Raw genomic sequence first — 64,608 nt, 5'->3', positions numbered from 1 at the left:
GATCAAACGGAATGTGGAAATTATTGAACAATGTCACTAATATCACATGCATATAAAAGTATGCTGCAGATCATTTGAAAAAGTTGTAGGAGTACACCGACAGGGAACTGCCAGAAATTCAAGCCCAATTCAGAAAAGAATGTGGAATGAGGGATATCATTGCAGATGGATCTTGGCTGAAAGCAGAGAATACAGATATATGTTTACCTGTGTTATACTGACTATGCAAAGGTGTTGGCCCATGTGGATCATAACAAATTATGGCTAACACTGTGAAGAATGTGAATTCCAGAACACTTAATTGTGCTCATGAGGAACCTGTACATAGGCCAAAAGGCAGTTGTTCCAACAGAACAAGGGGATACCGCATGGTTTAAAATCAGGAAAGGTGTGCATCAGGGTATGCTTGCTTATTCAGTCCATATGCTGAGCAAGTAATCTGAGAATCTGGACTATATGAAGAAGAATGAAGCACCAGGATTGGAGGAAGACTCATTAACAGCCTTCAATATGCAAATGACACAAGCTTTCTTGCTGAAAATGAAGAGGACTTGAAGCGCTTACTGATGAAGATCAAAGACTACAGCCTTCAGAATGGATTATATCTTAACATAAAATCCAAAAACCAAACCCATTGCCGTCGAGTCGCTTCCGAGTCACAGCGACCCTATAGGATAGAGTAGAACTGCCCCACAGAGTTTCTAAGGAGCGCCTGGTGGATCTGAACCACAGACCTTTTTGTTAGCAGCCGTATCACTTAATCACTACGCAACCAGGATTTCCTCTTAACATAAAGAAAACAAAAATCCTGGACCAATACACAACATCATGATAAATGGAGACAATATTGAAGTTATCAAGGATTTCATTTTACTTGGATCCACAATCAACGCCCATGGAAGCAGAAGTCAAGAAATCAAATGATGCATTGCATTGGATGAATCTGCTGTAAAAGACCTCTTTAAAGTGTTAAAAAAAACAAAAGTTGTCACCTTGAAGACTAAGGTGCACCTGACCCAAGCCATGGTGTTTTCAATCGTATCATATGCGTATGAAAGCTGGACAATGAATAAGGAAGACTGAAGAAGAATTGATGCCTTTGAATTATGGTGTTGGAGAGGAATATTGACCGTATCATGGACTGCCAAAAGAATGAACAAATCTGTCTTGGAAGAAGTACAGCCAGAATGCTCCTTGGAAGTGAGAATGGTGACACTTCATCTCAGGTACTTTGGACATGTTATCAAGAGGGACCAGTCCCTGGAGAAGGATATAACAATTCAGTGAAAAAGAGGAAGCTCCTCAAGGCTGTAACAATGGGCTCAAACAATGGGCTCAAACATATCAAAGACTGTGAGGTGGCTCGGGACTGGGCAGTGTTTCATTCTGTTATACATACGGCCACTATGATTTGAAACTGACTCAGCGGCACCTAACAAGAAAAATGACAGTGTCCCCTCCATGAAAATATCTCCCTGGTCTCTAGCCTCATGTGAAGCTCTTTCTTGCTAGAATCCCTGCAGTTCCTGCAGTGTGTCTGCATAAGCAAGCCCAGCCTTAGGTTGGACCTCATTGTGGCTTCTACAACCAAGGGTATGTTAGATGGATTTCTTTTGGTTGCAAGTGATGGAAACCCAACTCACTCTTAGAACATCCAAGCCAGGAGAAGGGCAGGAGGGAGGCATACTTCAGGAAAAAAAAAAAAAATTAGGGAGCAGAGCGCTATTGGACTTGTGTCTATTGCCCATCTCTGCATGTCTCTTCATGCTGGCTTAGTCTTTGTCTCTCCACAGAACAGCTTTATCTACATGGGAGAGAATATGAGTCTTGACTTTTACATCTTACACCTTTGCCACCAAAGAGGGACTAACCCTGCTCTCTTGGTCCCAAGACCATACCTCCAAGGATGGAGACTCATTGGCCTAGATTGGATCAAGTGCCCATTCCAGGGTCCATCAGGCTATGGGGGTAGGGTATTGTAAGAACTGGATATCTTTCACATGAACCATGTGAATGGAGTGATGCATGGAGAAAAGTACTCAGAAGAGCAGGAGATGCTAAGCAGGTAAACCTATAGTTGTCTGCTATTGTGATCAGGCACCCTGGCAATTAGCATGGGACCTGGCCATGGGAGGTGTCTTAGGCTGAGTTCTCTAGAGAAGCAAAACCAGTAAAGTGTATATATATATATATATATATATAAACTTGTTGCCATCGAGTCTATCTCAAGTCATAGCGACCCTGAAGGACAGAGTAGAACTGTCCCGTAGGGTTTCCAAGGAACACCTGGTAGATTCAAACTGCCAGACTTTGGATTAACAGCTGTAGCTCTTAACCACTACTCCACCAGGGTTTCCTAAAAAAAAATATACATATATATATAGAGAGAGGTTTATATCAAGGAAAAGGCTCACAAAATTGTAGAGGCTAAAATGTCCCAAGTCCTTGGATCAGGATAGAGACTTCTCCTGATTCACATAGCCACAGGGGCTGAAGAATCCAAGATTGGCATGTCAGAGAGCAGTGCTCTTGTTCACAGGTTGTGAAGATCTACGATTCCCGAGATCAGCAGATAAGCTGCTAGCTCAAGTCCCAAGAACCAGAGGTCAGACGAACAGGAGGCAGCTACAGGATCCAGAGCAGGCAAAAGCCAGAATGTCCACTTATATTCGGATGCAGGCTGCATGCCCAAGGAAACTCCTATCACTTACAAACACTGGGAATCATGGCCTGGCCAAGTTGAAACACAATCTTAACTATCACAGGAGGCACAAGAGACTGTTTGCTGAATACAAAGGGAATGGGAGGGAGGATGGGAGGCTTTCAATACAGACTGATGCGTAGAAGTCTTAACCCCACCTCCATCACTTGGGATGGTTCTTCTGGGCCTTTGAAGGCCTAGGCTTATCTTAGGCCATTTTGTTATAGGCCACTAGCTTTCAGCTCCCAAGCTCCCGTTAGGATCACCTATAGGCAAATGCTCAAGGTCAGGCTGGGTTAGACTGGGCTAGGGGCTGCCCTCTGGGGCACAAGTTTATGTGTTATCACATTGCTTTAAGAGTTGCTAAGACAACTTGCTGGGGAAACCCAGGCAAGGCATGAAGTAGAAGGAGCTACCTTTGCTCTTACCTGCTGGACCAGGGACTCACCGGGGTCCTGTAGGATGAAGTTTGGGCAAAGCTGCCCCTGACCTTTTGTGTCTAGACCACAGTTTCAAGTTCTGAGAGTCTGACCTACAATTAGAAGAAAGGGAGAATGAGGGGTGGGACCTGCTAGAGGCTCTTATGGTTGCAGAAATTGGACTAAATGGCCAAGGGTATGGTAGGATTAATGCCTGGCTGGGCTCAGACTGAGGAGCCCTGGTGGTGTAGTTGTTAAAGCTCTCGGCTGCTAATCAAAAGATTAGCAGTTTGAACCCACCAGCCACTCTGTGGGAGAAAGATGTGGCAGCCTGCTACTGTAAAGATTTACAGCTTTGGAAACACTGTGGGGCAGCTCTATTCTGTCCTATAGGGTTGCTGTGGATCAGAATTGACTTGACAGCAGTGAGTTTGGTTTGGCAGAGGCTCACACCAGGGAGTCCTCCTAAACTGTGAAGCAGCCTTAGAAAGGAGGCAGCAGCCAGCCCCAATCCTCCTGCTCTTGGCTCCCTACTCCAGCTGTGCTCTCAGCCAAAAGGAAAGGACCTTGGATGCTTCTGCATGACTTTCCCCCATCTCTCCCAGGGCCAGGCCCTTATGTGAGCACCACGGAAATTCTCAGAGTAAGGAGAGCAGAAGGAGTACATCAAGGCTCAGCCTTGGCTCCAGGCCAACGGACAGAGGTTCCCATCTGGGCAGCTTTTCAGAAACCAGGGACCTGACAAAACAGAGCAGAAAATTGAAAAATTAGAACTTAAAGAAGCCATAAAGACCATTTTACTGACAGGGGAAACAGAAGCTCAGTGTAATAGTTAGGAAAAGATTAAGCTCCTGTAACAAAGAGACCCAAAACTACAGTGGCTTGAATATTTCTCTCTCTCATAATAGGAGATCAAACGTTCAGGTTGGCAGGACTACTCTACTAGGTCACTTGGGGACCCAGCTTTCTTCCATCTTGTTTCTCTGCAGCCGTTGAGGGTGTTTTCCTCATATGCATCATCAAACCTGGGTGTTAGAATGTTTATTTCCAATTTATGGGGAGGCGGAAAGACAGGAAGCACCCGGCAAGCAACTTCCTTTTAAGCAAGAGAAGGGAATGTGGTGTATATCTCTTTTGCCTACAGACAAGAACCAGTAATATACCTATTTGCAAGGGAAGCTGGAAAATAGTCTCTAGTTGGCTAGCCATGTGCTGAGGAGGAAGGGAGAACAGCTACCAAGAACACCACCAGCAGCCTGCCACACTTGGGAAGGGAAAGTTGCCTGAGGTCTACAGAAGGTAGAGTCAGAACCAGAATCAGAATCTAGGCCTTGGAAGTTGCCACCAAGTCTGAGAAGGCCCAGGGTTGCACCTGCAGGCTCTGGGGGTTTGAATTTGCAGCCTGTCCCCAGGGTGGCTCAGCGTGCCTGGCGTGGGCCCACCTAGTACAGGCCCTGAGTGGTGGCTGTGACTTCTAGGCCTGAAGGAATCAAATTTTCTTTGACTTACCTCAAGGGGTGCTAAGCACAGGAGCTCAAAGCCTGACTTAGAGAGGCCCAGGCAAGTCCTGGGCAGCAGCAGCCATGGAAGAATATGTGCTTCCCAGGGGGACTTTTTTTTTTTAAGTTTCTATCACTTGGGAGCTGGTAGAGCCTCTCAGATAGGCTAGACACTGGGTGAGGAGGAACCTCTTTGGCCTTTTTGACTGTGGGGCGGAAAGACCCTACTAGAGATTGGTGGAGGAAGCAGGATTATTCCCACCACCACCTCCACATACCTAGGCCACTGCCGGCAGCATCAGGAGGGCTGATTCTGAGGTGCCTGTGCTGTTGGGACATGTGGTTGTAGCTCCAAGGGGACCACCTGCATGTGGGTGTGTTCACTCTGGTGAGCTTGTCAGGAAACAGTTTGTCCTCTGGGAGTGAGTCATGGTGCTCAGCCCCACAGGCCAGTTGGTGGGAGTCCATGAAGCTTGCATACCAGCACCAGCCTCAGGAGCACACGGGGACACCTGGCCTCAGAGAGCCAGCCCAGCATCACTCCAGGCCTCCGGTGCTCAGTGGACAGGTGATTAGGAGGGTGGGAGAGGAAACAGATTACCTCCAAACATGCAGATTGGGGACTCAGACTGAGATTCTGAGTAGAAGGTCAGGCTGAGGTTTGGTTTCTGGGGTGTTTGTAGCCTCAGAGGGCACGAGGGGGTTCACGGAGCCCCCTTGGTGAGGGTCTTGGAAGGGTGGGAGGTGCAGAAGTTATTTGGAGAATTGGAGGGTCCCTACAACAGCTGTGCCTCTCTCTAGCTGTCTGGGGAAGGCTGCAAGCTCACTAGCACCTCAGAGGCCTTTCCTACCATCAGTTCTCAGAACAAGGTAGTTGGCTAGATAAAGAGGAAGGTGAAGGGAAACATTTGAGGCTAGCAGTCTCCCAACTAGGGATGAGGTGGTAGGTTTGAGGAGGGCAAGGGCCAGGTCAGAATCTGAGTCGGGCTGGAGTTCTTGTCCCACTTATTTCTCTCCCAGGGCAGGGGACTGGAAGAGGAGATGTAAACAGTTAAAAGTTTAATAATTTTCCTTTTATCCCTGCCACACAAATAATTACACGATAACTATGTAATTAACTGGATTGTTGCGATAAGAGCTATGGAGGGAAAGCACAGAGGGCCGTGCCAGGCCATAACAGGGAGGTCTAACGTAGTGTTGAGGGGAGAGGCCACCCTGACAAAGGTAACGACATTTAGTCCCAGACTCAAGGGATGAGCAAGCCATGGCCCAAATGAAGAAGGGAGGAAGAGTATTCCAAGCAGAAGAAACAGTGAGCCTGCAGGCCTTGAAACAGGCAGTGGTTCAAACAAGGACAAGAGCAATAACCTGCAGGTGAGCTCTGGTGGTGCAGTGGTTAAGTGCTGGCCTGCTAACCAGAAGGTTGGCAGTTCAAGCTCGCCAGCTGCTCTGTGGGAGAAAGATGTGGCAGTCTGCTTCCATAATGATCACAGCCTTGGAAACCCTATGGGGCAGCTCTCTGTCCTATAGAGTCCCTACGAATCAGAATGGACTTGACAGCAACGGTTGGTTGAGGAGGTGGCAGTGATGGAGATGTGTCTGGAAGACTGCTCATGTAGAGCCAAGTGGGGGGGTTTGCAGGAGATGGGGCTTCCTGTGGAAAGCCATTACATATTTTAGGGTTGGTTGACAAAATCTGATCTGCATTTTTTAAATGTCACCATGACTACGTATGGAGGCTGGACTGGTGAGGCTCAGGGTGGATGCAAGCAGGCCAGTTAGAGGCTCTTGTAGCGGTGTGCAAGGGGTGATGGTCACTTGGACTAGGGCCGTAGTGGCAATGATGGAAATAAGTGGGTACGTTTCAGAGATATCTTGGAAACAGAATTAGCAGACATCTGTGATGGGAAGGAGTGTCAAAAATGACTCCCCAATTTATTTCTAAATTTTTGAAACTTACAAATACTTACTCGTCATAATGAAAAGAATCTAAAAGTGTGTATAAAAAGATTATATAATACTCTTCCCTTAACGGCCGCCTTTCATTCTTACCCCCTAAGGTCACCAGCGTTGACAGACTGAACAGGGACGGTCTTTCACATCTTTTCTCCATGTTCATCTAAGCACAGCTTTTCTTTTAAATGGGATAATTAAACGGAATGATAGTACTTGCTACTCTGCCATCTACTTTTCTCACTTAACAATATATCACAGACATTGTTTGCAAGCCAGTAGCTATCCCTCTAACTCATTTTTTTTAAAACGGTTGCATAATATTCTACAGCCTGGTTGTACAACAATTTATTCAATCATTCTCTATTGATATTCAGATGGTTTCGGTTTTTGCCACCACAAACGGTGCTGAAAATATAGGACCACCCTTATACACAGGTGATATTTCCCCACAGGATGGATTCCCAAAAGGAGGGTTTCTGGGTCAAAAGGGGTGTGCATTTTTAATTTTGATTGATAATGTCCAGTGATCTGCCCCAAATTGTAATAGATGGTGACAGATTACTTGCTCAGCAGTAAATGCGAGCACCCATTTGCTCAAAGTTTTAGCAGACCAGAACATTTTACTCTTAAAAAACAATTTGCCAATCTGATGAATTAAAAAACTAAAAACTTTTTTGCTTTAATTTGCATTTCTCCCAACCGCTAGGGAGGGTAAGCATTTTCTTAGCCCTTTAGATTTTGTCCTCTCTGAATGGCCTGTTCATATTCTTTTCCCATCTTTCTTTTGGCCTTTTGTCTTTTTCTTTATAATTTATAGAAACTCTTTGCATATATAGCATATTTTCCTTTTTCCTTTTATATGTTTTGCAGATATTTCCCCAGTAAATCATTTGTCTTTTTCCCTTTTTATGGTGCCCTTGCATCAAAGTTTTAGAAATCGAATCTAGTATATCTTTTCCTTTGTTATTCTGGCTGGCATCTCTCACCAAATTTGTTCATGTAATTACTATCCAAATCTGAATTTTTCTCTTAAAATTTCTTTTAATATTTTAATAGTTTTATTAATAATATTTTTCTTTGATTAGTTGAAATACAGTTTTTATCATATATTACATTCCCTTCTGTACTTGAATCTATTGATTGGGTCTCTGTTCCCATGATCTATTTATCTCTTACTGGTTTACACCATGCTGTTTAGATTCTGGTAGTTTTTTAGTATGCTTTAGTATCTGATAAGACAAGTCATCTTCGACTAATCTTTCTTTTCATATGTTTTCTTAATTAACCTCAGATACTTATTTTTTAAATATACCTCAAATTAAACTTTTTATAGTTTAAAAAAACTTAAAAAAATTGGAATTTCAATGGAAATTGCATTCCATCTATGCATTAATTTTGGAAAGATTGGCATTTTATATAATAAGTCTTTTTTTCTGTAACGTGGCTGTCTTTCTGTATGTTTAGATCTTTTTATATGTTCATCAGTGTGATTTCGTGGCTTTCGTCAAAGAAGACTATTATCTTTGTGGTGGTTGTTGCTGTTTTTAAATTATCCCTGCATATTTTATAGTTTTTTCACTATTGCAAATGATGTGATTTTCTCATTTCCATTTCTAATACATCATTGTATTCAGAAAAAAAAACTACAGCTCTCTGTTTACTTGTTATTTAGTTCTTCCTAATTACCTAATTAATTCTAGTAGTTTTAAAACTAAAGTTCATTAGATTTTCTTGGTATATAATCATATCATTGGTAAATAAACATTTTTGTTTTTTTTAAACCATTTATTTATCTGATTAGCTCATTTTTTATTATTGTGTTTGTTAAAAAAATCTCCAAAAAATGTTGAATAATAGTGTCTTAGTTATCTGGTGCTGCTATAACAGAAATATCACAAGTGGATTGCTTCAACAAACAGAAGTTTATTCTCTCACAGTCTAGTAGACTAGAAGTCCGAATTCAGGGGTGCCAGCTCCAGGGGAAGGCTTTCTTTCTCTGTTGGTTCTGGGGGAAGGTCCTTGTCATCAATCTTCCCTTGGTCTAGGAGCTTCTCCATGCAGGAACCCTGGATCCCAAAGAACATCCTGTGCTCCCGGCACTGCTTTCTTGATGGTATAAGGTCCGCTTGTCTCTTTACTCAATTCCCTCTTTTATATCTCAAAAGAGATTGTCTTAAAACACATCCTAATCTTGTAGATTGAGTCCTGCATCATCAACATAGCTGCCACTAATCCCACCCCATTAACATCATAGAGGTAGGATTTACAACACATAAGGAAATCACATCAGATGACAAAATGGTGGACAATCATACAATACTGGGAATCATGGACTAGCCAAGTTGATAGATATTTTGGGGGGACACAATTCAATCCATAACAAATAGTGATGATAGTGAATATCCTATTGTGTTCCCAATTTGTGGAACAGGCCTCAGAATGTCATTGTCTACATATTTGCTGTTGGATTTGGGTGAATAGTCTATACCAGATTGAAGTAGTTTTCTTCTATTTTTGTTTTGCTTAAGATTTTATGAGCAATATATACTAAATTTTATTGAGTGACTTTTTGGCATCTATAATCATATTTTATCCTCTTTATTTGTTGATATAATGACTTATGTTGATAGATTTCCTGGTGGATGTTGAATCACGTTTGTGGTGTTTAAAATCAATGCTCCTTTGTCATGGTGTATTACTCTTTGATACTCTTCCCATATCCAGTTAGTGAATATTTTATTTCAGATTTTGTATTCATATTCAAACTATGATTCCTTTTCTTCTTTCTTTCTTTTTAAATTCAATCTTTATAATGTTTGAGAGTTAAAGAAAATGCTAGCTCACAAAATGAACCAAAAAGCTTCCCAACTTTTTCTCATTCTGGAATAGTTTAAATAACATTAGAATCATCTGTTTTTAAAAATTATATAAAACTTATTTTTAATATAGTTTGTGCCTTTGCTATTTTAATGAAGAGTTTTAATTTCTTATCAAATCTCTTCTGCATATTGACCTATTCCAGGTTTCACCTTCTTCTGTGTCCAATTTTGGTAGTTTTCTTCTTTGCTTGGAGACCGTCCATTTCCTCTAGGTTTTCAAGTTTATTTTCGTAGGATTACAAATATTATTGTCGCAGTTCTTTAATCTTTTTCTGTACCTGTAATTTAGCTCTTTTCTTCTCCCTATTAATGGATATTTTGCTTTCCATCTTCTTTTTTTTTTTAACCAGATTTGCCTGGAAGGGTGACTATTTTGTTTGTGTTTTCAAAGAGCCAGCTTTTGGTTTTAATTTGTTTATTATTATTTTCTATTTCATTAGTTTCTGATTTTAACCTAATTAATTTCTTCCTACTTTCTTTTGGTTTATTTTGTTCTTTACCCATTGCTTTATTTTCAATCTCTTTTGTCGCCTTGTTTTGGGAGTGTTTCTTATAAACAGCATTTGGTTGCATTCTTGTTTTTTTAAGCTCTGACAATGTGTCTTTTGACAGGGAAATTCAGTCTTTGCACATTTATCGTAGTATACTAATATACTTAGTTTTACTTATTCCGGCTTATTTATATTATTTATTTATTTATTGTTTCTCCCCCCCTCCCCCTTTTTTCTTTTAGCTTTTTCTGACTTGATTGAAATTGTGCTTTACTCCCAGATTTCTGGCATTCAGAACTGGGTGGCTGGCTTACTGAGACAAAATGAAGAAAGATTTGGGAGGAAATATCAGGAGTTCAGTTTTGGATTTTAAAAGTTAAGATACCATGGAGACATCCAAGTGGAGATGTCAGATGGGCAGTTGGAAGTATTGGTGTAGAACTCAGAGGAGAGATCCTGAGTGATGGTCAGACACGGCCTGACAGCTGTGGATGGCATCCCAGGGAACAGTGTTCCAAGAAGGCCTAGCACCCATTCCCAAGGACTGCCAACTGCTAAAGGTTAGATGAAAGAGGAGAAGCTGGCAATAAAGACCAATAGGAATGTCCAGAAAGGTGGGAGGAAAACCCAGAGAATGTGTTAATCTGTCATTGTTAATTGCCATCAAGTCGATTCCAACTCATGGCAACCCCATGTGTGCAGAGTAGAACTGTCCTCCATAGGGTTTTCATGGCTGTGACTTTTCAGAAGCAGACCACCAGGCCTGTCTTCTAAGGTGCCTCTGGGTGGGTTTCAACCACTAACCTTTCAGTTAGTAGTCCAGCGCTTAACCATTTGTGCTTCCCAGGACTCCTTATGTGTTAGTCTGAGGAAGAAAAATGTTCAAGAAGGAAGGAAGGCCCAACTGCATTAAATGCTGAGAGCCTAGGCAAGGTGAGACCTGAAAATAGTCCTTTAACTGCATCAAGATCATTGGTATCCTTGATTAACCTTGTGAAGGTTGAAGACAGATAGGAATCGGTAAGGAGAGAATGGGAAGCAAGAAAGCATGGCAATAAAGGAGAGTAGAAAGCAAGGCATCTCCGGGAAGATGTAGGGTCCTGGGAGCTTGTTTCCTTGCTTTGGATCAGATATCAGAGTTTGTTTGTTGGCTATTGTGAAAGGTCTAGCAGAATGAGGCTATTGAAGATGGGGGGAGAGTCAATGGGATGCCTTGAAAGGTGGAAGCCAAGGGACCAGAGCACACACTGAGGGATCAGGCCAGGGTAGAAGGAAGGACATTTTCTCCAACGTTCAGGAGAGAAGGGGAATGTGACTGTATGCTTGTTGTAGATGCTGCAGGTGAAGGTAGGAGCCTAGACCTGGAGGCAGAAGGAAGGGGGCCTTCTTGCCTTATGCCTTCTCATATCTCATCTGCTGAGACTGGAACGGGTAAGGGGATCAAAGGGCTAGGGAGAAGAGAAATGAAACAGTAGTTCAGGAGCAATGGAGAGCAAGCGTGGCTTCAGAAGACTCTCCAGGTAGGGAAAGGCAGTGGGAGCAAAGCGTTTAGTGTCTGACATTCACACTGTGCCCTTTGCATCTCCTACTGAGCTCCATTACCACCAGGCAAGGCCGGTGATGGGGCTGCTTCCCCACTATTGTTCTGGTTCATTTTTGCTCATATGACCTTTCTCTTCATGCCTAGCATTCAGCTAAGACAGGTTGGAACAGAAAGGTCATAGAAAAGTACCCAATCTCACACATTTACAACAATTAAACCCAAATTGTGATGCTCTGATTCCTGACTCAGGATCCTCCTCTCCAAAAAGTTATGAAACCTTCCAGGAATGCTTATACGTATAACCCAAGTACCCTCTGGAGGCCACTAGATTTTGAGTTCTGAATGAAGTCATTTTGTCTATGATAATCACAAAATTGAGAGGTGGGGGTTGATGGGTTGAGGGTATAAATGCCACCCATATCATTACAGCTGCTGCCTGCTGCTCTCTCCATCTTGCTTGACTGTCGTCCATTCTATCCACAAGCTGCTGCCAACCCCACCCAGCTGCTGACCCTTGCTGCTCTTTTCCTTCTCATCCCAGCAGAGAGATACCATTTGCTTCTAGTGACCAGCTCTTTCAGGGCTTCTGTAACCAAGCTGTAGGGCCCCTAGTGACCCATTTCCTTGTTTATACCACTGCCCTCTTAGAGCACTGATAGGGAGTGGGCCAGACCCATTCTTGTGCTATACATTAAACTGTTGGTCCCTCCAAATGCCAGGCCACGCTGCTCAGTCTAGCTCACCCAAGGGGCTCTCCTCTCAGAAATCTCATTTTCCTCCTCCAGCATGGCCTTCACTGGGAACCTCAGTCCTTATGATAGATCTGTCCATGTCTGAGTCCTAGCTGTGGACTGAGTTCAGTGGGCTTAGCGCCCCATTTATATTCCGGAATGGGGCTGGGCATCTATTTCAGTGTCCCTGACCACACCATGATGGTTGAGCTCTCTGAAATTTATCTTTCTGTATGAAAACCAGGAGGCTGGTCTTTCAAGAGACCCCACAGGCCCTTGATAGGAGTGAGGGTGGGGCAAGGGAGGCTGGGTGCTTGCCTGTCAGGCTGACCTCTCCCAGTGTGAACTCTGGACAATCCAACATACCCAATTGCAGGGCTGTGCTAGCTCATATGGAACCTCTGTGCAAATTAGCAAGTGGTGCCCTCTCTGGGTGGTGCAGCTCATGCCAGGACACATGGCTTGGAGAGCAGAGAGATGACAGAATTTCAGTCCCCACTTGCCCCTTTGGCCAGATGCTTTAGGGCAGGGAACAGCTGGCACATATCCAGGCAGTAGCCCTGCCCAGCTACACAGAGAACTAAACAGAGAGAATGTGGAGATGCTCTAGAGGGAGGCTAGCTCCTGGACTCTAGTTCCATGCCATCTATCTGGGATCTGGAAAGAAAGATGTTGCTCTAGGAGTCTGTCTTTCTGAGCCTCCATTCTTCTGGGGAAGCCATGAGGCTGCAGCCCAGAAAAGTAGGGTTCCCTCCTCTGCCTCCTCAGCTCCCATTTCCTCTGTGTAGCTGGGCAGTGTAGGCTCCTGACACTGCCACATCTGTCATCCTCTCCAGAGGAAAACTGAAACCCTGTTCCCAGGAGCTGACCTTATCTCCAGATCTCAATGAAATAATCCATGCACCATTCAGCAACCCCAGATTTTACACAGAGACACCCACTTAGGGGAATCGGGAAGAGAGTTGTGTCCCTACAAGATTTTGAGAGGTGGGGAGGTCTTTTTAAGAAGAGATGCCATGAGAAGAATTGCTGGAGCAAGAACCTGCAGGATGTGTTCAATTACGTTTGTTGTTTTTGAGAGTTGCTGTAAAGTCAATCCCAACTCATGGTGACCCTGTGAGCAGAGCAGAACTGCTCTGTAGAGTTTTCAAGGCTGTGACCTTTCAGAAGCAGATCACCAGGCCTGTCTTCTGAGGCACCTCTGGGTAGGTTTGAACTGCCAACCTTTTGGCTTGTAGTCAAGCGCTCAACCATTTGTGCCACCCAGGGACTCCCTCAATTACATTAAAGGGCCTAAAATAATAAAGTAAGCAGTTAGGACAATAGGGAGCCATGAGAGAGTTTTGATCAGAAGAATATCAGGGTCAAATCTTGGCACCAAGAAGATGATTCTAGTGACCTCTGCAGGATGGAGGACTTGCCATACCTGGGCAGGGCATGTCATGTCTGTACTCCATGCTGGTGGGAAATTGAAAGCAGACAATTTGGGAGATCATTCAAAAGGGCACCTCTGAACACCACCCCGCCTTTCCTCAGTAAATTGAATTCATTCAATCATTTCATAAACTTTTCCAGATACCAACTGTGTGGGTCCAAGTGCAAGGATGGAGGAGGACAGGGGAGATCAGGGTAAGAGCTCCCCCCCCGCCCCGCCCAACCAAGAGCCTTCTCTTCACACCTATCAGAAAATATTTTGATAAGTGTGGGGGGGGGGGGGTGGGGACAGCATAAGGGTGACTAACTGCGCCTCCCCCACCAATTAAATTTTAAAAAGCTGCTATGGAAGGAGCGAATATTAGTTTCCTGATTTATAAAGCCAAATGGATTAAGCTCATTCATTGCCCGAGGAAACAAAAAGGAAATCTTCAATACCTCTGTGCACATTGAGAACAGGAACAATACCGGTCTTTAGAAACCAGAAACCTAATTTGAGGGAATCAATTACCCTCTGTGTCCCTGCCTCTGTGGGCTCTCTCAACAGAGATTTCCTGGGAGGTAAAATGTGGAGAAATTGGTCAACCATAGGCACACCCTCCTTACAGCCTTGCAAACTGGAGGTGAAGAACTAGATGTAGGGTGGGTGGAGTTGGGGGGCACTCTTGGGTGTCAGACACATGTGGAAATATGTGGGGGGGATAATTTGGGGTAAAAGGGGAGAGTGGGAGCAATATAGTGAGAAGGCAAAGGAAGAGGGAGATGGGAACCTAGGGTTTATAACTGGGGAACCGGGCAGGCAAACTCCAGCCAGTGCACAAACAGGTGTTAGAGAGGGTCGGATTGGGAGTTGTTGGAGTCCTTTATCTTCAGAGGGTTGAGCCCCTCTGTGCCCCAGTCTGGTTCCAGCACCACCCACAGTCTCCTGATTCTTCCTGGTTTCTCTGTTGTGGTCTGCACTTTTCATGGTGGGTTTGGACATGCAGCAGGCAGTGGTGAGGGCAATAAAGTAAAAAGAAAAAGATGGGGGCGCCTGCCATAGTAGCCACAGGGTCGTACAAAGTCACACCCAAGCGCTCTCACAACCTCATACACATTTCAATGCTGGGTCTCAAACCCTGGCCCACAGCCCCTAGACCCTCAGCCACACCCAGCCTGATGAGCTTATAGGGCCCCTCACAATCACATGCCCTGTCTCACACTCACAAGGGCACTGTCACATACTCAAAACTACACACTCCCACACTTTCAACTGAAATCACAACCATTCGGCCAACCCGCTCTCCCCGCCCCCCCAGTATTACCCTCAGCTCACACAGTCGCTCACCACCCCACACAGCCCCTCACACTGGCATGTGGTCACACACACATACGGTCCCTCACACGCACACACTCTGGCTGTGCTTTTGTGTTTTGTCAGAATTAATGAGAAAAGTTCCCGTGCCCTGCGGGTAATTAGTGTCCTTGGAGTTAAATAAGCTAATGGCGGGCACCTCTGGCCCAAGCAATTATGTTTGTGTATTGAATAATTGATTCAAAGGGGGGGGGGAAGGGCCGCTAATCAGATCTGAGCATAATGAATTGATTTAATTAACAGGGGAATCTGAGGGGCCCTGGGAAATGCAGGCTTCACTCTTCTGAAGAGAACGCGGCCAGCGCGGCGAAAACGGGTGCGTGGCTGCAGCTCCGGCTCCTGCCCGGCCCGGCCAGCGGCGGCTCCGCGAAGGCTCCCGCAGCATCTCCCGCCCGGTGCCGGCAGCAGCTGCTCCCGCAGCTCCGGCGATCCCGGCCCGGCAGCCCCGCCGCGTCTCCTCGTGCGGCTGCGCCTCCCCTCCGCGCCGCGACAGCGCGTCTTCCCTCTCTCACTCCCTGCCCAGCGAGCTGCGCTCCGGGCGCCCGGGCGCCCGCACTGGTCCGCGGCCGCCGCTCGCGGAGCGCGGAGCCCGCGCGGGGCCGGAGAAGCAGCGCAGCCCTTCCGCGTCCTCGGCCCGGGCCTTGCTGGAGCTGCTGGGGGACCATGGTGTTGGACCAGGAAGACGGTAGGTGCCCGACGCGCTGCGCCGGTGCCTGGAGGCGCGTGGGGAGCGGAGCGGACACGCAGCCCGCGGCGGCTGGGCCCCCGAGCCCGCTTTGGCCTCCTCTGGTCGGTTTAGCTGATTCCCGGAAGCACGGCGGCTGCTGTGTGTGTGCGCGCGCGTGTGTTTGTGTGTGTGTCTCCAGGGGTGCCAGGCTCAGCCTCCGGGGTTCCTCAGAGGCATTAGGAAGTCTCACGGGCCACCTCGAGCCCTCCAGCTCAGCATGCTCCGGCCGCGAACTTTCTCACTGGCTCTTGCCGCCTTGCAGGCACCAGGAGCGACCCTTAGCCCGCGCCGCGGGCTCCGCGGCAGTGTCGGTCTCCCTGTCTTCTCGAGTACCTGCACTTCCCTCTTAGGCACCGGACTGCAGAGCCAGTCCTCCAGGGGGTGCCCAGAAAACCAAGCCAGTATTGTCCTGGGATCCCTCGGGTCTGGGATTTCATAGCTGCGGGACCGGTTACATCGCTTCCGCCCCTGGCAGGGCTGAGGAGAACGCGATCGGGTCACCTAGCCCAGGGTTTTGGCAGATGCTGCGCTGACCAGAGTAGGTGGGTGGGCCATATAGTCCAAAATATCAGGTTCAATCAGAGGCGGATTTACCTTGAAGCTAATGAAATTTAAGCTTCAGGGCCCTTCAGCTGCTGGGTCCCTGGCCGTAGTTTTGTATCAGTGATCTTGTATGAGTTGGAATCGACTCTACGGCAGTTTTTTTTTTTTTTTTAACCTTGTATTAAGGAGACCTGGTGGCGTAGTGATTAAGAAGTCGGCTGCTAACTGAAAGGTCGGCGGTTCAAACGCACCAGCCGCTGTGAGGGAGAAAGATGCTGCAGTCAGCTTCCCCAAAGATTACAGCCTTGGAAACCCTTTGGAGCAGTTTCACTCTGTTCTGTAGGGTTGGAATCGACTAGAGAGCAATGGGTTTGGTTTGGTTTGATTTCGTTGATCGTGTGTTGCGTTTCTTCAAGGAAAAAAAAAAATTGCCCTGGAGTCGATACCGGCTCATAGCGACCCTACAGGCCAGAGTAGAACTGCCCCCATAGGGCTTCCAAGGAGCAGCTGGTGGATTTGAACTGCTGACGTTTTGGTTAAAAAAAAAAAAAAAAAAAAAGACTACCAAATTACATAAGTAAGCTTCCATACTCAGAAAATCTAGATCCAACCCTGGGTTTAACTCACACTGTCCCCATTCCAATTGCCCCTGTTTAAGGGGAACTCCCAACCCTGACTGATCTGTGGACAGTCCCCAGGGGCTAGGACAGTCCATTAATACAGAATGAAGCTGCTAGGGCAGGAGGCAGCTACTGATCTGCACAGGGAAAGGGCCTGGCTGCCTGGACTTCCTCTCTGGCCCCACTAATCCCTTGTTCCACTGCCCTACCTACCCATTATGGTGATTAATTGTCCTGGTTTGCCTGAGAGTGTCCTGGTGTTAGCACTGAAAGCCCTGCGTCCTGAGAAACTTCTCAGTCCTGGGGCAAAGTGGAACAGTTGATCACTCTACATGAATAGCCTTCTCAGGACCGGCATGCAGGCTAGATTAGCCATCATGGGGGAGACTTGTTTGCTTGGGTACAGAATTGATTTAGGCCTCCATGAGACCTAACAGTTTATGACCACAGCTTCTGAAAAGGCCTGTCCCAGGCCCCCCAGAAACCTAAAGGGGAAAAGTCTTCCAACTGTGCACTTCTCCACTCTAAACAAACAAACAAAAAAAAAAAAAAAAACAAAAACCAAACCAAACCCATTGCCATCAAGTCAATTCCAACTCATAGCAACTGTATAGGACAGAGAACTGCCCCACAGAGTTTCCAAGGAGCACCTGGTAGATGTGAACTGCCAGCCTCTTGGTTAGCAGCCATAGCATTTAACCACAATACCACCAGGGTTTCCTTCTCCACTCCAGCTGGTTGTAAATTCCTGTGCATCAGCTGCATTTGCGTGAGCAGGAGGCAGGGCAGCACACCTGAACTTGGCCAGGAGGCCTCCTGATTGCTGACAAAGTATATAGGATCACTCTGTCATGTCAATTGTGGCAACCACAGCGAAGGGGCACTTGTCACCCTGACTACTTCTCTGTGAGGTCAGTTTGGAGACAGCTGCACTGTGTTGGGAGCAGGGCCCTCAGGCTGAGGCACATCTGACAGCTTCCATCTCAGAGTTCTGGAATATTTGGTCTGCCCAGGTCTTCAGGCACTGAGTCCCATTCCCTGTACCCTCCCCACCCCCAGTGTAGGAACCCTTCCTTAGGACTTTCCTGCCAGGTGCAGCGACAAACTGCTGGGTCTTACCTAGAAGTTTGTAAGGCAGCCCGTAGCACCCCCTTTTGTCTCACTGTGACCTTGGGTGCTGATCAACTGGCCTCGGCTGCTGTCTCCAGAGGCATTTCAAGAGCATTTTGGAGCACTCTTGGCATTGTTGAACTGAGTACGTGCTCATCACCTGTGGAATGTGTTGGGCAAAATTACCTCCCTCAGCCCCAGGGGAGCTGGGTATTCCTCCCTGGTGTGGGAGGCATGTCTTTGGACTTGAAGGCATCTTGGGTGTGGGTGAGCATGGGGGTGGGATACCTGCCTGCCTAACAACCACCCTCCAGCTGAAGGGAGGTCACCAGATGAGTGTGGCTCATGACTGCTCCATCAACCCAGCAGGTCCCTTCCTGGCTTAGAGCTCAAGCCACCCAAACCCTCCAGGTCTTGCTGGTCAGCTTTGTAACTTAGCTGTGGAGGCCCTTCTCCAGATTGACTTCGAGTGCAGAGAGAACAGCCGTTGGGCACAGCAGCCCTTTACACACAGCACCAATCCCCTTTTGACATCCCCTACTGGCCTCTGCAGCCCACTGCTCAGTAATCCACATTGCTCGGGGCACAAGGTGTCCTGACTCTCCATGGGGATGCCAGCTGCATGGCTGCTAACTGGGTACTTTGGAGGCTGGCAGGAACTAGTGTTAGGACGAACAGTCCTGGGCACAACACCTGAGCAAGAGAGTGGGAAAACAGCTCCACGTTGTCAAGTCCTGGTTTGTGGGTCAGGGCCAGACCCCAAAAGTGAGGAGAAGCGGTCCCTGGGGGTTGGGAGTCAGTTTGCAACCCTTCTGGAGTGAATGCCCCCAGGTAGCTTGAAGGTTTCTGCAGAAAGAAGCTGCCCCTTGCTGACCTGTCAGGCACTGTGCTTGCTACACTGTCTTGTCCCCAGCAGGCTGGGGTGAGGGGCTGGCACGAAATGTGCCAGTGGCAGCACTGGTGGCCTGATGGCAATGCCAAAGCCTCCGTCGGACCCTCAGGCTATGACTCCGCCTGCAGTGGCAAGGGACAGATCAAGCCCACAGTCCTGAGGGATGGCGAGTCTGTGCAAAATGATATATTTAACATCAAATATACTCAAGGACTATTAGGATTAAGTATTCAAGATGAAGGGGAAAACGAAACCCTCTGAGCTTCGGATGAAGCATCTCATTAGAAGCAGCCTCTGTTCTGTTTTCTCAAAGCTTGACATCTCTGCCTAGGACAGAGGAGGCTGGGCTGCAGCCCCCCCCCCATAAGCACACCCTGCCTTGGGGCCTTCCAGGGTTTAAGGGGCAAGCCCCAGCCTCCAGGTCTCCTTTGTACCCAATAATCCCCCCATTGTCCAGGGTGCCACAGTTTACAGACCACATTCACATGCTTTATCTCATCTCATCCTCACAGCAAACTTGGGGACAGGCAGAGAAGGTCTCCCACTTCACAAGCAGGGAAACTGAGGCTCAGAGAGAGAAAGTGGGTTGCCAAGGTCCACTGTCGGTAATTGGCAGAGATGAGAGTCCCAGCTCGTGGCCCTGCATCCCTCCAGGAACTTCAGCTTCCCCCTCCTTGCCTGGGTCTAGTCCTCAGAAGTGACTGCCGGGACTCAGCCTCCAACACAGCTGCCTGGAGCCCTCCTCGGGCTGGAGAAAAATCATTAAGATTTCCATCCTAGCACTCTGTACTGTCAAGGGGGGAAAAAAAACCTCTTGGAATTTGAAAGTGGATGGCCTTCCTGGAGTAGGCGATCAGCGCTGGGGCTCTGGGGAGAAGCAGGGCCCAGGAGTGAAGGATGTGAACACTGTTGCCACTCCAGCCCCCTAAATTACAGAGCAAGAATTGAAGAATTGTCAACTCTGTAATAGCAGCAGGAGTCTCTGTTTTATTCTCTGCCATATTTCCAGTGCCTAGAACAGTGTTTGGCACATAATACATGCTCAATAATTATTTGTGGAATGAGAAAAGCCTTCTCTCCATGGAAGCAGGATGCTCTTGGAGGGCTGCTGGGGTCAGGAGTAGCGCTGTAAGACTCAGGGCGGTAGGGTGGCTGTGCCCTGCAGAGGATTAGCTTTGCCACACAATCCGGGAAGCAGCCAGAAACCCTAGGCAGAGCAGGTACGAAGGGAGAGGACGGGTCAGAGAAAGACAGCCAAAGGGCGGTGGGGGTGTGCAGAAAGCGAGGTTGAAGGCCTGGGAGTAACAGACCCGGCTTGTTCACCAGACAGACGTGCAAGATCCCGGACCCCAGGACCAGAACGCGCTGAGCGGGGACAGAGTGGCCTCCAGGTGGCGCTGCTGAGCCGGACAGCCGCGCGTCTCCACTCCCCATTAACCCGGGAAGAAGGGGGGCCTCGGGAAATGTGTGCATTTATTCAGTAGCCGGAGTGCAAACCTCGTACATTGAGGGAGAAAGGCAGCGGGAGACGGCCGCTGAGATTCTCCCATCTCTTTGAATATAATTTTAGATTGAGATTCAGATTAAATCCGAGGGGAAAACACTTTATGAGGCTGAAAGCTGTGTCGTTGCCAGAGCCAGGGTTATGAGCTATCAAATGCAATTACATTAAGACAGATTATACTGGGCAAATTGAGCCATTTAGAAGGTGAAAATCAAAGAAACGGCTCTGATCCTCTTTCACCCCCTTTCTCTCTCCTCCTCCTCTGTCTCTAAATTGCAGTTCGTAGTTCCTGGCAATTCTGAGGCACAAAAGTAGGTGAGACTGCTTTTGTAGCTGCGAAGTGCTTCACTCCTGAATGTAATTCTAGCTGAGTGCAATCTAGGTTAAGAGCCGGACAAGCGGGTAATTAGAGCTCGCTCGCTGCCCGAGGACCCGCCGCCCCACCGAAGCGCGCCCGGAGTCGGCGCCCTTCTCCCGGCCGAGCCGAGCTGCGGCTGGACACGGAGCGCCCGAGATGATGGTGCTGGACAAGGAGGACGGTAGGTGGCGGGCGGGGGTCCCGACGCCCCCATCCCCTCGCCCACCGCCGCGGCTCGCGAAAACACACCCGCGGGGCACAGGCGCGTACAGGTCGGGCTGTGCCCGGATTGCGAGACGAGAGGCGCGCAGCGGGCTGGGACCAGGGGACTGGGGAGGGGGTGCGGTGTTGGCGAGCCTGGGGCTGCGCGCCCCTCTGGCGTCCAGCCGCCGGCGGGCGAGGTGTGCGCCGGCCGGTGTGGTGCACCAGCGGCCGCGTGGAAGCTCCTGGGCTCTCCCAGATTTCGCGCCGTGGCCTTTCTCTTTGAACGTTTCGTCTTTGCGGCTGCTCCTCTCACTGCAGCCATCACCCTCGCGCCGGCCGCGTAACCCGAGAAGCGCTGAGCAGAGAGCAAATCAGCAGCTTCAGGGAGAACCGGACTCCAGAGCTTGGCGCAAGCGGGAGCATGGGAGGACCGCGCTCGCCCCGGGGCTCCAGGGAGCCAAGGGCAAGGCCATCCAGGGGACAGCTGCCCATGAGCGTGACTTGGTGAGGACAGACGCCTCCTGGCCCAGTGTCTCCCTGGCTCCCTGAGCTCAGAGGCGGGAGTTTGGCCCAGAAGAGGAAAGTGTCCTGCCACGGAGCGGTAGCACTCCTGCAGAGAGGCCCCGCGGGGGTGCCATAGTCAAGAGCCTCAGTGCGCCCTAGGGGACCGCAGGGCGGAAAGGTCAGAACTGAGGGGCCCATGGCTGCTGGAAGCTGCTAGCAGGTGGTCCCACAGACTCCCAAAGCCTTCCACGGGTCACTGCTCTGCAGTGAGTGTCCTAGAACACTCAGGGGAGGTAGGTAGGGCAGCCTACCCTTGAGGGGTAAAACCCAGTGGGTGCCCTGGGATCTCTCCCAGGAGAGTGACAGTCCCCTGACTGCCCCAAGGTTTCCTGCCCTGTAGGTGTGGGTTGTGGTGTTTTTGCTTTGTTTTTCGCTATTCTAGGGAGTTCTGTGTGTAATTGTTGGCACACACACTGCTGCCTGGTAAGGAACTACAAGGGTGGGTTTGATGTGAGTTGGTGGGAGTCCGATTAGACTGACCGTGGTGGCCATCCTCTGACTTTCTGCTCATGAGTACCTGCTAGGCCTGTGCCCTCTGTCTGCAGGATCATTGGTGCCGTTTACATGGTCACTTGGTGGAAACTGAAAGTTAGGTGACTTGCTCAAGGTCACACAGGATGTTCATTTTGCTGCCACCATGTGCTGGTCCCCCCCAGTCTACCTGCACACTTCTGAGACATCCAGCAGGGAGGAGCCATTTAAAGTGTCTGGCTTGGAGGTGAAATGTGGGGTAGCCCTGTGGCTGGTAAGCCCATGGAGGCCGTTTCTCAGCATGTAAGAAGAAAGGAAAGGGGTAACTAGATGCTTCTGGCCAAAAGAACCCATTAGCCTGTTGTAGTCTGGCTGGAGTGTGACAACCACCTTCAATACTTGTTCCTCTCTGTTCATGGATCCTTCCACTTGACCCCATGGCTGGGCTCAACCTCTCAGGTGGGGATGGACTATCAGAGAAGGGGGCTGTTGTAGTTTTACATAGAGTGAAAAGGAGGAAAAGGGGTCAGGCCAGACAGGGTGGGAGGAGATTGATTTAGCTTCTTTTTATCACCAACGCCCTGTGTTATCTCGGACCAGTCATGCCATCTCAGGACTTCACTGCCACTGGCAAAGCCAGTGCGGAGGGTCCTGCCTTTGCACCTGGGGGTGCTGTCACTATGAGGAACATGTGGAGACCAGGGGATGTCTTTGGCCGACACTCAGCATGCTTAGCTCCCCAGGCTCAAGCCAGGAATCCAGAAGGCCTGGGCCCTTTACATGGGAGACCTAAGCAGGCGGATTCATATTGTGCTGACACAGTGACCCCCCCCGCCCCAGGGTCTTGGAGCTAGTACTCTGTCCAGGCACCCCAGAGTGCCTCAAGCTCTGTGATACCAAGGGTTTTCAGATGAGCCCTGAGAGAGTGTGGATTTCTGGAGGTCATTTCAGCCAGTCTCCTGCCTCCAGGCTGTAGTGCAGCTCAGTCACCCCGGGCACATTTGTTTCTTCTGTTCTCCATCTGGTTTAGATAATATGGTGCCCGCTATGTTGATGCCACTGAGCTCTGGGCCCCATCACAGCACAAGGGAGGCAGGTGGCTGGGGCCTCAAACGGCCATCTGATTCTCCTCTTGCCCAGCCTGGAGCTGCCCTCTAAAAGCAGCCTTTCTGCTCATAAATTCACCCCCCGCTCCCCATTACAGTCTGGCCTCCAGGAAACCTTGAAGGTAGCACCTTCAATTAGGGGAGAGAGAAAGGCTCTGGGCCCACTCACCAGCTCCTCCAAACCCTCTGCTCAAACTTCTTCCTGAGCACTTATGCCCTCCCAGCAGGTGGTCACCCGGCCTGGGTGGTAGTATTGGCCCCCAGGGTCTCCAAGGGGTGTGTTTCTCAGGGCTGTGGCATAGTGCTCTTTGTTTGGTGGCGGCAGGGACTCAGGGCTTCTATTAACCACCCCCAATGCCTTTCCTCCACCTGACAGCATCTTGTTGGAAGAGGCTGGGGCTCCTCTGGTTGAAGTCGGGTCTGCCAGCTGCCGAGGACCAAAGCTCTTGCTCTGCTGTGCTACAGGGCTTTCATGTTGCACTTCTGAAAGATAATAAAATATCAATCGCTTTGCCGTAGCAACGGGTTTAAGAGACTTTGTGAAGTATTGAATCGTCAGAAATTTTTTTTTTTTTTTGCTTTTAAGCACAGTGCATTATTAATAAAGTAATCCATTAGGTCGAGCAGTGAAGGGTCACCACAGAGATGGAAAGATCTGTTTCGCAAATGGTTAAACTTTGGGTTTTAAGATTAATTGCTTTCATTTGGACGCTTGCTCTTGGCCTAGCCATCTCCACTTTACTGGAACTCAGGGTCTAGGCTTTCTAAATGCAGTTGGGCCTGCCTGTCAGCGAAAGGGAGCCCAGACCCAACTTTCCTGGAGAAACAGACATCCTCCCCTGGCACCTGCAGCTTGGGCTGGCCACCCTACCAGGCTGGGGTGAACTATATGCTTTCTGGGGGCAGGAAGGGGGCTTGAAGTCCCAGGGGCGAAAAGGAGCTACTGTCCTGAACCCTGAGAATCAACTTGTTCTTCAGCCTGTTTGAGAAGAGGCCTGTGAGTAAGAGCAGACAGCAGAGGCCCCAGCCGCCCCCTGAACAGTGAGGAGCCTTGTGCTGTGGGGACCAGGCAGGAGGGGATGCTGTAGGGGTGCCGATGTGTCCCTGGGCATGTTCCAGACAAGGACAAGTCTCGGTGTAAGCCACCGCTGCAAAGACTCAGCAGGAAGGCTGGGGTGACCATAGGAAGCAGCGGGCGGGTTGTGGAACGAAACACGAGACATGATTCCTAGAGCATTTTTAATAAGAAAAAATGCCTAAGGAGGATGGAGCTGGTCTGAGGAGATCAGACAGCGGAGTCTTCAATTGTTAATGACCACTGTGAGCATGGCCTCCACAGCTGACTCAGTTGATCTGCAAGGGCAGGCATTTATTTGTCAATGCTTGGGCATTCACCAGCCCTTGCTTGGTTACCAGCAGGACCTAGGCAATATCCCCTCACGCTCTGGACCACAGGGAGTTCTGGAGGCCTCTCCTGGCAGATTATAGCCAGGACCTCCCTGGTCCTGGAAATTGAGGCAAGAAGGGGTCAGAGATCCAGCCCACTAGCAATGCCTATTGATAAAGGCCTGTGAGGCTGGCAGAGGTGGGACCAGGCCTGGCACTCACCTGGTGCCTAGAAGGGCTATCTCCATCATGGTTTTGTCCCCACTGCACCTAGCCCCAGCAGCCCCTTCTCACTGCTGTGAATGAGGCCTCACAAATCTTTAGCAGTACCTTCCTGCCCAAACTCATCCAGGCAGAGAGTCTGGAAAGACAGGTCTCCCTCAACCCCTCCCGGAGCCCTGGGTAAAGAAGCAGGTGCTTTTCTCTGTTCCCCACTCTTACATTCATTTGCCCACACAGAGCACTAAGGGGGGACAGGGAAACAACATAAATTGGTCTGTCGTCCAGAATCCATGTCTCGCTAATGTACCCAGATTAACTCAACTGTAAATTGTCTCCTTGGATGGCGGTGTCTTGCTAAAAGTTTCCCATATGATTCATGATTTGGATTGCTTTTAACGGCTATTGGCTAAGCAAGCCAGTGACTGTACAAGGTGATGCAATTGGCATTAGCGAGGGAAGGCACGGGAGCGTGTAATGCAGTCAATACTGCATTAACTACTGATGCCCAATTACAGGGAGCGGGAGAGAGCCTTTCAGGAGCATTAGGACTCAGGGAAGCTGAGATCACCGGCGCTGTTTGCCTAAAAGCTTCACCCTTTGCGTGCCAGGACTCAGTGCTGGCGTGGCCTCTGTTGCTGCAGGAGCTGCCTTTCTCTCTTGCAGGCTCTCTTTCTGAGCATGTCTCACAAAGATGCTTTTAACACACAGAACTATACATTTTCATAGAGCTGGGGTCTGCCTCTTATCCCTCTTGAGAACTGATTCTCCACTCTACCCCACCGTGTGTCCCAGAGTCACACGAGGCAGCTGCCCCACTCACTTCCATTTAAGGAGCCTCTCAGCAGGCCCCATTTGTGAGCAGCACCAAGGGGAAGTCTATTTTGGTCTCTCACCCTTGGAGTAGATGGATGATTGCCAGTGAGCATTGGTGGGTGACCCTCTGTGGTCATGGATGAAGGAGACATGAGGTTCAGCTGTAGCCCAGCTGGGCTGCCCTCGTTAAGGCCATGGGAGTTAGGAAATAGCCATGATTAGATGGGCTGAGCCTTCTTTGGCCAAAAAACAGAGCTGTGGAGGTACAGCTAGGGGAGGAACCCAAGCCATGCTGGTGTCCTGAGCAGATGAGGGCCCAGGGAGTTAGTGGCTCCCTCCAGAGCTGTGTCACTTGCAGGACACAGCTGTTCCCATGTAGCAGGAGAGTCCAAGGCTGTTGTTTGAATCCATCTTTAGGGGCCAGAGGGCCTCACAGAAATCCCTGATCATGGGCATTATGGAAGATTGGAGAAAAGGACAGGAGTACCCCAGTGTACCAGCTACTATTTGACCTGATGCTACCTCTACCATCGTTCTAAGCTGTGTAGGTCCAGTATGTCCCACTTTATGTTCCAAGCTCACCCAATGCTGACGTTTGCTTTGCCTCCATATCTTGTCATCTCTGCAATGAGAACAACCACATTTGACTGGCAGGACTGTTATCAGGGTTAAATGAGATAATGCCCACATACACACTTGATAACCAGGAAGCCTCATGACTGGTGATGTGATATTGTTCTTTGCAGTTACAGTATGATCTGAAATAGACTCATGCCTGGTCGTTGGTATAGTCTGGTGCCTTCTTCACTGCTGGGCACTGGGCCTTCACCCTCCCTCTTCTAGTTTACCCACATGACTTGTTCACTGCTGCCTCTTCAGACAGGCTGGCCTCACTGTTCACCACTGCCTAGCTCCCTCAGACAGGTGGCATTATGGCAAGAGGCTTCTGAGATCATTCTTTGCAAGGTGCTCCATCTACTGAGGGAAGATTGAGGCTCAAAGAAGGCAAGAGAGTTGCCCAGGGTTATGTGAGGAGTTACAGCCCAGAGCTTCAGCATCTTTTTGGGTTCTGTGCCCAGCTGCTATGTCTTCTGTCATGGCCCCAAGGCATGATGAGCCCGGGTGGTAGAAAACTCTGATGAGGAGGAGCATCAACTGGACTGGGGCCATATGCTTGGGATTCCCAGTCATGGCCCTATCTAGCCTGCTGACAGCCCAGGGGATGTGGTTCTGTCCTCAAATGTAGGTCTTCCTGATGGTGCTGGTGCACACTAACCTGACCTGGGTCTTCATGGACTGGAGAAGCCCCAGAGGTGCATATGGCATGCAGCCCATCCTGCCTGCGTGCCCTGTCTGGAGTTGGAGGATGTTGAGGCCTGAAGGATATCCCTCCACCCCCAGACTTAGCTCTTCTTGGTGCTGCTAGTGTGAGTTTTCCTAGTAGGTCTGTACTGAGGATGGGACTATACAGTGGAGAGCAGGAGTCAACTCATACTGGCTTGCAGGAACTGATTTTTTGCATCTCTTTCCAACTCCAAGTTTACTGACATCATATTGGGAGCTCAAAATGGACTATGGTGGCAATATTTAAACCATGGAAATTGGTAAACACTACATATCAGGGGTTTTCCCCAGAGAGCCAGTTGTTAAGCATTTATCCGCAGGACACTAGATTGCATTTACCTGGGAGTCTGGACCCACCTCTTTCTGTTCTGCCATCACCATCCTCCCATCCCACCTATCATCTTTCTCCTGGTACTTATTACAACCAGACTGACCCAGCCTCTGTTATCCTGACATTCTGCCTGAGATATGCTGACACCTCTACCACCATGCTAAGTTCTGCCAGTCCAATATGTCCACTCTGGTTTGTGTTCCATGCCCATCCACCATTGAGGTTGCTTTGCCTCTGTACCTTTGCTCATATTGTCCTCCTTCTCTGACATGTCCTCTCCTCTTTGGTTGGCCTTCCAGGAACCTACAAGTGGTCTCACAGACCATTACATGCCATGCTCAGAGTCATGTCCACCCAATATACCAATAAGCTCATTGTTCATTGGTTGGAGTGCACCTGTTTTGTGTACTGCCTAAGGGCAGGAGCCTACAGTGGCTGACACAACTGGGGGCAAATTAGAAGCAGGTGATGTGAGAGGAGCGACCAAGCTGGTCCAGGTTGCAGGGGCAGATGCCCTGGTGTGAAGGTCTATGGGGCTAAAGTACATGGGCCACAGGCCTCATTAGCTCCTAGCTCCTGCCTTTTCCCCTGCATGTTCCTGAAGGGCTTTCTTGAGTGGCCTCTTGTCTTCAGATGCAGGCTGCTGGTGTAATTTAGGAGACCTGGCTGCTAGTCTTAGCTGACTCTTGTTTGACTTCAGATGACACATAGGGCCTCAGTTTTCTCATCTCTATAGTGGGAGCAACCACCAGTAACTGGCACCTAGTATTCATGTAAACACTTAATAAACGAGGAAGCCTCCTGCCTGCATGAATGACATTGCTCTCTGCACAGTTACAGTATGATCTCTTTGGCTTCAGTCTTTTGGTCTTTAGAGGTCCTAATAAAGCGATAGCTATCATTTTACTGAACACTAGCTGAAAAGTGCAGTACTGTGCTACGCACCTGAATTAATTAGCTATTGCTACATAATAAACCATTCCCTAAGTCAGTGGCTTGAAACAATAATCATTTATTTAGCTCGAGAATCTGTGGGTCAGTGATTTAGGCTGGACTTGGCTGAGTGGTTTTCTGGTCTTGGGTGGGCTCACTCATGCCTAGCAGATGGCTGATCAGCTGGCTGCTGGGGGCAATGGGGCTGCATGCCCCTCTTCATCCAGCAGGCTCATCCAGTTTGTTCTCATGGCAGATACAGGTACAGGGAGAGTGGAAGCACACAAAGCTTCTTGGGGCCTAGGCTTGGCATTGGGATGCCGCTACTTCTGTTGCATTCCATTGGCCAAAATAAATCACAGGCTGGCCCAGGTTCCAGGGGTAGGGAGCCAGACTCTATCTACTCTTGAAGAGAAGAGCTGAAAGTCACACTGCAATGGGCATGGATACTGGGAAGGGTAGAGAATTGGGGTCATTCTTCCAATCAGTCTACCAAAGCATCTTATATGTGCCATCTCATTTAATACTCTAACAACCTTTGGAGGCAGCCATTATTATTATTCCCATTTTATAGATGAAAAAACTCATGTACAAGGAGGTTGAGTAATTGGTCCCAGGGCCTACAGCTTGCAAGTGCCAGTTAGGCTGTGAACCTAGATGGCCTGACTGCAGGGTTGTTCTTGCATTCTCTGCACTCTGCTGGCCCCCTTTTCCAGCTGTCAGACTTGGGGGTGCGGGAGAAGGACACTTGAGGAAAGCTCATAGAAGAGGGGTGGAGCCAGGGAGAGTATGATGGGGTGGGGCTTGCTGTCTGGGCAGTTTCTCTGGGGCAGCTGCGGAGTCTGCTAGGTTCCTCTGTGGGCAAGCCTGTGGGGTACTAGAATGAGGTCAGCCAATATTGCCACCTTCCAGCATTTTCTCTCTGCCCTGCAAAGCCACTGTACAGTTTGAGAGGGTGTGCAGCTCCGTCGTCACCAGAGCTGACTTAAACCCGGGCATATATGCAGATGCAGCCTGGTGGGAATCAATTCATTGGTTAGCCCCTGCCTCATAACAGGGCAGTAAGTGGGCTGGTGAGAGGCCTGTGTACATTCATAAACCAGCTGATTGAAAAGCAATATTTCAGATAAATACAAGCCAGTGATCTATCAGTGGTTGTAATAAAACCCAGGCTTCAGGCTGTGATTTTATTTTGAAATAATAAGAATTGCTTGATTCTTTTTACTTGAGTTACCATGGTAATTCCAGCGTGGAGCAGTGTTATATTGATTTAGAAAGTGGACAGTAATATTTCTTTTGTGTTATTCTGTTTCTAGGCCTTGATTTCTAATTTCCACTTGGAGATTACTTTTATAAATTTCTTAAGTCCTTCCACTTTTTTTCCTCTCACAGTATAATTTTCCTCTCATATGCTGCTGTGTTCTCAGCTTATTGGTTTGCTCTTATTTTAAATTAAACTTGCTGGTTTCAAATATTGAAATGACATCTTTGTCTGTGTCTGTATTTTGGTTTAGCAAAATATTACAGTCTGACGCTTTCTTTTTAATAATTTAAGGGAGGCATTCTATTGGCCCTCACTGGGTGCTGATAACTTATGACTCAACCAACACAGGCCTTAAACTCCTGACATTTTAATATTGTGTGGCGGGAGCGGCCGTCCCTCTGCTCTGAGTCTCAGTGGAGAAAAATCCGTGTGGTACCCCAGAAGGGAGTTTTAATAATTCAACTTTGCTGGTTGAATTGACCTGGCGGAGAGGAGGAGGGAGACCAGTTCTTCCCAGATAAGTGGGAGCCGCTCTGGCTTGGCCATCTACCTCCCACAGCTGGCACCCACTCCATGGTGGTTTCCTTTCCTCTGGTTCTTTACAAACCTGATTCCTGACCCTTCAAGAGAATTGTCCAGGAAGGATTGTGTGGGGCTGCCTGTGGGTGCCGTAATACTTAAACTCTCTGATTATTGGTTTTGCCATTTGTAAAATATGTGGGACTAGCCTGGGCTTTGAGTTGGACAGACTAGTTTCAAGTCCTGCCTCGGCTGCTTAGTAATTCTCTGTAAAATGGGATGATCGTGGCCACCTTTTTAGGTCTGTTGACACTTGAATAGGTAAGACTCCCAACAGTCTTGTGTCTGATCAGTGCAATTTTCCTAACCTTCCCAGGGTTTGGGGGAGGAGTAGGGGTGAAAGTGGAAGGGGATGTGCTTTGGAAAGCTTACTCTTCTCCAGACACGCCAGGGGGATTGCTCTTTGGAAAGGGCCCGGAAATATAGATCCTGAGGAGGTGGGTTCTCTTTGTCTACTTTCCTGCTTTTTCCCAGTTGAGAGCAGGGGGCGGTGGCGAGGGCAGGGTGGGAGGCGAGGCTGGAAGGGGGCTGGAGAGAGGGTTCTGTCCTCTGGGCTCCTCTCCTTGCAACACTCACTCCATGTCAACGGCTGGGCTCCACAAGGAAGCTCACAACAACATGGCTGTAGCTGGAGATCTTTCTACAGGGCCTCTTTTTTCTGGCCTGAGGACAGTTCCTTCCTGTGCTATGTGTGTTTCCCAACACAGTGATATATTAGTTATCTACTGCTGCATAACAAATTACTTCAAACTTAGCAGCTTAAGACAAGACACATTGTCTTACGGTTTCTGTGGGTCAGGAATCGGAGCATGTCTTAGCTGGGTCCCCTGCTTCAGGGTCTCTCACGGGTGGCCATCATGGTGTCAGCTGGGGCTGTAGCCTCATCTCAAAATTCATGTGGGGAAGGAACTGCTTCAAAGCTCACTCGTGGTAGTTGGCAAGATTCAGTGCCTTGCAGGCTGTTGGTTGGAGGCTACCCTCAGTTCCATGCCAGTTGAGCCCCTCCAACATGGCAGCTTGCCTTCTCTAAGCCAGCAAGAGAGAGTGTCCGCTAGCAAGAAGGATATCACAGCCTTTTTTAGCCCAATCCCAGATGTGACATGCCATCAGTCATGCTGTTCTCTTTGTTAAAAGCAAGTCACTAGGTCCAGTCTGTACTCAAGGGGAGGGGATTACAGCGGATGAATACCAGGAGATGGGGATCATTGGGGACCATCTTAGAAGTTGACCTGCCCTGAGAAGTCAGCCTCTAGAACAGCACTCAGGCCCCAGGTGCCCCACAATCTAGCTGCCCCCTGAAAGCATGAATTACCAGCTCCACCCCGAGAGACCCAGTGCCTCTGCCTCCTGGCTCACCTCGTGTCAGGAAAGACCACAGATGTCTCAAAGCCTTTTTCTTCATCTTCACAGCACCCTTGGGAGGTCAGGAGGGTAAACCCTAGAACCTAGTCAGCTTCTAAGATGGTTTTGCAGAGAAGGTAGTTTTCCAGAGAAGGAAAGCCAGTCGTCTGGGGTACCATGGCAAGCCAGCATATGGCTGCATTTACGTGAGAATGAGGCCTCTGCCTCCCAGGTGGGGATGCCTGCCAGGAGCCTGGGGAGATGGTGGTAAGAAGCTCCCAGACCCTCCCTGTCCCTGTTGGTGAGGGGAGATGGCACTGATTGCAAACACACATACACATACGCACAGGAGATGGGCATAGGGTGGAGACCGCTGGGTTCTTTTTTTCACAGATGGTAAGTTGGCTGATGCTGAGAGGGGCCTGCACAGCTACTGTTTAGTGGGGTCTATTAACCCCAGGGTGTCTCTTGGTGAGCATATCCTTGAATGGGGTGAGGGTGGTTCCTTCCTGAGCCAGGCTCACTATAGCTGCTGGACTGAGGGTCTCAATTCTTCATGGGCATTGTGGGACGTGGTGGAAGCTGCATCTTTGAGGTGGTCTGCACAGAGGCTGCTTCAGCAGCTCCTCATGTGGGAACCGGGCTGGAGGAGGCTGCCCATAAACAGTGGCCTGGGGTCGACAGAACTCCTGGATACACAGCATAGATCTGTCACAGCTCGTATCCTCAGGCAGGTCCCTACCTCTCTCCGGGCTTGGGTTTCCCCATTTGTACTTCAAGGATTGCTGTTTGCTTGATGTCTAGTGATACTCTGTGTAGAGACATGACTGTGGATGGGGAATGGGTGTGATGAAACTGAGGCCAGGAGAAGGATCTTCATGAGGTTTCTTTCACTTTCTTGGGTATCCTGGGGTTGGGAAAAGCAGAGTTCCCAGGTGAGAGCATTTGTGGTCCTTCCACCCCGACTCCAGTCCCTCCATACTTGGTCTTGTCACAGTTGAACCCAGGTATAGTTTCAACTAGGAGGCAGAGGGGACCCCTGGAGCAGGTCCAAAGCCTGGAGACCAGCAAGCCAGAGTCATAACCTCAAGCTTCAGACTACCTTGACCAGTTACCTCCCTTTATGGATGGGGAAACTAAGACCCAAAAAGCATCAGTTCTTCCTCTGTCAGCTGAGTGTCTCCAAGATACTTTCTGAGTAGAAAGTCTGGGACCCAGCAGAGGTTGTATCCAGCCTGGCATGGGACCTCAGGGCTGCGCCCCATTTCTTTGTATGTCAATCAAAGGCCACCTCTTCTAGGCAGCTGCTCTTTCCCCAGCCAGAAGCTGTTTCCCATTTTCTAGGCATCATCTAGGCCAGGGCTCTGTGCAGCAATGAGCAGGTCTCCCTCAGACACCCTGTTCTGACCTGGTACAGAGTCAACCTGTCATTTTGCCCAAGAATGTTTTTACTCTACTCTTTGACCCTCAGAATGCTTTATCAGGTCAGTGCTAAATTTGTTTTGTACGTGAGAATATCACCTGGTAGAATTCTTGCCTTCCGTGTAGGAAACCCAAGTTTGGTTCCCAGCAAATGCACCTCATGTGCACCCACCACCTGTGTGTCAGTGGCTATGATGCTGAGTAAGTTCTGGTAGAGCTTCTAGTCTAAGACAGACTAGGAAGGAATTCTGGTGATCTACTTCCAAAAATTAGCCAGTGAAAACCCTATGGATCACAACGGTACGATGCCCAGCCTATCATGGGGATGGCACAGAACCAGGCAACATTTTGTTTCATGTGCATGGGATTGCCATGAGTCGGGGGCCAACTCGACAGCAGCTACCAGCAGCAAACAACAGTAACATGAAAAATGCCAAAAGAAAAAAAAAATCCAAGAAAAAAATTAAAATTGGTTGAAATAATTAACGCAAAGTAAAACTGGCAACGATTAAGACTGCACCTGGTAAAATATGTTATTGACTAAAAATTGACAGCAGAATCAAATCTTCTTGATAAAATTTAAATCTGCAAAAGTTGGCTCAGGAGATATTTTCTGGTGGAAATAATTACCGTGAAAGACATCTCAAGAGCGGCAAAAGCTCTAATTGGTAAGGTTTGATATGAGCCAAAACTTATCATAAACCAAAAAGTCACTTAAAATTTTAAAAATAATTGATACTGATAAAAGTAATTCCAATAAAATCAAAATGGGGGAGGGGAAAGAAATAATTTAACACCATTGAATAGAAAATTGATCAAGGGATTAAATAGACTTATTGAACCCCATTAAAAAGACTTTCTTGCTGAAAAATCATCAATATTCATGTATTTCTTATCAAAATATAGGTGTTAGGGGCTAGTCCCTAGTAATAAATGGTTAGTAAATATTTGTTGAGTGACTAGTGAATGAATGAATGTGTTAACATGTGAAGGAGGGGAGCAGAGAGTATCATGAGAGTGAAAGCCCTAAGAGAGGATGAGGAATCCTGAGTTCACGGGCCCAAGAGAAGGTCAGTGTGGCTGGAACGTAGAGCATGATTGATGTGGCTGGAATGGTGGTGAGGTTGGTAGGGACCACGTCACGTGGTGCCTTGTAGGCCGTGTTTAGGAGTTCAGACTTCATGCTAATGTCAATGGGAAGTATTTGGGGGAGCTTTAGGCACAGGAAAGATTCATGCTCAGATTTACATTTTATTAAGATCTTTTGGGCTACTCTGTGGAGTATAAACTGGAGGGGATAAAACTATGGACAGGAAAAACCATTTATGGTTGTGTGGTGGAGAGGTTCTTCCTTCTGACCTTTACAGGGTGACCACTCTCCACCCCCTTCAGCCTCAGATTGTCCTCTGCTCCTTCCTTCTTTCACTCAGTTTCCTTCAGACCATGCAGACTGGGCCTGTGGGGAAGGGGTGACAAGTGGGAGTCAGGGTTGGTCAGACAGGAGGCTGTTGAAGTCCAGAAGAGGGATACTGGAGGCCTGGTCTGGAGCTGTGGCCCTGGGAATGTGGAGGCTTATTTGAGGTTCCCTGGTGGTGGAGATCCTGGCTGAAGCCTCTCAGCTCCAGCTCCAGTTCCAGCTCCAGCCTTAGCTACCAGGAGCAGAGCCTGAACTGGCCAGAGCTGGAGTAGGGCCACAGGGAGAGCTGATCAGAGTTCCCAACTACAAGTCTGTGCTCACCCACCTTTGTCCCTGAGGTCAGCCTCTTTGCCCAGCCCAGTTTTGGCCTGAAGGTTTCTCCTCACCCTACACTTCCTCCTCTATTCTGCCCCATGACTGGACCAAGATCCTGGCTTTCCAGGCTCCAAAGGAGCAAGTCAAAGCCCATGGGCAGACAAGAATATACCAGAGCTGGGAAAGAGCGAATTCACACCTGCTCACCTAGCTCCTCTGTCTTCACCTGATCTGTCTGTGCAGTGGGCATGGGGGTAAACTGTCTCTTAGCCCTCCCAGCTTGACTAGTTTTCTTTCTCAGACTGGCATTCATGAAAGCTCCTGATTCTGATAAGGACACTCTTATGGAGTGAATTTGTATCCCCCAAAATAAGTGTTGAGATCCTAGGCCCTGTACCTGTAAATATGACCCCATTTGAAAATAGGATTTTTTTGTTATGTTAATGAGGTTAGACCAGAGTAGGGTGATTCCTAAACCTAATCACTCCTGACTTATGAAACAATCAGAATAGACACAGAGACACACAGTGGGGTTAGGAAGACAGATGATGGAGACAGTGCCTCTACAAGCTCAGAAATGCCAGGCTGGCAGCTACCTGAAGCTGAATAGACATGGAAGGACCTCCCCAGAGCCATGCCCTGAATTCAGATTTCTAGCCTCCTGAATTGTGAGAAGTTTCTGTTCTTTAAAGCCACCCACTAGTGGTATTTTTTTTTGTTGTTGTTGTTACAGCAGTACTAGGTAACTAAGACAGATTGAGCTCATGGCCTCTCTATCCTTATTTATGTCTGATACAGTCTACCGCCTGAGTATGCGTAACCAAGATGCATCCAGAGAAGAACAGAACTTATCTGAGGCCACAGAGCTCCTCCATGTGGGACTGGGAACAAGCCTAAGGCCTCACCTCTGCAGAGCTATCCCTCAGGGGCATTTGTGCCTGGCCACCACTCCTGCCAGAGACCCACACAACCCCTCTGTCCTGACTCAGAAGTATACACCATTTTCCCCATGACCTACTCTCCCAGGAACTCTGCCTGTCCTTCCAGGGCTTTGAGTTCGCTCCCCCAAGGGCAGAGGACCCCCAATAGCACCAGCCCAGACACATACAGATATCAAATCCTTTGAAAACCTTTAGAAGGGGCAGCCGCTGCAGGAGGGCAGGACTGTTTACTGCAGAAGTACCTTTCTTTTGGCTTGGGATGTAAGGAGCATGGACTTTGGATTCCAGTCCTGCTCTGCTGTCCTCTGACTGTAAGATCTCAGGTGAGTCTCATTTTACCACTCACTGCTGTGTGACTCTGGGCAAACCACTTAACCTCCCTGAGCCTCTGTTTCCTCAGACATAAATTAGGGCCCAGAGCACCCTGCCTGTCCCCTGTACAGAAGTCAAGTGGGAGGAAATGTTTTCATGTACTTTGTCAGCTGGGTAGCATCACGCCCTCTTGAGGACTTGTTGGTGAGAACGCAGAGGCTGCATAAAGTGAGGGGCACCTGCAACACCCCCTCCTGCCACCTCTTACCCCTGAGAGGTCTTCTCAGCCCCAGGCCCCAAAGTGCTTTTAAAAAGAAATTTAGAGAATTTAGGGAGTAGCTTCCCCAAAGGGTGGAGTCCCTAGGTCGTGCACATGGTTAAGCATTCAACTATAAACAGAAAGGTGGACAGTTCAAATCCACCCAGAGGTGTCCCAGAAGAAAGCCCTAGTGATCTACTTCCAAAAGTTCACAGCTCTGAAAACCCTGTGGGATGCAGTTCTGCTCTGCACACCCGGGGTTGCCATGCGTCGGAACTGACTCGACAGCCCCTGGTTGGTTTTTTGTTTTTGTGGTTCTCTGAAGGCCAGCTCCCTGAGACAGCATCTCTTGATGAAGACATGAAGATTCGTAGAACCAGTCTTAAGACGAGAAAAGGATGTGTGTCCATTTGCCCCAATGCCCAGAGACCACCCTTAAGTGACCAGAGCTGTCCTGTCCCCTTCCTTCACCTGGGAGACTTGGAGGCTGCTCTGTCTCTGCGAAGATGAAGCCTGCGGTACCATCACTGCTCTGGCCATTGCCAGGGCCCTGGGGCAGCTGGGTGACCCTGCTACAGAGTGGTGCTGGCTCCTCCTGCTGGCCAGGCTTCTTCATTTTCTTGGGTCATCCTCTCAGCTGAGCCACAAAGGGCACTGGCCCCAGCCTGGGCGTGGTGCTCTCTCTCACCCCAAAGATTTTCATTTACCCAAAGGCAGCTTTATTGTCTTCTTTCCTGGCCTGGATCTGGGTTTGCACATCCCTGCCCTGATGTGGCTCATAGACCCTGGGAAGGGGCAACGGCTCCTTACCAAACCTCACCTGGGGGCCAGGTAGTCCTCACCATGACCCCATTCATTGTGCACATACTGTAACTTCTGGCACCCAATGTAGGATAAGCTCAAGTTCCTGAGAGAGAGACCCCATGGAGCAGGCGCTCCAGAGCCAGAGGCATGCCTAGTTTACACATAGGGTATAGCAGGTAGGGCAATGGAGGAGGCACAAAGTTCAACAAAGAAAGACCTGGGAGGAGACAACATGAATACACGGTGGTGCAAGCCATGGATCAGAGAAGAGTGATGGCAGGAGTAGAGTCTGAGTTTCCTGGAGAGCGGGGCTGGAAAAGTAGGTGGAGCCGGATTTTTGGATCATGGTGGGATGTTTGGGGAGGGAGGCAAGGGGGTCCTCTGGAGCCCTTTTATCCTTATGGAGCAGCCAGTGGGAGATAGGGTGACCAGGCCTGGCCTCCCTGAGAGGGCTGACTGCTGGGCCTCCCAGGCCGCTTCCACCTGACAGCTCCTGGCCATCACAGCATATTGGATCCCTCCCCTAACCCCAGCACTTAATTTTTTATGAACTGGCTTCTCCTGTTCTCAAAGGGATATTTGTTTTGTTTTAAATAATAGCTTTATTAAGATATAATTTACATACCATGAAACTCACCCCTTTAAAATGTAGAATTCAGTGATTTTTAGTATATTCACAGAGTTATACAGCCATCACCATTAGCTAATTCAAGAACATTTTCATCACCTCAAAAAGAAACCCCATGCCCATTAGCAGTCACCCCAGACCTTGGAAACCACTAATCTAGTCTCCATCTCTATGAGTTTGTCTATTCTAGATAGTTCATATAAATGGTATTATACAGTATGTGGCCTTTTGTGACTGGCTTCTTTCACTTAACATGTTTTCAAGGTTCATCCGTGTTGTAGCATGTATCAGCACTTAGTTTCTTTTTACGTTAATTTTTCATTGTGTGGATATACCACATTGTGTTTATCAATTCATCTGTTGATGGACATTGGGTCGTTTCCACTTCTTAGCTATTACGAGTAACACTGCTATGAAAGTGCCTGTACCAGTTTTCATGTGGACATATGCGTTCAGTCCTCTTTGGTATATACTTAGGGGTGGAATTGCTAGGTCATATAGTAACTCTGTCATTAGAGAAGTTTGTTTTTAAATTCAAATAAACAGTATAAGAGTGTTTAGGAGAGAAACTATCCTTGGCTGTCTGAGCTTCCCGTCCATCCTCTGTGACGTGGAGGGGAGGCCACCCACAGCCTAGTCCCTGCTAGGCTCCTGAGGTTCAGTGAAACCTTGGGTGAATCCTTTCTCCTACTGGCTTCAGTCTTCTGAGTCTATAAAATGGGGTTAGTACGGCACCTGGACCACCTTATTAAGGGCTTTGGTGAGCACTGATCATAATTAATGCTTACATAGTATGTCAAGGTTTGCAGAGCACTTCTGCTTCTTTTGGCTGCTTTAGTTTTTTAGCCCTGCAAGTTGGGTGTTGTTACTCCAGTTTTGCTGATGAAGAAGCTAAAGCCCAGAGAGGCTAAGGGACTTGACAGTGATTACATTGTGGCTCAATGGCAGAGCCTGAGCTTGAACTCAGACCCCTCTGAGTCCAGGTCCCTGGCCTGAGCCTTTGCCTCAGATGTGCCTCTGGGCAAAGCAGGTCTCAGTCCTTGGGTAAGGCCTGCCTGAGCAGCCAAAGTGTTCTATGCCCCATCTATTACCTCACAGTGCTGCAATACGGACTAAGTGAAATATTGTCTGTGACGTGCCAGGCATGGTGCTGGGTATACAGAAGGCAAAAGATGTCAGGTTATGGAGCACACAAGGAGGGCTTGAAGAAGGTGCAGGGTGCCGTGGGAACCATGGAGGGGAAGTGGCTGGCTCTGGGCTGGTCAGGGCAGGCTTTGTGGAGGGGATCTCACTTGGGCTGGCCAGGACGGGTATGCAGCAGGCAGAAGGGAGGGGAGGTCCCCCTGGGCAGTCCCAGTTTTAACCAGCCTGGGGCTGCCTGAAGCCAGAGGAATTTTCAGGGTTCTCACCCGAGATCTCTCATCTTGAGGAGCGTTTGTGGACAAGCCCTGCTGATCTCCCATCCCTCACCCCAGCCCGACCTGCAGATGCCCGAGAGGGGGGCTTGCATGACTGCCTTAGCCTGAGTAGTAATAAAACACTTTAAATTTATCGTGACATTTGGATTTAATTAAAAAGTACACACTTAGGGAAGTAGAACATAATGGGGAGAGAGGCAGGGTGGCTTTTCCCCTCCTTTCTTCCCCAAACTAATTAGCGTTGTATTTTAAATTGTTTATGTGCCGCTAATCATCGTAATAAATCATTTATACTGAAAAAGATACACTCAGCTGTGCCTGCCGCGTGGGTTCTGCTCACTGGGCTCTATCGTGAACAAATTGATCTGGAAGTGAATTTATTAACCACTGGGGAAGAAATCATTAGTGCTTTCTCTAAACATTCCCCAGGTACGCTTTATTGCTACAGTTTATGCTGTAACTAAAAGGAGCATTACCCAGGCCCATGTTGTAATTTCCTTGTAAACCCAAGCTCAGGGTGGGAGGGGTTGGCAAGTCTCTGCTGCTTCTCCCATGTGTGGTCTGGTGACCCCAGCCTTCTTTCTCACTGCTCTTTATTCCAGAAGGGGCTCCCCATGAGGCCTGTGCAAGCCCAAGGCCACCCCCCTCTGTTGTCTCTCAGCTATGGAGTGGTTTACACTCGCTCGTGTTTATGTCTCAGGAGTGTGGCTTATAGTCAGGATGTAGCCTGGGTTTGGAGAACTGAGGGACAGAGGCTGTGGGGTCATTGGGATTGGAGAGGCTTGCATGTACCAGCTTCCCCACCCAGAGATGGGGAAGCCATCAACTTTGTGCTGACCATAAGCTTGAAGGAACGTGTGGCTGAGCAGGAACCTAGGCAGAGAAGAGGACTCCAGCTGAGGCTACCAGGAGCACCTTCTACTGGACCCTGTCTGAAGTGCCCCCTACTGCAGGCCCTGGGGCCTTGTCTAAGATTTGGCTGGAGCAGTCTGTCTGCTGAAGCTCCTGGTGAGGCCCACTGTCCTGTTCATTCCATCTACCTCACAATGCAGGGCCCAGAACAGTCCTCAGTGCTCCAGACGTGGTCTGACAGATGACGGGCAGCGTGACTGCCAGCACCCTGGCTGCAGACACCATGCCTCAAATGATGCAGCCTGCGGCCATGCTGGTCCTTCCAGCACCGTGCTGCTCTGCCGACTCATACACTGATGTAACTTTCTCTCCCTTTGCACCATGGGCTTCAGACTGCTCTCACTTCACAGTGCTAGGACCTTTCTTCTGGGATGAGACATTGGATGTTCCCCAAGCCTCTGGGCCTGAGTTTTGACATGGTTGCAGCAGGCTTTCTCCCACCAGCTTTCCGGGAGGGAAATTCACTTCTGAACCAGGATCTTCTCCCAGGGGGCCAGCAGCTGGCCCAGGATGCAAACCCCTGCTTGCCTGATTCCAAAGCCCATGTTCTGAACAACATCACCCACACATGCCCCAGGAGCTTCCTCAGCCAGGTTGGGGGCAAGAGGAGAGCCTAGCCCACACAGGCCTTACCTTCAGCTCCTCTCACCCAGGTCTGCAAAAGGGAGGTGGAAGAAGCCCCGGAGGCCTCAGGCAGGTACCCCAGGGGCAATGCCATCTTAGCAGGAGCTGAAGGGGCCTGTTCCTGCCGCTCCTGGGCTGAGGCAGAGTCTTGCTCCTAGCCCTCCCACCCCCTCCTCTCACCCAGCCCAGGGGCTGGCAGATGGGCTCTGGCTGCTTAGAGAAGGAAGCAGGGCCCAGCAGCTGGTTATGCTGAGCTTGCCTGGAGGGTCCCTTCCTTGTGCTTGGAGAACACATTTAAAAGTTTGAATTCAAAATTGATTTTGAAGGGTCCTAATCTGCGATCCCCTGGTGCTCACGGTGTGTCTGCGGCTCCTGCCAGACTCTCGTTTTCTGGTTCAGTGCGTTGGTGCTCATGTCCTTGATGCTGTGAAATTGAGACTCGTCTGAGAGTCTGTGTCCTCCTCCTCCTCCTCTGCAGAGATTGCAAGCCCCTTGGGAACCCCTGTTTCATTAGATGGGTGACGTGGGCTTTGTGGGTGCTCAGGGAGCAGAGCAGCCAAGCGCTGTCTGGGGAGCACAGCTTCCAGATGCTTCTCTCCTGGTCCCCACAGCCTTACAGCTTCAAGCAGCATCCTGTCCAGGTATCCAAGGAGCTAGCTCCAGCAGCCCAGGATGGGGTGGGGAATGGGGTTGTTCTGTAGCAAATGCAAGGGACTTTCTCCCTGCACTGGCTGCTAGAGGCTCAGGCTGGTAAAGGAAGGGTGATCACCACTGTAAGCCAGGAGGGTCCTCAGGTTGGAATGCGGAGAGGCTACAGCTGTGATACAGGAAGCCAGAACAGAGCCGCAAAAGAGAAGACTGAGTGAGCTGCTGGAGTCACACAGATGCCCAAGCAGGCGTGTCCCAAATCTGGAGCTCTGCCCCCATGCCCTAAGCACCTGTGTGTCAAACGAGGTGTCCCTGAGTGGTGCACATGGTTAATACTCTCAGCTGCTAGCCTCAAGACTGAAGGTTCGAGTCCACCCAGAGGTGTCTGGTAGTCTACTTGTGAAAAATCAGCCGTAGAAAACCCTACAGAGCACAGTTCTACTCTCATACACGTGGGGTCACCGTGAATCAGAATCTACTCAATGGCAACTGGATGTGTCAAACATCATTATAAATACTTTGTATCCATTAGCTGATTTAATCCTCAAAATGCTCCTTTAAATTGCCTCTCTTATTGTCCCATTTAACAGGTGAGAAATTGAGGCAGAACTGGTAAATGGAAGAGCCAGGATTCAAGCTGAGGCCACCTGCCTCCAGTGCCCATAGTCTTAGCATCCACGCTACATGGCCTCTTCTCTCAGACTGCCTTCAGAGGGGCAGCAGCAGAGCCAAAGGTGCCAGTCCCTCCACTGAGCTGACCAGAACCCAGCGAGCCAACCAACCTCCCAGCCTCCTTCTCCTTGCGCCTGTGGGGAATTTAGAAGCCACAGAGGACCCTGCTTCTCTGCCTTATCTGACCCAATAAGCATACTGCCCACAAATGGGTGCGCAGGGGAGCGGCAGTGAGTGCGTTCTAGGTGGCTGTAGCTGCGCGTTTCAACAGTTGTTCTCCTTGGCTTTTGATTCCAAATGAGTAGGAAATGCTATTAGTTCAGGCCTTGCCTGCCACATAGCAAGGCCCTGGGATAGGAGTGCAGTGAGATGAGAAATTGTGGAGATAAAACTGGTGTGAAATGGAGGCCTTCTCACAAGGCTGGATGTGTCTGTGTGAAATGAAGTTACTTCTAAGAAAACGAGATTTAAAGAGATTCTGCAGAATTAGATTACACTTTCAAATTTCCTTATTAAACGGCCTAGGAGGGGCCTAGGAGGGGCTGAGGGCTCTGTTTGGGATCCTACTCTGTAGTTCCAGGCCTGGGTGTGGGCTCTGGCAGCTACAAGGACCTTTAACGTGACAGGCAGTCAGACCCCTGAAGTCCACAGATCGCCCCTTCCCTGCTTTCTCAGCTGACTTGGGTGTGGGGATCATGAGATTTTCTGGATCATTTGTGAAGCACCCCATAGACCCAGGCGGGCAAAACCTAGCGGGCTTGACTTCTTCCATTTCCTCAGGGAAATGGCACTGAGGACAGAGCACTAGGCCTCTTGTTGTTAGCTTCGTCAAGTCAGACTCCGACTCATGGCAACCCCATGCACAACACAACCAAACGTTGCCTGGTCTTATACCATCCCCATGACTGGTTGTGGATTGGACCATTGTGAAGAGTTTTCACTGGCTGATTTTCAGAAGTAAATCACCAGGCCTTTCTTCCTAGTCTGTCTTAATCTAGAAGCTCTGCTAAAACCTGTTAAACATCATAGCAACACACAAGCCTCCACCGACAGGTGAGTAGTAGCTATACGTTGTCCAGGAATCAAACCTGGGTCTCCTACATGGAAGATGAGAATCCTGCTATTGAACCATCAATGCCTCCTACACCTCTGAGCTTATAGGTTTTATTCAATCCAGGACTTGATTTTGAGCTCTGATCCACTTTTTAGAATTGTGTTTTTTGTTTTTTTTAAAGTTAACAAACATGCATGTGACTGCTTGTGCATATGTGTGCATCTGGGAATGAGCGTACATTTCTGTGAGTACACCCACACACATGCACATACACACCCCTGCATGGGTGTGCTTGGATGTATTTGTGCAACTTATTGAGCACTTACCATCTGCCACCACTCTTCCGGGTACTGGAATAAAACTGTTGTGAGGAAAATAAAACAGACACAGGCCCTCCTCTCATGGACCTAGTATCCACATGCGTTGATTACATGTACCTGTGCAAATATTTGTGTGTTGCTGTGCTCATTTGCATACGTGTCCTGTAGCTGTGTGTCCTGCGTCTGCATATCTTACTGGTGTCTTCTGACCTCTGTAATGTCTCCTGCCTGGTCTGTTAGCACCTCAGCGGTGGTTAACAGTGTCCTTAGCAGCACACAGCCTTGACTCAAATGCTTGGGCCCTGGAGCCAGTCAGTCCTCATTCAAATCCCAGTTCTGTCACGACTCACTGTGTGACCCATGACAAGTGAGTAACTTTTCTTGCGCCTCAGTTTTTCCGTTGCTCAAATGGGAATAATAATGGTCCCTATCTCATAAGGCAGTTGTGAGGACTGAATGAGTAAAACACTTGGGAGAGTTCCTACTGAGTGCTCAGTCAGTGTTCTCTCCCTGTGAATTGCCTTCATCCTGGGAAAACGCAGTTAATGCTCCCTGTCCGCCCCAGGGGAGGGGCGCCTGCGGTGGTGAAAAGCAGTCCCTGGGCAGCCATGATGTGCTGTGGGGGCTCTGGCCAGGGCCGGTGGCTGATTCCTGAGACTCCCCAGCAGCCAGCTGAGAGAATGTCTGGGTATTAGATGGGGGCTTTGAAACTAGCACTGAGGTGCCTTGAAAGATTATGAGACACCCTATGGCCCAGGGCTCACCCCAGAGCAGCCAGAAGGACCTGCCCCTGATCTCTTACCACCTGAGCTGCCACAGCCCTCCCTCCCTACTTGATTCCTGAAGGAGCCTGCTGGACAGGTGAGGCTGGCTTCTTTCTGTGCATGTTTGCACCGACCGCTAGACAGTCCTTCAGGTAATGTTGGGCTTTAGCTGGTACCTGTGTGACTTTGACCACTGTGGCACATTCAAATCAGTTTATTATACCTCAAAATAAGTGTCTGTCACAATCTTAGGAGTCTGAGATGGAGCTGTGACACAGGCTGTCCTTTCACGTGTACTAAGGGTGGGGAGATACTACAAACCAAAAAACCAAACCCGTTGTCGAGTCGATTCTGACCCATAGTGACCCCATAGGACAGAGTAGAACTGCCCCATAGGGCTTCCAAGGAGTAGTTGGTGTATTCGAACTGCTGACCTTTTGGTTAGCAGCTGAGCTCTTAACCACTCCGCCACCACGTCTCCAAGGGGGGATACTAGTCAGTAGTAATAAGCTAACTTTCGACTACTGGGCTCAGTTAGTTCTAAGCATGTCATGTATATTAATTTCTTTATTCCTCACAGTAACTTATGAGTTGAGTACTATTTTTACCTCCACTTTACAAAAAAAGAAAACTGAAAACTTAATTAATTTCACAGAGACAAAAACTGTCAGACACACCCCAATTAAGGGATATCCTTTAAAATAACTGGCCTTTACTCCACAAATGCCAGCGTCTAGAAACACAAAGAAAGGCTTCCAACTCTCCAGACTTAAGTAGACTAAAAAAAAGACAACCGAATGCAACACTTGATCTGAGATTTTATTTTGCCGTAGAAGATATTGGGAAAATTGGCAAAATTTGAATACGACCTGTAGATGAGATGGTAGTGTTATTTCAATGATCATTTCCTAATTTTGATCATTGTACTGTGGTTACGTAAAAGAATATCTTTGCTTTTAGGGGATGCATGCCAAAGAATTTAGAGGAACTTCATGTCTGAAACCAACTAAAATGATTCAGGAAAATAGATGAGAATAAAGCAAATGTGGTAAAATATTAAGGAATCTGGGTGAAGGGTATGTAGGAATTCTCTCTACTATTCTTTTTCTTAAAAATCATCTTTGATAAGATATAATTAACAATCCATACAATTCACCCATTTAAAGTGAGCGATTCAGTAGTTTTTCATATATTCATACATATGTGCAGTCGTCACCATAGTCAATTTTACAACATTTTCGTGACCTCATCAATCCCATACCATTTAGCTATCACCCCTCCCAAGCTCCTCCCCTGAAAGCCCTAAACAACCACTAACCTACTTTCTGTCTCTATAGATTTGCCTATTCTAGACATTTCATAGGAATGGAATCATAGAACATACGGTCTTTTGTGATTGGCTTCTTTCGTTCAGCATGATGTTTTCAAGGTTCATCCATGTCATGGCCTTTCTACTATTCTTGCGACTTTTCTGAAAGTTTGAAATTATGTCAAAACAAAGAGTTAAAAGAAAAAGAACACAAGTGTCAGAGCAGGGAAGGTATCCTGGGTGTGAGTGTTAATAATATTACCAATTCCTGTCTGTGGTCACCCACTGGGTGACAGGCTCTGTCTAATGGCTTCTGCAAGTCGGCAAGATGAAGGGATTTGCTCCAGGCCCTTTGGCAATTCCTGACTTGAAACTAGACTGTCTGACTTTGAGGTATGGGCTCTTCACCTAGAGCCCACCATTGACTGTGACCTTTGGGAGGCGGGTGTGGATGGGCAGGAAAAAAGCATTTCTTCCTGGAACAGCAGTGGAGGGAAGCCCTGGGACAGGGCAAACAAGATCTCTTCACAGGATGGAGAGGAGTATTACTCCAGGATTCTGCAGCGAGCAGATCTAGCAGTGCCCAGACAGACCCTAGCATGTGGGAGGGGCCTCCACTGCCAGGCCAGAGCTGCCAGTGGTAGCCCCCATCACTCCAGCAAGGGAACCATGGGCTTTAGCCTGCAGCGTCCTGGGGCACGACGGGGTAGGTGTTCTTGCAAGGAGGGGTGGAGGACTGGCCTTAGAGGGGCTTGCTGGGGGGCAGTGGGAGTGCCAAACTGTCTAAGTCAGAGGCAGCGGAGGGACTGAGGGCCTGCAGGCTTGTCAGTTTGGAAAAGTCCACCTGCCAGATCTGAAGGGCAACCTGCCTGGGGGCAGCAGGGCAGGAGGGGCTGGGAACCTGGGCCTGGCGTGGGAGACTACTCTGTGGGGTCCATGTGAAAAGAAGGGCTTCCCTCCCAGCTGAAGGGAGAGTGTGGGAGGGGCAGGATGGCCTCTGGCAGTCCCTCCCCATCACTGGGACTGTCTGGCTTCTCCCCAGATTGAAGAACTGAGGGTAAGTGTCTGGCAGCCGATGAGTCAGACTAGGAGGCTCTCTCCACAGCCTGGATGCCTCCTGCCTCCCGTGATGGAGGTAGGGGTAGGAGTTTGGCCTATCTCCCCTCGAGTGTCACCACCACACATGCCCTAGGATTTGGGGGTGGCACACGGGCTCAGTGAATGGCTGTATTTTGCATGTGCCTCTGACTGTGTGCCCACGTGTGCACACGTGCAGGCGTAAACACCACCCGCTGTAAAAGAGCCGTGTTTTCATGGGCAAGTAGTAATTACTGGGTAATGCTTTAAAACCTTTCCTGAAGGAGCGCAAGGCTGTTTTTTCTAAAGTCAGGAGTACATTAAAAGGATTACCATGTAGATTTGATTTTTAGATAACACTAAAATGGATCCCAAATGGACTTCAGCAAAGGGATGCTATCTCCTTAATGGAAACTGCATGGCCCGCGGTCAGCTCCCAGAGCCAGGCAGGGGAGGAGGGCGGGGAGAGGTGTCTGCAGGGGTGGACTGGCGGGCTGGGTGGGGGGTTGTGAGGCAGGGCAGGGAATGAGAGCCTGGACCCCTCGATTTGCGGAGCAGGAAACTAGAGATGCCCCCGTAAAAGTCTCTTTAGCCTTCCAGGAGTGTCAAGGTCTCCAGGATCAGCACAGTGGGAGCCAACAGGTGCAGGGTGCTCCATCAATCTTGGCTGAAAGAAGGAAAGGGTGACTCATTGTCCATTTGACTCCCAGAGCTCTTCCACCTGCCTGTGAAGAGCAGGAGTTGTTTCAATTTTCCTTATTTGTTGGATGGGGGAATGAAGGCCCAGAGAGGCCATGAGACTTGCTCTTGATCATACAGCCAGAGGGTTACAGATTTGAAGTTTCGATGTGCAGTCCAAGATCCATCCCATGAGCTGGCTCTGGGTCACCTTCTCCCAGGACCTTGGCCTTTCCAAACAGAGATAGCTCAAGGTCTGTTAGATGCTCTGGGACCTCCCCGGCCAAGCTGGCCCTGGTGTTCTGTGTCTTGGTGGACATCAGATACTCTGGCTGAAGCCACATGGCTTCTAAGAGTTCTTCAGAATTAGTACCCTCGAGCCAGGTGCCCAGGCCTTTATGGGCACCCACTGTGCACTAGGCTGAGCCTGAACACAGGGAGGAGGTGGGGGACCTGGGGCAGCTTGTGGCTTTGTTCCTCATAGCCTCCACGGGGTCTGTCCTGCTGGTGACTGGATTGCCAGAACATGCTGTAGTAGTTCATAGCCCTGCAGGTTCAGTGGCTGGGCGTTGGAGCCCAAGGCCACAAAGGAACCCATGGAGGCCAGTAGAGGGAAGGGGATAAGCTTGGAAGACCAACCCATCCAGTAGCCAAACCGGGAAGGAAAATGGAACAGGGCAGATGCTGCTGGTACTGGGGTGTCCTACTGTCCCCCTTCATCTTGGGCTGTAACTTCATGGGGCAGATGTACCCCCTGAATATGGATGGTGCAGCCATTCACCCACGTGCCAGCAATAGCATAGGTGTAGATCTCTGGGAGGGCCCTGGACTGCTGGGAAGGGACCCAGGCCAGGTGGGCGAGTGAAGGGGCTGTGCCAGAAGCCTGGCCTGAGATTTTCCAAGTCTGCTTTTCACGTGCATAGTTATCCTGAGTGTTAAATAGTGCAATATTTCTGAACAGGTTGGTAAACAGCCACTGCCTGAGCCACCCCTACCTCCTTCCTGGGTGCTCCTTCCACAGACCTGCAGTAGTCTCACTCCTGCGACTCCCCATGACCCAGATATCTTGAACCCTACCTTCTCCCCTCTTGTTCCTTCTGTGGGCCAGGCCTCAGAAGGTGCCTCTAGGCCCCCCTCAGCTCTTGGGGTGCCTGGACCCTAGTTGGCTCCCACATGCTCCTTGGAGCTGAGCCTGGGCTGGGCCATGTTGGGAGAAGACCCTGGCAGGCCGTGGACACAGTCATCCCCATCACTCTCTCAGACCAATTAACCCTTAGAGCCGCATTAAGGAAATTAGACAGCAAACTTCCCAGCTGACAGGCCCTGCGGAACTGGAGGAGAGAGAGGAGAGCACCCCTGTTCACAGCCCACTGCAGCCTGCCGATGCCTCTTCTGTCCCTCACCTGTCGCCACTGGTCCTGGGCTCTGGAGGGCTGCTTTGGCTCAGGGGCCACCCCCCTCCATGAGAAGTCTGAGGAGGCAACAAGCTGAGAAGGCAGCAAGCCTGAGGCCAGCTTGATCAGTGCCTTACACTAGCCTCTCTGTCTGTCTGGGCCTCAGTTTCCTTGCATGTAGAATGACAGCATTAAACTAGAACTCTGGGGGACCTTCTTACCGACATCTGTGGACTCTGAGACTAAGGCCTCTTGGTGGCTGATCCTTTTTGAAATCTGAGGAAGGGTCACACCTAGAAGAAGGGAAGAGAAAGCAAGGGCAGTGGCCAAGCAACTCAGGCTCTTAGGGCAGTGTGCATGAGACAGGGGCATGCCAGGAATTCCTGGGGCTGGGGCTGGGGCTGGGGCTGGGGCTGGGGCTGGGGCTGGGAGGATGGAAACAGCAGGGATCTTTGGAGAGAATGGGTCTGGCAGGAAGGCAGATTATAGGGGCTTCTTGGAAAGCCAGGAAGGCAGGAAGGAGTGGGCTCTTCCCTCCAGGGGAACAGCCTTGGTCAGGAAAGGAACCTCCCTGACCCCTGCTCCCATCTCCATGAGGGGTTCTCAGGCTACCTATCTTCCAGGCCAGAACCTTCTGAGACTCCCTGAGATTCTTTCCAAGCTTAATCTTCACCACAACCAAGCCTTAGGGAGTCCATGTGGAAGTCCAGGCTCTGGATGACATCTATCCCCCTCAACTGTCCCTCCCTGTGATCACTCCCTGTTACCCCAGGGGAGGAGCTAAGAGCCTGTGTCTGTGTACATTTGTTCACGTGTGTGTGTGTATGCGCACGCGCGTGAGCTTGGAGGCTCTGCCCCTTCTGTAAATACCACATTGAGCTTTTTGCCCTTCATATGTGGTGCTTTCTTATATGTTGGGAAGCTTATATGGGCCCTGGGAAGGGGACAGTGGCTCAGAGGTTCTTAACTTGGTGGGATGAATGAGGATCCAGAGGCTCACAACTTCTTCCTCGGGCCAGGGCAACTGAGAAGTTTGAATTCAGCTAGAAGCATTCCTGAGTAGAGTCCCAACTAGGCCAGGCCTAGTGCCTCCCTGCAAGTGCCAGGGGCTCCAGAGCCACCTGCTTCCTCCTGGGGATATCAGAGGGGCATTTTGCTTTCTTTTTGATACCTCCATAGTGCTTCATGAATAGATCAAGAGACTGTAGCCTGACCATTTAGGTTAAAATGGTCAAATAAACAAGCAGTGCGAGGAAGATATTAGCTGGCAAAAAGAGTTGGGAGTCCTACTGGATCCCAAGCTTGTTATAAGACTCCATCCTTAGGGCAGCTGAAAGAGCCAATGAGATCATGGCTACCCGCTAACCCTGGAAAAGACTACACAGGGAGCAGTGCCTGAGATGGGGACAAACAGCTCAGTGAGGCCAGGGCCTGTGGCTATATATGTGACCTGAAGTGGACTCAGGGCTCCCAGTTGCTACCTTCACCCTCTGGAGGGACCTTCTCAGGCCAAGGGAACAGGCTGTGCCCTGCAGTCCACAGGAAGAGGTTATTGGGGAGAAAGTGAGGGCTCACGGGAGGCCCAGCCCTGGAGCGGGCAGCTGGGAGAAGCAGTGAGCTCCCTATTCCTAGAGGGATGTGCCCTGAGGTTTCCACAGCCAGCTCCCTGAGGCCCGGAGCCACAGTGCCCATCCTGTGTCCATCTCTCTGTGTGTCTGCAGGCATGCCAATGCTCTCCGTCCAGCCCAAAGGGAAGCAGAAGGGCTGCGCAGGCTGTAACCGCAAGATCAAGGACCGCTACCTGCTGAAGGCGCTGGACAAGTACTGGCACGAAGACTGCCTCAAGTGTGCCTGCTGCGACTGCCGCCTGGGCGAAGTGGGCTCCACCCTCTACACCAAGGCTAACCTCATCCTGTGCCGACGTGACTACCTGAGGTGCGCCAGCCCCCACCCTCATTGTTCAAGGCTCAGTACAACTGTCCCCTGCTGTAGACCCAGCACCCTGCACACTCCGGGCACAGCCTGTATGTCCACCCATTCCTGACAGTCCTTCCTCCCCAGACACCAAGGAGTCCCCTGAGGGCAGGGCCATGCTTGTAACTCTTTGTCCTCAATGCCCAGTACAGGTCTAGGGCATGCATTTGTACCTGTTGGGCACTTGAGATAAACTTTCTGAGGGGATCAGCCTGGCTCTACTCCTGCCTTTGTCAGGTGCTTCTAACTCACCTGTTCCTGGATTCTCAGAGGGGACATCTCAGAGGGGCTGTGAGGAGTAGGCAGGGAAGCTCTGACCTACCTGGGCCCCTCCCCGCTGAAGAAGCCTCCTTTCTATCTTTTCCCAGTGCCTAACTCCCTCCTTTTCCAGGTGGGCCTGGGATTGGCTGGGCAATCAGTACACCTAGGGAACCTGGCAGGTAACCACCCCTGAGAAGGACCACTGATGTTGGAGCTTAAAGACCTGAGTTTGAATGAGCTATGAGCTTTTTGGCTTATAACCTTCTCTCAGCCTCAGTTTATTCCTCTGTAAAGTGGCGAAACCTATAATGCTTCCCTGCCTTACATTCCTCAGAGCTCAGCTCCCCTCCCTTATGACCTGGATCCTTATTCCCTGGGGCTGCCTCCCCCAATTAACCCTCCTTTAGGCCATGTATGACATCATCAAGGCTGGAAGGAGGCCACAAAGCAGGGGCCTTGGCTGAAACCCAGCATCTGCATTTGGCTCAGTTGAAGGCTGCGGGAGGATGGCTGGGCCTTGTGGGGAAGGAAGGCCTATCGCATTAATTAACAGGTCGGGGCAAGGGCTGCGTGGGGCTTCCTCTGCTCAGGTCTGGGCACGTTTCCGGGGCAAGGTTATCGTTGGAGATTCCCCCACTTCCCAGAAGAGACTGAGATCTGGCTGCCTGCATCTTCTCTTTTAACTTCTGCTTTTTGCAGTTTCAAAAAGTGAAGTAATAAAATAGGATCTGTGACTCCATGCTCCTGGCTGGGGCCTGAGGGGGGAGGCTGAGGCCAGGAGCAGAGGTTAAGGAAGGGTGCTCCTGGAGTCTCCCCGCTCGAGGACCTGGAAGGGGCCTTCCAGCCTGGAGGGCTAGGGCATCATGTGGGGGCTGAACCTACCAGGTTGGGGAAGGTGGCGGAATGTCTGATGGGCACACAAGGTTTGGAGAGGGAAGACCATGGCACAGGATGGGCTTGTCAGCAGAGCCAGAGCACCCACAAGCATTCTGGACCCTGCCCTGCCAGCTACTGGGGGCTGAAGGTATTTTTCCTGGGCTTTGGCCAGAGGCAGAAGGAATGGCTTTCAGGCCAGGGAGGCCAGTGAGATGGGGTAGGGATGAGGCTTCAATGAGCTGCTCAGCCCCAGAGAATGGCTGTCCCGAGCCCTCCCCTCTGCAGCAACTGCTCATTGCACTGGTGGCAAGAAAGGCTTGTCTTGGCAGGCAGATGCTGCCGCCAGCCTTTGTCTGCCTTAATCTGAGCCACCAGGCAGCTCAGACTGATGAATAATGGAGCCAAGCTCTGTCTGCAGCAGCTGAGCTTGAGCTGGACAAATCAGGGATTAGAGGGGCCTCCCACCCACATCTCCGTCCACTTGCCTTGCTGGGGGCTTGTTCTGCCAGTGTGCAAAAAAGAAGCAAGGAGGAGTCTGGTTGGCTCAGGCCATTGGAACATCCAGCCAAGGACTGGCCTGTATGGAGAGGGAGTGAGCACTTTGTCCCTAGAGGTGTACAACCAACAGCTAAGAGGAGGGGTGCCTGCCTCAAAGAGGCATTTGTGCCAGACATCCTTGAGGCTTCCTTTTGCCATCAGTTCTGTTTTAGAAGGATGGTTGAACTGAGCATCTAGTTCAGCACCCCCATTTTACAGAGGGATAAATTGAGGTTCAGAGAAAGGAAGGGACCTAGGTAGTCACCCGATGAGTTGGTAGCAGAAAAAGTATATTAATACCCTATACTTTTAAAGGGGGGAGGCAGCATCATACAGTGGTTAGGAGCACACTCTCTGGAGCCAGGCTCTGTGACGTTGGCCAAGTTGTTTACCTCTCTGTGCCTCTTTTTCCTTGACGTTAAAATGGAGATTATAATAGTACCCACTGCACAGGGCTGTTATCAGGATTAAATGAGTTGTTTTTTGTAAAGCTCTTAGAAAAGTGCCTGATACATGGTAATTGCTCTATAGGGGTCTAATAAATGAGTTGTGACTGAAAGTTTATGAGTTTCAACAACCCTGTGAAGGGTATGTTTTGGTTCCCATTTTACACTTCAGGTAAATGAGACTCAGGGAGACTCAGTGACTTGCCTGAGGACACATAGCTCATGATCCGCTAACTGCCTCTAAAATTCAGTGAGTCTGGAGCCCTAGCTCAGGGCCCCGACCAGGGCTTTCCTAGCGGCCCCAGGTGTTTGAAGTACCCCAGCCGGAGCCAGGGAGGGGGCCCTTGTGATCCCAGGGATGGGCAGTGTCAGCTGAACTCTGACTCTCTACACTCCCCTCCTAGGCAGATGTGCCAATTTCTCTGAAGCCCAATCTCTTGGCAGAATCTGGGTGCTGCCATCTGAACTCCTGCCCTCTTGCACCAACCCGGCTGCAAAGTCCACAGGTGTGGAGGACAGGGTGGGCCCTGGCTGGAGGCAACTCCGTCAACTTGAGCCCTCTGTGCTCTTCCCTGGCAGGCTTTTTGGCACCACTGGAAACTGTGCTGCCTGCAGTAAGCTGATTCCAGCCTTTGAGATGGTGATGCGGGCCCGGGACAACGTGTATCACCTCGACTGCTTTGCCTGCCAACTCTGCAACCAGAGGTGAGTGTTGACTTGGAGGTAGACCTAACACACGCCCCAGAACCCAGCCTGAGGCCTGCTGGGACAGGCCAGGAGTACTGTGGTGGCATGCATGTAAATGTGGGTTCTGTGTGTGTGTGGCTGTATGTGGACCTTTCAAGTTTTCATAAGCACACATGAGCATATTGGTCTTATGTGTGCCTAAGCCCTGTAGCCAAATGTGTGTGCTCGTATACTCTGTGTGCACATTTGTGTGGTGCGTTTCTCATTTCTCTGTGAATGTAATTAGATGGGCATATGTAATAAACACAGTTTGCACTTGACTACTAACCTAAAGGTTGGCAGTTCGAACCCACCCAGTGGCACCATGGAAGAAAGCCCTGGCTATCTGCTTCCGTAAAGATTACAGCCAAGAAAACCCTATGGAGCAGTCCTACTCTGTGACACACGGGGTTGCTATGAGTCGGAATCAACTCAGTGACGAGAGGTTTGGTTTTTGTTTTGTTGTTTTTTAGGCATGAGTTTACTGAGTGTGCGTGGTATGATTATGTGTGTGCATGTATGTGTGTTTTTAAGTGTCCATGAGCAAGGGGGTATGTGTGCAGGCACTGGGTGTGCCCCTGTGTGCATGATGGGGTGACTATGCCTGTGCACATGGGTTTTAAATGTGCATGTGTGGCGGGCATATCTGCATGCTCTGTGTCCTTGTGTGTGTCCTATCTGCGTGTGTGTCCGCACATGCGTTTTTGCATGTGCAGACATGTACGTCCTATGTGAAAAGGAGACCAAGACCCCTGCAGGGAATGGTCACTCACTCCTGACCCTGCTCTTGTGATTCTGGTCACAGTCCTGCCTCTTTTCTGGTCTTTTGGCCCCTACACGGTCCTCTAGCCCTGTGGGAGTCCCCAGGCACCTAGAGAGCCAGATCCCTTCAGCCCTGGGTGGAGGCCTAGCACCAGAAGGCAGGCCTTTTTCTCAGGAGTTCCCAGGTCAGGTAGGCGCCCATTCAAGTATTCCTAGAAGGTGAGGTCCAGAGGAAAGTGCAGGGAACACTGGTCTGACAGGGGCTCTGGCCAGACCCACTGCTAGGTGGGCTCGGTGAAGTTGCAGCGCCACCTGGTGGTTGGACTGGGATCTGCTGGAATTGGGCTAGTCACCCTGGGGTCTCATTAAAGGCCTCAGCCACCCTGGGGACATCTTGGGGAAGGGCTGGAATCCCCCAAGACTTGAGGAGGACTGAGAGACAAAGCAGAGCCTTCTTAGGGCAGAGGATGAATTAGGGGAGCAGGCTCACTTCCTCCTGGAAGAACATCCCAAGAAACCCACAGACCCTGTTTAAAGGAAGAATGCCCTTTACTGAGCCATGCTCTAAGTTGGGGAGAGGGCCCAGGGTATGGGAAAATCAACCGTTCCATCCCTCCCTCCTTCACCATATCTGTCCCTCTCCATCTCCCTCCTTTCTCCGTCTTTTTGTGTTTCTGTGTCCTCTCTCCCTCTCCAGGACTGTTGTTGTTAGGTGCTACTGAGTCAATTTTTCACTCATAGTAACCCCCTGTGACAAAGTAGAACTGCCCCATAGTTTCAAGCTGTTATCTTTATGGGAACAGATCACCAGGTCTTTCTCCCACGGAGCTGCTTGGTGAGTTCGAACCACCAGCCTTTTGGTTAGCAGCCCAAAGCTTAACAGTTGCACCACTTCAGTCCCTTTCTCTGGGACTGAGGTAGGTTATTCTTGTACCTCCCCACCAACACCACCCTTGCCACCACCCCATGGGAGACCTGGCTGTGGAAGGCCTGTAGCCCAGGCTTGACTGTCTGTCTGTCCTCCCACCCAGGCTATAGGGCCTGGCCGCCGGCTGGACTGACCCAGGGTCATTGGCCAGGTTTAGCATGGGATTTTGGTACTCCCCTCTGGTAAGTTGAAGGAACACACACCTCACTACCACTGTCTCCACGTGTCCCACCTCCTGGGCCAGGCTGGTTCCTGTGTGGAACCCCAAGTACCCGCTGGGACCCCTCCCATGGCCTCTCTGTCTTTCTGGCTTGGATTTTCCAGATTTTGTGTGGGAGACAAATTCTTCCTGAAGAACAACATGATCTTGTGTCAGATGGACTATGAGGAGGGCCAGCTCAATGGCACCTTTGAATCCCAGGTTCAGTAACACCTGGCACCTGGCCTCCAGGCCCATCTGTCCGTCTGCCCAGCCGCCCGCCCACCCAGCCGGCCAGCCACTCTCCTGTTGCATTACAACTTCTCCATCCTTGATGGGAGGGACGGCCCTTCCTCCACCGCTGCCTCCTGTCTGTGTGTGACCCTCCTGAGGCCAGGCTGGGCCTGTACAGTCCGTCTTCTGTATATAAATGGGAACATTTATTTTATGAGAAATGTAATGCGATTTTATTACTGGCGTGGATTAAACTTATGAATGTTTCCGGGGAAGTTGCTCTGTGTTGTTCATGTGACTGACACAAACCTGTGGCCCCCTCCCCTCTGTTTGGGAGGGGGCAAGGCCCTCAACACTGTCCCTAAGGGCTGGGGCATGGAGCAGGGACAGGGCGCTGCAGCCTATGCTGTTGCGAAGCATGTTGCCCCTCCCTTCCAGCTGGAGGGAGGAGGACGACTCAGAGACCCCCACCCCAGAGTGGGTGGGTGTCCTGCCCACTTCACTGGCAAAGCAAACAAACACCCTGGCCCTGAGTAGGCTCCCAAGAAGAGGGGCCCTCCCTATCCTAGGTTGCTAACCATTTTCCTACTGAGATCCCAGGATGACTGCCCCAACAGGTCCTCCTCTACAGGAAGACCCCAAATCCTGAGCCCCCTGCCATGTAAGCACCATCCTTAAACCAAACAGTGTTTGCCACCTCTGCCCTGCTCCTGGCCCTGACCTGGGGCCCAGCTTTCTGCTCTTGTGAGTGGGTGAGAACAGCCCTGTTTCCCTTGAACTCAGCTCCTGCAGGCTGGAGGCTGCAGGCTGGAGGCTTTCCTTCAGTCAGTCAGTAAACCTTCATCCACTGTCTGTCTCAACCCCGTGCTGCCAGCTGGTGCCACCCAGAGCAAATCAGACACAAGGATGAAGCATGGGTCACACACAATCCTTGCCCTGAGGAGCTAGGTATGGGGGACAGAAGGCAGAAACGAGGGAGGGAGAAAGCCAGGGAGGGAGAAAGCCAGGAGAGCAAGCAAGACATATCATGGTGAGGACAGAACACTGAGGGAGACCTGGGACAGACCTGTTCCTTCCTGCAGACACAGGGCCACTTGTGAAGATTCTGGAGAGTCAGGGGCAGATAAGCCAATGGACGCACAGTCAGACGGGTACACATGCTAGCAGACAGGAGAGATGGACACACAGGGAGACAGATGTGTAGGTGGACAGACAGGCAAGCCGGCAGGCCGGACATAGCCAGGCCAACAGTGGTTAGGCAGACACCAAGGTGTTTTTCATCTACATGTCTGAGGCAGGCTCGCCTGGGGCAGCAGGGATGCTGCCTTGGTCTTGGCTGCAGCCACAGGGCCTAGCACAGAGCCTGGCACTGAAAAGGTATCAATGAGTGGTGATAAGAAGGGTGACTCCTCGGGCCCCGAGCCTGGACAGGGAAGGCTATGTGTACAGGCTTCTCCCACCATCAGGCCCCTCAGTCCTTCGCATCTCACTCCCTGCCTGCCTTGGAGGCCTGGTGTCAGAGACACCCTAACACAGGGCCTGGGACCCATGGAATATGGTACCTGCTTACGCCTTCACTCCTTGGCCTGAAGCTGGACCACACAGTCCATGTGTGGAAAGAAGTTTATTCCAATCAGGGATTGTTTTACTCTCGCGTGCAGGCTACAGACCATAGCCCAGGGGTGATGGAGTCAGCCCACTGCCTCAAGCTCAACCTGCCCCTGGGCAGGGAAATGACTTGGCTTGGCTGGGGTAGGGTGGGGTGGAACCAGGCAGGCCTCATTGTCACCTTGTTCACAGTCTGTCCCTTTACTTTGAGAGAAGTAGGCAGATGGCTATTCTCTTAGGGGTGCCAGCAAGGAGCTACCTCTCCAAGTTGTGGTTTTGTGGCCAGTGGCCCAGCCCTGGAGGAGATTATTAGGACTTTGGGGTAGATGTTCTCAATTTGGTGGCCTCCGTCCCCAATGAAGGAGCTGCACCCATGTCTGTGAGAGAGGAGAGAGACAAAGAGCAGTGGGTCTTTGTCTTTCTGGCTGCAGCAAGTGCTTTCATGTGACATGGGTCTAATGTGAGTGTGAAACTGGGGAGGTGTCGGATGTGACCATGTGAGGTTGTGAACGAGTCAAAGTGTGTAGGAGAGAGAAACGGAGGGCTGGAGTCCACAATGAAGAATTTTCTCACTTGACTTGAAAACACAAAGTGTTTTCCTGGATTGTTAGCACAGACCCCAATGCCAGGGCCCTCCCTGGGCCCTCGGGTCTAGGATGGTGTGCCCACGCCAAGGGCCCCAACTTCTACCTTCAGAGTTTGCTGCAGATAAAGTTGTAATGCAAGTTAATTACATGGCTATCGAGAGATAACGGAGCCACTTGAATGCAGTTTCTGGGCAATTACAATTGTTTCCAACAGAGTTACCATATTGCAGCCATGAAATAACATGTCATTTTGCAGTTAATTATGTAATTAACTTGTCTCACCACTCTAGGTTGCACAACAATTAATTCACTGACAATGAGATAGACTCAGAGTCAGGCATCCAGGCTTTGAAAGCCCCCAAGAGCAGATCTGGCCTTCTAAGAGGGCCCCAAGTTTGCTTGGTCTACCCCAAACTCGCCCTGGGGGTTCCCCCAGCTGACAGGACATGGACCATGCCACATCCAGCATCGTGGACCCGTTGATTGCTGTCTCACCATCCTCATCCGTCAGGCAGGATGACCCAATTCCCAGGGCAGCCAGGAGGCTCAGATCTACACTGTGAAGTGTTGTGTTCTTGTGAAGAGCTGGGGTTACTACCCAGGGCATTGTGGCCCTGAATAGGAACCCCCTTATCTAAGGAGGCTCACCTGGGCACTGTGGCCCTGAATAGGAGCCCCCTCATCCAGGGAGGCTCACCTGGGCATTGTGGCCCTGAATAGGAGTCCCCTCATCCAGGGAGGCCACCTGGGCACTGTGGCCCTGAATAGGAGCCCCCTCATCCAGGGAGGCTCATAGCAGCCCACAGCAGCCCCTAAGAAGGGTCATGTGGGATGTGGTGGTGGGGCTGTGGACAAACATTGTACTGTAACTGTGTACAAGTCCCCTTTTCCCCTAACAAATCCATCTCACTCCCTGCCTTCCTTGGAGGCCTGGTATCAGAGACACCCTAACATGGGGCCTGGGACCCATGGAATACGGTACCTGCTTATGCCTCCACTCCTTGACCGGAACCTGGACCACACAGTCCATGTGTGGAAAGAAACTTATTTCAACCTTGACACTTTGAGTGAACTCCTGCCTTCTGTGCCCATCATGAGTACTGCCCCCCTCTTGGGTACTGCCCCCCTCATGGATCTGGTCCCAGAAACCATGCCTCACACCATGAGACAAACAGGGCTGTGGGTGGAATTCATGTGAAATTCCTACTTGGGACACCTCATCCCTACATGGAGTCAATTCCTTTCTCCCTTAATGCTATCACAGCCAGATTAATGAAATCTGGTACCGAGGGAACCCCAGCACCACCTATCTTGGGATGCTGCCACCAAGTGAGGGTAAGTCAGTTTGTAGCTGAAACTGCATCACCCGTGGCGAAGATTCTAGTGGGAGAATGCTGTCAGTCTGTAAGTCGATAGTTAGCTCTCTATTACTTCTAAAACTGTAATTGGAAGTGAATGAATAAAGATGAGCTGAGATCAAGGTGAGTGGTCCAGAAAAGTATATAGTTAACCCCGGTTTATCATCAGAAAGTAACCCAATGAACCAAACGCACGTGTGCGCACACATGCATGCAGCAAAACCCCAGAAGAGAGTGCTATTTAACTGGAACCCTCATGAGCAGATCTTATCTCTGCACCTGGCTCCTGGGAGTACCCATGTCCCCAGACTTTCAGATTGCTTTACCCAACCAGGAATCCCAACTGGGAGCTTGTTGTCCCTGGAACATGAGGTTGAGAGGAGTTCCAGGTCTCTTCAGCCTGGTACCTCCATAGAAGATTGTTCTTGTGCTTCCTCCTCTGGGAGCCTTGTTTGTCGCCCCAAAATAGCTGGCCCTGCCCCCTCCCCCCCAGTGCATCTGTCCCCAACTTAGCAGCATCTCCTGCCACCATGTTGAGCTTGCCCAGAGGCCCCAGGAGTCTCCAACACTGACAAACCCTCCCTGCTGGCAGGGCCAAGCATTCCCATAATAAGTCTCACATTCAGCTTTTTTTCCTACCCTGTGGCTTCTCCCTTGACCTCCTGTGTCCCCTTCTTGGAGCACCTGTTCTTGGATGGGGCTTTTCGTACCTGTGTCGGACTCTCACGACTCTCCCCCCAGGGCTTCAGACCCAGACCTAGAAAGGGGGGAAGTGGTTGCTGCTCAGGGGCAGGGGCAAGAGGGGATTTACTGCAGGAAGAGGGAAAGGCTGGACCTGGACTATGCCCTGGGCCAGGCATCAGGGAGCAGAGAACCCAGCAGCCAACAGGGAGAAAGAGACAGAAAACAGCTTTTAAACCCTATTTTCAAGAAGAGAAAAACCAGACTTGGATTCAAACTTTGGAGCTCTCTTTAAATATTTTGTCTGGGCACCATCCTTCTCCTTCATGAGAACTGGCGGACCCCTCCATATTACTGGACTCCCCAGCACACTAATTCCTTCCTCTCTGCAGACCCCCAGTCAGCACACCTCCTGGAGGCTTCCAGTGGTTGCTGCCGAGAGCCCAATTCTCTGAGCTCACTGCCCTGAGCCCAGGACAAGCAGTCCGGCCCCAGACTGCCCTGCCTGCCCAGGGTTTTGCAGAGCTTGTGGCTTCTCAAGCCTCCCTTCAGGGGTCCTTTGGCTGCTTGGAGAACCTGGCTTGGGGGTCTGCATCCCCTCTGTCCCCACGCCTTCTCTGGGGCGCATACAGATTCCAGAGAGGCACTAGTCCAGTGGACTCCCGCCTGGCACTTTATTTACAGACACTTACCTCCTGGGTCTGTTCTGTGAACAGAGTGGGGAGTCCTGCTGGGGAGCTGGGGTTTCTTACAGCTCTGGCAAGTTTGTTTTTGTCTTCCAGACCGTGATGGTGTGGAACGACTGAGGCAGCACCTGGCCACACTGCTTGTTCTAATGGGTGCCCCTGTTGCCCTCAGGGAATAGGAGGCTCCGTCTCTGGCTCTCCCCACAGGGGGTCAGAGGACTCCTCGGATTACCCTTCTCTCTTCACCTCCCCGATGCCCTAGGCCCCCTCACCACCTGCCAGCGCCGATCAGGGGTCAGAGACATACACTTACCCAAGACAGAGAGAGAACCAGAGAGACAGAGATGGAGGGAGAGGCACCTCGTATGCAGCCACTACCCATCTGTCACTGGAGGCTTGCATGTTACTGTGACGCCCAGCAGGTTTCAATGGCGCTTCCAGACTAAGATGGACTAGGAAGAAAGGCCTGGCAATGAACTTCTGAAAATTGGCCAATGAAAACCCTATAGATCACAGTATCCAATCTGCACGCACAACCCGATCTTGGGGGATGGTGCAGGACTGGGCAGCATTCAGCTCTGTTGTGCATGGGGTTGCCGTGACTCGGGGGCTGACTCGACAGCAGCTGACAACTATATACGTGTGTTTGTGTGCGCACGTGTATATGTATATTATGTATATATGGAAGGAGCTCTGGCGGTGCAATGGGAAACCCTCAGCTGCTAACCATAAGTCGGTGGTTCGAACCCACCAGCTGCTTCATGGGAGAAGGATGTGGCAGCCTGCTTCCATAAAGATTACAGCGTTGGAAACCCTATGGGGCAGTTCTACTCTGTCCTATAAGGTCTCTATGTGTCAGAACCAACTTGATGGCAGTGGGTTTGGTTTTTTAGTTTTATGTAATATGTATATACATCTGTGCATATATGTGTGTGTGTATATATATATATATAAACTCGTTGCCATTGAGCTGATCCCATAAGACAGAGTAGAACTGCCCCATAGGGTTTCCAAGGAGCAGCTGGTGAATTCAAACTGCTGACCTTTTGGTTAGCAGCTGAACTCTTAACCACGGCGCCATCAGGGCTCCATATATATATAAATCAAACCAAACCGTTGCCATCGAGTTGATTCTGACTCATAACGACCCTATAGGTTGGAGTAGAACTGCCCCATATGGCTTCCAAGAAGTGGCTGATAGATTCGAACTGCTGACCTTTTGGTTAGCCACCATAACTCTTAACCACTGTACCACCAAAAACAAAAAACCAAACCCTTTGTTGTCGAGTCAATTCCAACTCATAGCAACCTTATAGGACAGAGTAGAACTACCCCATAGAGTTTCCAAGGAGTGCCTGGTAGATTTGAACTGCCTATCTTTTGCTTAGGAGCCATAGCTCTTAACCACTACACCACCAGAGTTTCCACCGTACCACCAGGGCTCCATATATATATGCAGGGAGAGGGAGAGAGAGACAGAGAGAGGGAGAGAGAAAGATCTTGGAAGAATGTGCTAACTGTGGTCAGACATGAGGTGAGGACGGCAGTGTGGCAAAAGCACTGCGGCGAGGTAATTAAGGATGAGGTGTTTCCTCATCTTTAAAAGCTGGGGAGGGGGGAGTGGATATTGATAGTACTGACTTCTCAGGCTGCCTGGAGCATTAGGTGAGTTAACACGTGGACGGTGCTCACAACTGCGGCCGGCTTGTGGTGAACACTAGAACGCATAGTCGCCACTGGGAACGTTCACTTCCAACAATAGCTCTGGGTCTACTGGTTCTGAGGACTGGCAGCCCCTGGCCCCAGAGCAGTGCTGGCCCCCTCTCCATACCTTCACCCCCAAAGGCAGAAGGCCTGGGCTCACCACAGCTGCTTCCTGCCTCACCCTGAGCAAAGGCTGTTCCTGGGCACTGGCGTAGTCTCTAGGGAGGGGGGCTGTACCCTAGTACCAGTGGATTAAATCCAGTCCAGGCAAGCAAGGCGGGCTTTCACAATTAAAAAAGTAAAGTTGACAATAGCTAACATGACTCATCTTGTTTAAACCTCTCAGCGACTCTATGAGGGAGGTACTATTATTAAAGAAACTCAGTTAAAGACACTGAGGCTCAAAGACGTATTCTAGTAAGCGATAGAGCCAGGCCTGGTCTCACTCTGGAGTCCATGCAGATAATCCCCAAGTGAAACTGCTACCTGGAAGAAGCCTGTACAGTGGAAGAATCTGCAAGCGCAGAGGTAGATTTTACCCAAGACAAAGCCCACAGTACCCTCATCCCACCCCTTCTAACTTCTATAGCCCACCCCCCACTGAGAGCCTGGTCCTTGAGTGGACAGAGCCCTAGGGTACTTCTGACCTCATCGCACATCTCAGCTGAGTGTGTCCCCAGACTCGGCCTGTGCTGGGTGCTGGCTGGAATGAGCAGTTCTGGATGGGGTGTAGTCAGAGACTGTGCAGCGTGAGCAGGGGTCTGACCCCAGGGTTTTCAGTGGAGCAGGCCCCACTGCTTTATGATTCATTCAGTGAGTCTGTCAATCTGTCAGTCAGTCAACAAACATGAGTTGGGTGCATGGTGCATGCTAGGCATGGTGCTGGATGCTAAGGAATGGAAACACCAGTGAACAAGACAGTCTAGTGGGGAGACAGACAATAAAAAAACACATAGATCAATTTCAAGGTAAAGATAGTGCTGAGTTCCCGGGGATGGCTGGAGGGAAGCCTACTTTAGATAGAATGGGCAGGGTTGTCCTTTTCGTGCCCACCCTTAGAGACCGTCGTATCTAATGGGCTTACATTACAGATGGAGGAGTCAAGGCCCAGAGAGGAAGTGGTGGCCGAGGGGCACATCCAAGTTGGGCCAGCCTATGTCGGGAGCCTGGTCCCCTGGCCTCAGCCTGGTCCAGAGCTTTGTCTCCTGAATCCTGTGACTTGTTCTCCAGCCAAGGATCCTGCTCTGGGCATGGAGTGGGGAGAGGAGAGGAAGCTTAGCTCAGCCCTGACACTTGCTTGGTGTTTTCTCCCTTTGTTTTCCAGCTTAATAAGAAATATTATTCCTTAAGATGCCAAGAAATTGGGCTTGGTTCTTGGCTGCCATCACCAGTCTCCTGGCTCCATGACACTGCTAAGTTGAAAGACATTATTGTGCCCACGTCTCTGGGAATTATTCTGGGGATTCTAGCGTGATTGTTCTGAACACTTGGAATTACTGTGTCTCACAGAGGATGCGTCAAGAAAGCAGGTTTCTCTCCAGAGTCTGCATGCCCAGTTTTCCAGGGAAAAATAGGATTCCCTGTAGGATTGGAATTGGCAATGCCCGGAAGGCCATCAGGGACTTGCACAACCAGCTCTCTTTTTCTTTTTGTCCTGCCCTCACACTTTCAGCCTGGCTGGCTTGTTCTGCTGGGGGAGGAACTCTGAGTTGAGCCTCAGCCTCAGGGTCATCTTGGACCTTTCTTTCTCCTGATGTCCAGAGATGGGCAGAGGCAGGTAGGTTTTTTTGGGCCATGAATCAAAGGGTCAAGGTGTGGAGGCTCCTATCAGCTACCAGGAACTAGCCCCACCAGAGCCCACTGAAGGAAAGGTTGTTGTCAGCCACTTTGGCTGGCTTCTGTAGACTCCTCTTCCTGCCTCACCCTGGACTTTCACGAGAGCTGTGGATTTTCAAGGTCCCTGGGTGGCCCAAATGGTTTGCACTTGGCTACTAACCTAAAGTTAGTTTGAACACACCCAGGGGTACTATGAAAGAAAGGCCTGGCGATCTCCTTCTGTTAAGATTATAGCCAAGAAAACCCCATGGAGCAGTTCTACTCTGTAACATACAGGATTGCCATGAGTCAGAACTGACAATGGGTTTAGTTTTTGGATTATGGATTTCCAAACTCCAGCTGGGACAACAGTAGGGCCCCTAGCTCCCGGTCTGGGGACACCAGGCCCCCAGACTCTCTCACAGTCAAGTTAGTGAGGGAGTGAGAGTAACATCTTACAAAGTAGGAGCTGGGGTGGGCGCTGGTTTTGCGGGACTCAGGAGAACTTGCAGCCCCTTCTCCAAGTTCCCACAGGCTGGCTATTCCTCTGCCCAGGGCCCAGCTGGCTCCAGCCTGCCCTTCACTCCCTTCCCTGCACCTGCCTTCTCATTTAGGGCCTATTTGGAGGTTAATCCCTGTGTTCAATAAGCGACTTCTCCTTCTTCCCCTCTGCTTTCATTAGAGACAAAAGAGCTAATTACCGGCCCCTCGGAGGCCCCATGACAGGCCATTTTAGAGCTGACGCGGCCCTTAAAATGATTTAAAAATCCCATTTCCCTGCAGTGAAATGAGCAACTCTTCCCTCCTCATGAAGGCTAATTACTAAACACTTCCCAACTGCAGGGGGCCCTGCTCCTTGGCCTCTACCCGGCCCCACCCCAGGCACAGGCTCCCCACGTAAGCCTTCCCGGACTGCTGCAAAGGTAGGCAGTGGAAGCA

At 50.1% G+C, this 64,608-nt stretch overlaps 1 protein-coding gene across 1 annotated transcript; it reads left to right on the top strand.

Annotated features, from left to right (window-relative positions):
• The first annotated feature begins 15,655 nt into the window (after positions 1–15,655).
• Positions 15,656–55,472, top strand: LMO1 (LIM domain only 1). Its single transcript, XM_049889894.1, has 4 exons — positions 15,656–15,692; positions 50,009–50,222; positions 52,961–53,086; positions 55,122–55,472. Exons 1-4 carry the CDS (start codon positions 15,671–15,673, stop codon positions 55,225–55,227), a joined length of 468 nt encoding a protein of 155 aa, XP_049745851.1. The 5' UTR covers positions 15,656–15,670; the 3' UTR covers positions 55,228–55,472.
• Positions 55,473–64,608: the final 9,136 nt, after the last annotated feature.

This window comes from Elephas maximus, chromosome 7, assembly GCF_024166365.1.
Source record: "Elephas maximus indicus isolate mEleMax1 chromosome 7, mEleMax1 primary haplotype, whole genome shotgun sequence".
Lineage (NCBI taxonomy): Eukaryota > Metazoa > Chordata > Mammalia > Proboscidea > Elephantidae > Elephas > Elephas maximus.
The sequence above is the reverse complement of the archived record's forward strand: the minus strand, read 5'-3'. Positions and strand labels throughout refer to the sequence as shown.

Coding starts and splice junctions, on each gene's coding strand:
- LMO1 (XM_049889894.1), top strand. CDS start 15,671: ATGGTGTTGGACCAGGAAGACG. Junction 50,223..52,960: donor TGCCGACGTGACTACCTGAG/GTGCGCCAGCCC, acceptor CTTCCCTGGCAG/GCTTTTTGGCACCACTGGAA. Junction 53,087..55,121: donor TGCCAACTCTGCAACCAGAG/GTGAGTGTTGAC, acceptor TGGATTTTCCAG/ATTTTGTGTGGGAGACAAAT.